The sequence below is a fragment of the Choloepus didactylus genome, chromosome 25, assembly GCF_015220235.1.
Source record: "Choloepus didactylus isolate mChoDid1 chromosome 25, mChoDid1.pri, whole genome shotgun sequence".
NCBI lineage: Eukaryota > Metazoa > Chordata > Mammalia > Pilosa > Megalonychidae > Choloepus > Choloepus didactylus.
The window spans coordinates 7175411-7236358 of NC_051331.1; the positions used below are offsets into that span (position 1 = coordinate 7175411).

Consider the following 60948-nt stretch of genomic DNA (forward strand, 5'->3'; position numbering starts at 1 on the left):
GTTATTTCAGATCCAAGTTATTGGCGTGGGGCCTCCCCTCCCCACTCCAGGCTCACACTCCCTGTGCCAGTTTGGATGTACTATGTCCCCCAAAACGCCATGTTCTTTGATGCAATCTCGTGGGGGCAGACGTATTAGTGTTGATTGGATTGGAATTCTTTGATTGAGTGTTTCCATGGAGATGTGATTCAATCAACTGTGGGCGAGACCTTTCATTGGATTGTTTCTATGGAGGTGTTGCCCCACCCATTCAGGGTGGGTCTTTATTGGCTCACTGGAGTACTTTCAAAAGAGCCACACAGGCCCAGATGCAGAGCAACTGAGAGTGACATTTTGAAGAGCAGCTGCAGCTAAGAGAGGACAAAAACGCCCCAAGAGGAACATGTTGGAGAATGCCATTTTGAAACACAACTTGGGAGCAAGCAGACGCCAGCCACGTGCCTTCCCAGCTAACAGAGGTTTTCCGGACACCATTGGCCATCCTCCAGTGAAGGTACCCGATTGTTGATGCCTTACCTTGGACACTTTATGACCTTCAGACTGTAACTCTGTAACCAAATAAACCCCCCTTATAAAAGCCAATCCATTTCTGGTGTTTTGCAAAACGGCAGTATTAACAAACTGGAACATCCCCATATTAACTTAAATAAGACAGACCCTCAATCTCTGTGTCGAAATAAGAATCCAGCACAGTAATTGTACTTCTTATGACTTAAAAAAAAAACAACAAAAAAACTGGCAAATAATTATTCCTTTCTGAAAACAAAGATGCCAGTAAACTATTGTTTTCATGTTAGCAAATTTTTATGTAAAATAACTGTTCAAATTTGAACTCTCCCAGTTTGGCTACAGAAACTCCCATTTAAGTCTCTCGTGTTCTCTGCTGCTTGGGGATTTACATGCTTGAAATCTCTTGATTTCACTTCAAACTCTCAAACCCCACTGTGACCTCAATCATTTGTGCTGTGAAATCCTACACATTATGTAAGGAACTTCCCCTTTCAAGCAGTCTAGCTTCCCCTTGGTTGACCCTCTTATTTCTCTCTGATTTCCCAAATTTTAAATTATTAGTTTGAAATTGTCTTCCAGGATAGACTATGATATCCTTTTTTAAAAAAATTAAAGCAGTCATAGGTTTACAGAAAAATCATGCCAAAAGTACAGAGTTCCAAATATGCACCCGCTACCCTGCAAACACAGTTTTCCCTATTTTTAACATTTTACATTAGTGGTATATCCTTGTCACAATCGATGAAGCAATATTATTGTAATTACATTATTAAATATAGTCCATAGTTTAGGGTTCACTGTGTTGTCCAGTTCTGGGGCAGCCCAGGGCCCACGCTCCTCCTAAACAGCTGGTAACAAGCATGCTTTAGCCAAAGACAAAGGTCAGGAAAGTAAATAATCTCCCCGGAGGGGAAGAATGTGATCACTGATGTAAAATGAGCATTGAATGTATAGTAGTCTTAAACACTTGTCTTAGTAAAACATCAGATTTTAGGCCCCTTTAATGATTATACTAGAAACCCGATATTGTCATAATATATGGAATGTCCCTGTTCTAAAATCATATATTTCTCCTTGTGCCCACCCAGTTCCTTGAGAAGCGCAAACCCTTACATACATGTATATATGTATGTATGTATATATATATATACACACAAACATGTAAACAGATATATGCTTTCCAAATATTTTCTCCCATTCTGTAGGTTGTCTTTCACTCTCTTGATAATTTCCCTTGGTGCACAAAAGTTTTAAATGTTGATGAAGTCCTATTTATCTACTTTTTCCTTTGTTGTTTGCAGTTTTTGGCATAAAGTCTAATGAATCACTGCCTAATACAAGGTCCTGCAGATGTTTCTTTATTTTTCCTTCTCAGAGCTTTGTAGTTTTAGTCCATTTAGCTCTTTGATCCACTTTGAGTGAATTTTTATATATGGTGTGAGGTAAGGATCTACTTTCTCTCTTTTGTGGATAGCCAGTTTTCTTAGCAACATTTTTTGTAGAGACTATACTTTCCCCATTGAGTGCACTTGACAACCTTGTCAAAAATCAATTGGCCAGAATTTAGTGGGCTGAGCCCTTGATTTGGGGGCCTTCCCGTGAGGCTAGTTGCTGCAAGGGAGAGGATAAGTCCACTTATAATTGTGCCCAGGAGTCCCCCTCAGAGAGCCTCTTTGTTGCTCAGATGTGGCCCCTCTCTCTCTAAGCCCACTCAGCAAGTGAACTCACTACCCTCCCTACTACGTGGGACGTGACTCCCAGGGCTGTGAATCCCCCTGGCAATGTGGGAAATGCCTCCTGGAGATGAGCCTGGACCCAGCACTGTGGGATTGAGAGGATCTTCTTGACCAAAAGGGGGAAGAGAGATGAAACAAAATAAGGTTCCAGTGGCTGAGAGATTTCAAATGGAGTCAAGAGGTCACTCTGGAGGGTATTCCTATGTGCTATACAGATATCACTTTTTAGTCTTTAGTGTGCTGGAATGGCTAGAGGGAAATACCTCAAGCTGTCAAACTGCAACCCAGTGACCTTGATTCTTGAAGATGATTGTATAACTATGTAGATTGCACAGTGCGACAGTGTGATTATGAAAACCTTGTGGCTCGCGCTCCCTTTATCCAGTGTATGGACAGATGAGTGGAAAATGGGGACAAAAATTAGATGAAGAACAGGATGGGATGGAGGGGATGAAAAGATTTAGGTGTTCTTTTTTGCTTTTATTTTTAATTTGGAGTAAGGAAAAGTTCAAAAATTGATTCTGGTCATGAACACACAACTGCATGATAGTGCTCTGAATAACTGATTGTACACTGTGGATGACTGTAGGGAGTGTAAGCGTATCTCAATTAAACTATTTAAAAAAAGTAAATGAACAATGGGGGAGAAGCGGAATGGGATGTTTTGGATATTCTTTTTTATTTTAATTTTCATTTTATTTTTTGGAGTAATGAAATGTTCAAAGTTTGTGGTGATGAAAGCACAACTATATAATGATACTGTGAACAACTGATTGTACACTTTGGATGACTGTATGCTACGTGATTATGTCTCAATAAAATTGCATTAAAAAAAAATCAATTGGCCAGGAGACTTCCAGGAAGATGGTGGAATAGGATAAGCAGAGTTCACTCCTCCACCAGAAGCAACTAGAGAAAAGGCTGAAAATGACTGGGACAGTGGTTACGGGCTCCAGTGCCCAGTGAGGACCACTGAATTATATAGGGAGGACCTGGTTGAAAAAGAGGACAGGCTACAACTTGGAGGCTGGGGTAGGTGTGCTCAGCTGGGACCATACCTGGGGGCTGCCTCTGCTGGCTGGACTGGACAGCTGAGGAGGGCACACTCCCACCTCTGCAGCCAGCTGTGGAGGCCAAATCTCTCAGTCCTGTGTCCTGGAGTTCCCAAGTGCAAACTTGGGAGCCAGAAGATTCATTTTCTCCATACAGAGACTTTGTTGCGGTGCCCAGTGCCTACCCCCATTGCTGCAGACACCTGGGATGGGGGGAGACTAGGGGGCCTTCCTCTCAGGGGGAGAAGGGAATGCAGAGCAGAGCCGATCTGACAGTTGGCTGGGGAGAGAGACAGTCTGGGTCCTGCGGCTCCAATCCTTTCTCCATGGAGGCCTGGAGCACCCTCTGTTGCAGGAACGGAGAGTGGGGGGTAGGGCAAGAGAGGGAGCTGCATTGCAGCATCATGAACCCTTCCCCCACCCCTGGGTACACACCAGGCTGGGTCTTGCTGACCACTGAATAGCAAGGCACTCCTGGGATAGCTGCAGGCTGGGGAAGTTGAACCTCTCAGTACTGCACTCTGAGGTTTTTCCACACAGGAGCCTGGGAATCACCAGACATGCTGAGCCCACAAACAGGTCTTGGCAGAGGTGCACAGTGTCCACCCCTCAGCCCTGGAGCCAGCAGCTTCCAGTGCACAGAGAGGCCTGAGACAGTGACTGGATTGTTGCCAAGCAACTACAAAATCTTAGGCAAGCGAGGGAAATTAACTTTCAAAATAACCTGATCAAGATAAACAAATGCCAACAAAAAAATCACAAAGCACATGAAGAAGCAAGAAGATATGGCCAAGCCAAATAACCAAATTAAAAAGCCAGAGGAGACAAATAATTTGGAACTAATCAAAGATGTTCAAACAAATCCCCAAAATAATTTCAATGACTTGGCTAAAGAGATAAAGGATACCAAGGAGACACCAGAAGAACATAAAGAAGAATTTGAAAGAATACATAGAAAAATAGCAGATCTTATGGAAATGAAAGATATGTTAGATCAAATTAAAAATATACTAGAGACACAGACAGCAGATTTGAAGAGGAAGAAGAAAAATAAGTGATCTAGAGGACAAAGCAATGGGATTTGAATGCACAAAAGAACAAAAGGTGAAAACGATGGAAAAATTTGAATTGGATCTCAGGGAAATGATTGATAAAACAAGCACACAAATATAAGAATCATTGTGACCCAGAAGAAGAGAAAGGGGATAGGAAGAGTATTTGAGGAGATAATTGGGGAAAACTCTCCAACACTTATAAAAGACATAAATATGCAAATCAAAGAAACCCAACAAACTCCAAGCATCATAAATCCAGATAGACCCACTCCAAGACATACTAATCAGACTGTCAAATGCTGAAGACAAGCAGAAAGTCCCGAAAGCAGCAAGAGAGAAGTGATTCAACACATATAAGGGAAGTCACATAAGACTAAGTGGTGACTACTCCTTGGGCACCATGGAGGTGAGAAGTCAGTGGTACAATATATTTAAGATTCTGAGAGAGAAAAATTGTCTGCCAAGAATTCTTTATCCAGGAAATCTGTCCTTCAAAAATAAGGGAGAGTTTAAAATTATCACAGATAAACAAATGCTAAGAGAATTTGTTAAGAGACCTGCCCTGCAAGAAATACTGAAGGGAGTTCTGTTGGCTGAAAAAAAGAGGGGGGAGAGAGGTCTGGAGGAGGGTGAAGAATTGAAGAGTATTAGTAAGGGTAACTTAAAGGATAAAAAGAGAAAAAAATCTAAGTGACAAATAAAAACCAAAGGATAAGATGAATGAATCAAGAACTATCTTTACAGTAATAACTTTGAATGTAATAGATTAAACTCCCCAATTAAAACAAACATTGCCAGAATGGATTTAAAAATATGATCCATTTCTTTGCTGTTTGCAAAATAGTCATCTTAGCTCCAAAGATATAAATACATTGAAAGTGAAAGGATGGAAAACGATATTCCATGCAAGTGGTAACCAAAAGAAAGCAGGAGTAGCTTTACTAATATCAGACAAAATAGACTTTAAATGCACAGATGTCATAAGAGACAAGGAAGGACACTATATTAATAAAAGTGGCAATTCACAAAGAAGAAACAACAATCGTAAATGTTTATGCACCCTATCAAGATGCTCCAAAGTACATGAGGCAAGCAATGGCAAAACTAAAGAGAGCAATAGATGTTTCTACAATAATAGTGGGAGACTTCGACATACCACTCTCTTCAATAGATAGAACCACCAGACAGAGGATAAATAAGGAAACAGAAAACCTAAAGAATATGGTAAAGGAATTAGACCTAAAAGACAAATATAGACCATTGTACCCCCAAAACACCAGGATATATATTCTTCTCAAGTGCTCATTAAACATATGCCAGGATAGATCATATGCTGGGGCACAAAAAGGACTTAATAATTTTAAAAAGATTGAAATTATTCAACGCAGTTTCTCTGACCATAATGGAATGAAGCTGGAAATCAATAACCATTGAAAACCCAGAACTCTCACAAATATATGGAGGCTAAACAACACACTCTTAAACCATCAGGGGGTCAAACAAGAAATTTCAAGAGAAATCAGTAAATATGTCGAGATGAATGAAAATGAGAATACAATATATCAAAACCTATGGGATGCAGTGAAGGCGGTGCTGAGAAGGAAAGATAGAGCTATAAGCACCCACATTAAAAAGGAAGAAAGAACTAAAACAAGAGACCTAACTGAACAACTGAAGAAATTAGAGAAAGAACAACAAACTAAACCTAAAGCAAGTAAAAGAAAATAAATAACAAAGATTAGAGCAGAAATAAATGAACTGGATTACAAAAAACACTAGAGAGAATCAATAAAACTGAAAGTTGGTTCTTTGAGAAGATCAACAGGATTGACAAACCCTTAGCTAGACTGATGAAGTCAAAATCAGAAAAGATGCAAATAAATAAAATCATAAATGAGAGGAGGGTCATTATCATGGACCCCAAAGAAATAAAAAATAAATCATAAGAGGACAACATAGATGAAATGGGCACTTTCCTTGAAACACATGAACAACTTATACTGACTCAAGAAGAAACAGAAGACCTCAACCCACCAATCACAAGTAGAGAGATTCAATCAGTCATTAAAAACCTCCCTACAAAGAACAGCCAAGAGCCAGACAGTTTCACAGGCAAATTTTAACAAACATTCCAGGAAGAATCATTCCTGCTCAAACTCTTCCAAAATATTGAAGAAGAGAGAACACTGCCTAACTCATTCTGTGAAGCTGACATCACTCTACAACCAAAACCTGATAAATATACCACAATAAAGGAAAACTACAGGCCAATCACCCTAATGAATACAGATGCAAAAATTCTCAACACAATACTTGCAAATAGAATCCAACAGCACATTAAAAGTATTATAGACCATGACAACATGGGGTTTATTCCAGGCATGCAAGGGTGGTTCCACACAAGAAAATCAATTAATGTAATACAACACATTAACAAATCATAAGGGAAAAATGACAGGAATCTCCTGATTGATGCAGAAAAGGCATTTGACAAAGATCAGCCTCCTTTCTTGATAAAAACACTTCAAAAGGCAGGAATCAAAGGAAACTTCCTCGATATGATAAAGGACATATATGAAAAACCCACAGCCAACATGGTACTCAACAATGAGAGACTGAAAGCCTTCCCCCTAAGATCAGGAACAAGACAAGGATACTCACTGTCACCACTACCATTCAACATTGTGCTAGAAGTTCTAGCCAGAGCAATTAGGCAAGAAAAAGAAATAAGCATCCAAATCAGAAAGGAAGAAGTAAAACTGTCATTTATTTGCAAATGATATAACCCCATATTTGGCAAATCCCAAGAAATCTATGACAAAGCCACTTGAGCTAATAAACAAATTCAACAGAGTTATGGGGTACAAAATTAATGTGCAAAAATAAGTAGTGTTTCTATACCCTAGTAATGACCTAAACGAGGAGGCAATTAAGAAAAAAAATTCCATTCACAATAGCCGCTAAAAGAATCAAGTATCTAGGAATAAACTTAACCAAGGATGTAAAGGACCTGTTCACAGAAAACAACAAAACACTGCTCAAAGAATTCAAAATATATGGAAATATATGCCATTTCATGGATAGGAAGATGAAATGTCATTAAGATGTCAATGCTACCAATAGTGAGCTACAGAGTCAATGCAATATCAATCAAAATTCCAGCAATGTACTTTGCAGACTCGGAAAAGCTAATTATCAAATTAATTTGGAAGGTGACTGGGCCTTGTATAGCCAAAAACATCCTAAAAAAGAACAAAGTGGGAGGACTTACATTTCCTGACTTTAAGGCTTATTATAAAGCCACAGTAGTCAAAACAGCATGGTATTGGCACAAAGAGAGACATATTGGGAATGAATGTATTTTGCATATGGAAAGAACATGTATTTTGGGGGTCCAGAGGGTGGAGTGTTCTCGTTTGAAACTGTTATGTACCCCAGAAAAGGACATGTTCTTTTAATCCATTTTTGTGGGTTAAGATGTGACTCATGCAATAAAAAGTGGGTCTTAATCCTTTAGTGGAGTCTTTTATGAGGATAAAGAGAGAGAGCTCAGAGAGAGAAATACACAGAGAAGCTTAGAGAAAAGCCCTTGGAGGAGCTGAGAGAGCCACTGATGCCAGGAGCTGAAAGCAACAAAACCCAGGAGCAAAAGACGAGCAGACACTGGCCATGTACCTTGCTATTTGCCAGAGGAACCAGGCTGCCAGCAGCCTTTCTTCAGAGAAGGTATCCTCATCATGATGCCTTAATTTGGACATTTTCATGGCCTTAGAACTGTAAAGTTGTAAACCAATAAATTCCCATTGTTAAAAGCTAGTCCATTTCTGGTTTATTGCATTTTGACAGCTTTAGCAAACTGAAATAGATAGATAGATAGATAGATAGATAGATAGATAGATAGATAGATAGATAGATAGATAGGAAATAAAAAAAAAGATAGTCAGATAGATGATAGATAGATAAATGATAGATAGATATAGGTAGATCGATGATAGACAGATTGATAGATGATCAATAGATAAGTAGAATGATATGGCAAAGGTGGCCAAACATTAAATTTGGTGGTTCTCAAAATCACTGGGGAATGGGAGTATGGTATGTTGGAGTTCTCTGTGTGGGGTTTGTATTATTTTTGCAACTATACTCTAAGTCTGAGAATATTTCAAAGTAAACAGTAAAAAGCAAAAAAAGATAGACATATTGATCAGTGGAATCAAATTGAGAGTTCAGAAATAGACCCTCAGACCTATGATCAATTGATTTTTGACGAGGCCCCCAAATCCACTGACCTGGGACAGAATAGTCTCTTCAATAAATGGGGCTGGGAGAACTGGATAACCATATCCAAAGGAATGAAAGAGGCACTTACCTCATACCCTATACAAAAACTAGCCCAAAGTGGATCAAAGACCCAAAAATAAGAGCCAGTACCATAAAACTCCTAGAAAATAATGTAGGGAAACATCTTCAAGACCTAGTATTAGGAGGTAGCTTCTTGGACCTTACACCCAAAGTATAAGCAACAAAAGAAAAAAATAGATAAATGGGAGCTTGTCAAGATTGAACACTTCTGTGGTTCAAAAGACTTTGTCAAAAAAGGTGAAGAGGCAGCCAACTCAATTGCAGAAAATATTTAGCAACCATATGTGATGCTTATGTTCATGTGTCAACTTGGCCAGGTGATGGTCCCCAGCTGTCTGGTCAAGCAAGCACTGGCCTAACCATTGCTGTGAGGACATTTGTGGCTGGTTAATAAACCAACAGGTTGGTTTATTAAATTTTGGTTTATTAAATCATCAGTCAATTGGCTGCAGCTGTGACTGATGATGTCAACATAGGGTGTGTCTTCCACAATGAGAGAATGCAATCAGCTGGATATAACCCAATCAGTCGAAGACTTTTAAGCGAGACAGACAGAGGACCTCACTTCTTCTTCGGCTGACCAGCGAAATGTTTCCTGAGGAGCTCGTTGAAGTTGCCAGTTCGTTTCCTGAGGAGTTCATCGAACATCTTCATTGGAGTTGCCAGTTTGCTACTTGCCCTATGGAATGTGGACTCATGCATACCCATAGCTGCGTGAAACACTTTTATAAATCTTATATTTATATATATCTCTCATTGATTCTGTTTCCCTAGAGAACCCTAACTAACACACCATATATCTGATAAGGGTTTGATATCTAGTATATATACAGAAACCCTACAACTTAACAATAAGAGGACGCACAACCCAATTATAAAATGGGCAAAAGATATGAATAGACACTTTTCCAAAGAGGAAATACAAATGGCTAAAAATCACATGAAAAGATATTCATGTTCATTAGCTATTAGGGAAATGCAAATCAAAACCACAATGAGATGTTATCTCACACCTATAAGAATGGCCACTATTAAACAGGAAACCTCAAATGTTAGAGAGTATGTGTAGAAATAGGAACACTTACTCACTGCTGGTGGGAATGTAAAATAGTACAGCTGCCGTGAAAGATAGTTTGGTGGTTGTTCTGAAAACTAAATATCGAGCTGCCCCATGACCGGCAATTCTGCTGGTTGGTATATACCCAGAAGATCTGAAAGCAGGGACACAAATGGACATTTGCAGACTGATGTTCACAGTGGCATTATTCACAGTTGCCAAAAGATGGAAACAATCCAAGCATCCATCAACAGATGAGTGGATAAACAAAATGTGGTACATGCATATGATGGAATATTATGCAGCAGTGAGAAGGAATGCGGTCCTAAAGCATGTGACAGCATGGATGAACCTTGAGGACATAATGCTGAGTGAAATAAGTCAAACACCAAAGGTCAGATATCGTATGATTTCACTAATAGGAACTTACTAGCACATGTAAACTGAGAGTCTTAAATCATAGAATACAGGGTATCTAGAGAGAGACAGAAGTTAAAGAAGAGGGAGCAGTTACCTAATATGTACAGAATTGTTAACAAGGTTGAATTTAAATATTTGGGAATGGATAGAGGTGATGGTAGTTCAGAACTGGGATTATAAGTAATCCCATATCGTAGCTGAATTTGGCTGAAAGGGTTGTTTAAAGTCATGTATATCACTGATTAACGCTACAAATATAAATAAGTTCATGCATGAACTACTACAAAAGTACAACACTTGTACAAAGAATTAATAACAGAGTGTTATGTGGGGAAAAATTGCCTATTGCAAGCTATGGACTATACTTAACAGTAATACCTTAAGATTCCTTCACCAACAGTAACAGGTGTACCACACCAATACTAGGGGCCAATAAATAGGGGGAGATAAGGGATATAAGGTGTTTTGGGTTTTCTTTTTGTGTATCTACCTGTTATTTTTGACTCTGGGGCAATGAAATGGTCTAAAATTGAGTATGATGATGATTGCACAACTAAGTGATGATACTGTGAGACATTAACTGTATATTTTGGGTGGAATATATGGTATGTGAATATATCTCAATAAAATCTGCAAAAAAAACACACAATGAGATATGATTTCACACCCACAAGAATGGCTACTACTAAAAAAATGGAAAATAACAAGTGTTGCTGTAGAACAGAGAACCAGGAACCCTTGTACATTTTTGATGCAAATGTAAAATGGTGCAGCCACTATTGAAAACTGGTGGTTCCTCAGAAAAGTACATACAGAATTAGCATATGACCTGGCCATCCCACTTCTAGTTGGGACTTCAACAGATACTTGCTCACCTGTGATGACAGAGGCAAAATTTACAATTGCCAAAAGATGGAAGCCACCATGTGTCCATCAACCAATGAATAGATAAATAAAATGTTGTATATACACACAACAGAATATTATTCAGCCATAAAAAGGAATGAATTTTGAAATATGTGACAACATGAATGAACCTTAAAGACATCTTGTTGAGTGAAATAAGCCAGACACAAAAGGACAACTATAGGGGCAAACCTTCATGTCCCAACTATCAAAATTTTCTATACTGCCTTGGTATCTATCTAACTTTGGCTAAGACACTTGTTTCAACTCTGACCTTTGGCCTAGTTAAAAACAGCGCTCTACCTCTGGGGCATAAACTTCTCCAAAGCTTCAAACCCACAGCTATGGCCACCACCCAAACCATCCACGTCTCATCCAAAACCCACAGCTGAACCCAAATGATAAGCTAACCATTTCCACTGCCTTTAGGCCCCCAGTCCCTTTTCATTTTCATGGATTTGTTTTAAATTAACCAATCCTCAACTCCCATCAGGAAATCTACTAACATCCACTCCTGGATGACAATAAAGACATAAGCCCACAAGTCCCTCTTATTCTGCTTATGCACTGCCCACTCACTGATTGAGCCCCCCAAGCCAATCATGCTTCCAGTCAACTCTTCATGGCACCCATTTCTCCTTTGAACCTAAGAGTAATAAACTATCTTTTCTTATGCATTATTGTCTTGGTCCCATTGGGTAAAACCTGACCTCCACCCAGACCAAATTTAAAATCCAACTTAATTAAGGATGTGACAGGATGTTAAAGGTGGTGGATCGGAGTATCAGGGGAGGGGGGTCGGGGTATGCTGGAGTTCTATGTACGGGGTTTGTACTGTTTTTGCAACTCTTCCTGTAAGTTTGAATTTGTCTCAAAATAAAATTTCTTATAAAAAAAATCCAACTTAATTCAAAACTCTTCAAGACACTGTATTTTGTTTTGAAACCTTAGATATGACACCAAAAGCACAAGCAGCAAAAGGAAAATAAAAAAAATTGGGCTTCAAAAATTAAAAACTCTTCTGTAACAAAGTACATTATCAAGAAAATGAAGACAACCTACAAAATGGGAGAAAATATTTGTGTATCATATATCTGATAAGAGTTAAATATCCAGAATATGTTAAAAAAAAAAAAAAAAAAAAAACTCCTACAACTCAACAACAAAAAAGACAATCCAATGGGGGGGGGTGGACAAAGGACTTGAATATACATTTCGCCAAAGAAGATACACAAACAGCCAATATGCACATGAAAGACGTTCAATATCATTTACCATTAGGGAAATGTAAATCAAAATCACAGTGGATTACTGCTTCACGCACACTAGAATGGTTATTATTTTTAAAATGGAAAATAAAAAGTGATGGGGCAGATGTGGAGAAGTTGGAACCCCTGTACATTGCTGATGGGAATGAAAATGGTGCAGACTGGTGGTTCCGCAAAAAAAATTAAGTATATCACGTAGACCAAGATGGCAGCAAAAGATGGTCCAGGTTGTCATCCCCCCACAGAATCTTTGAACAACTAGCAAAAACTGGCAGAGCCATCTTCTTCAAAACTCCAGAAGAAGTTAAAGGGTTGCAGTAATGAGGTGTTCCAGTTTGCTAATGCTGCCTTATGTAAAATACCAGAAATGGATTGGCTTTTATAAAAGGGATTTATTTGGTTACAAAGTTACAGTCTTAAGGCCATAAAGTGTCCAAGGTAAATCATCAACAATTGGATACCTTCACTGGAGGATGGCCAATGGTGTCCGGAAAACCTCCATTAGCTGGGAAGGCATATGGCTGGTGTCTGCTCCAGAGTTCTGGTTTCAAAATGGCTTTCTCCCAGGACGTTCCTCTCTAGGCTGCAGCTCCTCAAAAATGTCATTCTTAATTGTTTTGGGGGTGTTTGTCCTCTCTTAGCTTCCCCAGAGCAAAAGTCTGCTTTTGAAGGCTATCTCCAAAATGTCTCTGCAAGTGCAGCTCCTCTCTCAGCCCCTGTGCATTCTTCAAAGTGTCCCTCTTGGCTGTAGCAAGCTCGCTCCTTCTGTCTGAGCTTATATAGGGTTCCAGTAAACTAATCAAGGCTCAAGCTGAATGGGCAGGGCCACACCTCCATGGAAGTTATCTAATCAGAGTTATCACCTACAGTTGGGTGGGTCGCATCTCCATGGAAACCCTCAAAGAACTACAATCTAATCAATACTAATATGTCTGCCCACACAAGATTGCATCAAAGATAATGGCATTTCAGGGGACATAGTACATTCAAACTGGAACACCAGGCAAGTGACAAGTGAAGAAAAAGCAGCCTGAAAAACAGTAGGCAATATATGGTGTCCTTGCTAGCCCCTATTCCACTGCCCTCCCTGGTGCAGTGTGGAGCCAGCCTGTGCTCCCACTGTAGGTCCCTGGCCCTGTTCCAGAAGGAAAGAGTTACTGCTATGCACATACCTGGGTGACTGATGTCAGTGCCAATCTATCTGGTGGAAGTCTGAAAGACTGAACCAGGAAACTTACCTCTGGCTCTCCCTCAGAATTTTCCCTGAAGGCAGAAAAGTAGCTTGCAGACAGCTAAAGCAGTGTAAGAAACAATCAAGTCAGGGCAGCCTGGGGCAAAGGACTACCTACGTTAACTCATACAATAGAGCACCCAGGAGGAAGTGAAAATCTGTTTCAAAGAGAGTAGAGGGGGCATTCAAACTTCTGTAAACTGTAAACAGGGAAATTCCTGAAGTCATAAGCAAACACAATCTCTGGGAAAGAAGCAGGCGCTGCAGCTCCACACAGGATCAGATAAGTCCGAGAGAACCTCACACTTTGCACTCCCTTCTGGCTGATCTTCTTGATAGGGAACTAAGCTCAGGAAACCACCAGCCAAAGCACAGCCAATTTGCAGACTGTGAAAGGTGCTTTTTGCTTTTGTTTGTTTTTGCAAGTTACTGGCATTCAAGGAAATCTCTGTCTCATTACTAGCTGGATAAAACTTAAGGAACCAACACCTCAGGGACTAAATCTCAGAAATAACACTTTAAAATATTAAAAAGGACAGTGTGCAACAAAAGATTGGGAGACAAAGCAGAAAATGATGGTCTATCCAAAGGAACAAGGTAAAAATACAGAAATCATTAGTGAAGAGGATCAGACTTTGTACATACCAGACATACCAGGATCATTTTTGTAAAATTATCCCTCAGTATGCTCAAGGTAATAAAGGAAAACACGGAGAAAGAATTAAGGGATAAGAGGAAAACAATGAATGAACAAACTCAAAGAGATTCTGTTAGGTTTTCAATCAACAAGAGAAGAGATGAAAACTCAATCAAAAGGAGTTTTATTATCTGGCAGTGCACAGGCATGTTGAAGTCTAAGAAAATGGCAACATCCCTGAACCAAGGGAACAGTAGAGCTTATAAAGGATGGTTGGTGGCAAGTTCTTTGTCCAGGAAAAGGGAGGCTGGCAGGTCTAGGTATGGCAGTTTTTCTGTGGCTACTTTTGGGAAAGGGGGTAGTTGGCAAGTTTCCATTGGCTGGTTTGAAAACGAGGACGTGGAAGCAGGAAAGTTTAAAATTTTAATGTTCAGCATTCCTAAGGGTGTGGGTGGTGGCTTACTGTAGATCTGCAGGGTTCCTAGAGCAGGGTGAGGGGTGGTGGCTCTATTGCAAAATTCCTAAGGGCGGGGTGGGGCGAGGGCCCAGGACCTAAACCTAACAGATTCCAACAGGAACCAAACAGAAACACTGGAGTTGAAGACCACAATAACTGAAATGAAAAATTATCTAGAGAGTTTCAACAACAGATTGGAGCTGGCAGAAGAAAGAATTAGTGATCTAGAAGACATGACAATTGAAACGATTCAGGCTGAGGAGAAGAAAGGGAAAAGAATTTATAAAAGCAAACAGCGGAGGGAGGCGGGGCAAGATGGCAGACTGGTGAGCTGTATGTTTTAGTTACTCCTCCAGGAAAGTAGGTAGAAAGCCAGGAACTGCGTGGACTGGACACCACAGAGCAATCTGACTTTGGGCATACTTCATACAACACTCATGAAAACGTGGAACTGCTGAGATCAGCGAAATCTGTAAGTTTTTGCGGCCAGGGGACCTGCACCCCTCCCTGCCAGGCTCAGTCCCATGGGAGGAGGGGCCATCAGCTCCGGGAAGGAGAAGGGAGAACTGTAGTGGCAGCCCTTATCGGAAACTCATTCTACTGATCCAAACTCCAACCATAGATAGACTGAGACCAGACACCAGAGAATCTGAGAGCAGCCAGCCCAGCAGAGAGGAGACAGACATAGAAAAAAAACAACACGAAAAACTCCAAAATAAAAGCGGAGGATTTTTGGAGTTCTGGTGAACATAGAAAAGGGAAGGGCCCTGAGGCACATATGCAAATCCCGAAGAAAAGCTGATCTCTCTGCCCTGTGGACCTTTCCTTAATGGCCCTGGTTGCTTTGTCTCTTAGCATTTCAATAACCCATTAGATCTCTGAGGAGGGCCCGTTTTTTTTTTTTGTTTTTTTTTTAATCCTTTTTTCTTTTTCTAAAACAATTACCCTAAGAAGCCCAATACAGAAAGCTTCAAAGACTTACTATTTGGGCAGGTCAAGTCAAGAGCAGAACTAGGAGAGCTCTGAGACAAAACGCAATAATCCAGTGGCTGAGAAAATTCACTAAACACCACAACTTCCCAAGAAAAGGGGGGTGTCCGCTCACAGCCATCATCCTGGTGGACAGGAAACACTCCTGCCCATCGCCAGCCCCATAGCCCAGAACTGCCCCAGACAATCCAGTGTGACGGAAGTGCTTCAAATAACAGGCACACACCACAAAACTGGGCGTGGACATTAGCCTTCCCTGCAACCTCAGCTGATTGTCCCAGAGTTGGGAAGGCAGAGCAGTGTGAATTAACAAAGCCCCATTCAGCCATCATTTCAGCAGACTGGGAGCCTCCCTACACAGCCCAGCAGCCCAGAACTGCCCTGGGGGGACGGCACTCACCTGTGACATAGCACAGTCATCCCTCAACAGAGGACCCGGGGTGCACGGCCTGGAAGAGGGGCCCACTTGCAAGTCTCAGGAGCCATATGCCAATACCAAGGACTTGTGGGTCAGTGGCAGAGACAAACTGTGGCAGGACTGAACTGAAGGATTAGACTATTGCAGCAGCTTTAAAACTCTAGGATCACCAGGGAGATTTGATTGTTAGAGCCACCCCCCCCACTCCCTGACTGCCCAGAAACATGCCCCATATACAGGGCAGGCAACACCAACTACACACGCAAGCTTGGTACACCAATTGGACCCCACAAGACTCACCCCCCCCCCACTCACCAAAAAGGCTAAGCAGGGGAGAACTGGCTTGTGGAGAACAGGTGGCTCGTGGACGCCACCTGCTGGTTAGTTAGAGAAAGTGTACTCCACGAAGCTGTAGACCTGATAAATTAGAGATAAGGACTTCAATTGGTCTACAAACCCTAAAAGAACCCTATCAAGTTCAGCAAATGCCACAAGGCCAAGAACAACAGAAAATTATAAAGCATATGAAAAAACCAGACGATATGGATAACCCAAGCCCAAGCACCCAAATCAAAAGACCAGAAGAGACACAGCACCTAGAGCAGCTACTCAAAGAACTAAAGATGAACAATGAGACCATAGTACGGGAGATAAAGGAAATCAAGAAGACCCTAGAAGAGCATAAAGAAGACATTGCAAGACTAAATAAAAAAATGGATGATCTTATGGAAATTAAAGAAACTGTTGACCAAATTAAAAAGATTCTGGACACTCATAGCACAAGACTAGAGGAAGCTGAACAACGAATCAGTGACCTCGAAGATGACAGAATGGAAAATGAAAGCATAAAAGAAAGAATGGGGAAAAAAATTGAAAAAATCGAAATGGACCTCAGGGATATGATAGATAATATGAAACGTCCAAATATAAGACTCATTGGTGTCCCAGAAGGGGAAGAAAAGGGTAAAGGTCTAGGAAGAGTATTCAAAGAAATTGTTGGGGAAAATTTCCCAAATCTTCTAAACAACATAAATACACAAATCATAAATGCTCAGCGAACTCCAAATAGAATAAATCCAAATAAACCCACTCCGAGACATATACTGATCACACTATCAAACACAGAAGAGAAGGAGCAAGTTCTGAAAGCAGCAAGAGAATAGCAATTCACCACATACAAAGGAAACAGCATAAGACTAAGTAGTGACTACTCAGCAGCCACCATGGAGGCAAGAAGGCAGTGGCACGATATATTTAAAATTCTGAGTGAGAAAAATTTCCAGCCAAGAATACTTTATCCAGCAAAGCTCTCCTTCAAATTTGAGGGAGAGCTTAAATTTTTCACAGACAAACAAATGCTGAGAGAATTTGCTAACAAGAGACCTGCCCTACTGGAGATACTCAAGGGAGCCCTACAGACAGAGAAACAAAGAAAGGACAGAGAGACTTGGAGAAAGGTTCAGTACTAAAGAGATTCGGTATGGGTACAATAAAGGATATTAATAGACAGAGGGGAAAAATATGACAAACATAAACCAAAGGATAAGATGGCTGATTCAAGAAATGCCTTCACGGTTATAACGTTGAATGTAAATGGATTAAACTCCCCAATTAAAAGATATAGATTCGCAGAATGGATCAAAAAAAATGAACCATCAATATGTTGCATACAAGAGACTCATCTTAGACACAGGGACACAAAGAAACTGAAAGTGAAAGGATGGAAAAAAATATTTCATGCAAGCTACAGCCAAAAGAAAGCAGGTGTAGCAATATTAATCTCAGATAAAATAGACTTCAAATGCAGGGATGTTTTGAGAGACAAAGAAGGCCACTACGTACTAATAAAAGGGGCAATTCAGCAAGAGGAAATAACAATCGTAAATGTCTATGCACCCAACCAAGGTGCCACAAAATACATGAGAGAAACACTGGCAAAACTAAAGGAAGCAATTGATGTTTCCACAATAATTGTGGGAGACTTCAACACATCACTCTCTCCTATAGATAGATCAACCAGACAGAAGACCAATAAGGAAATTGAAAACCTAAACAATCTGATAAATGAATTAGATTTAACAGACATATACAGGACATTACATCCCAAATCACCAGGATACACATACTTTTCTAGTGCTCATGGAACTTTCTCCAGAATAGATCATATGCTGGGACATAAAACAAGCCTCAATAAATTTAAAAAGATTGAAATTATTCAAAGCACATTCTCTGACCACAATGGAATACAATTAGAAGTCAGTAACCATCAGAGACCTAGAAAATTCACAAATACCTGGAGGTTAAACAACACACTCCTAAACAATCAGTGAGTTAAAGAAGAAATAGCAAGAGAAATTGCTAAATATATAGAGATGAATGAAAATGAGAACACAACATACCAAAACCTATGGGATGCAGCAAAAGCAGTGCTAAGGGGGAAATTTATAGCACTAAACACATATATTAAAAAGGAAGAAAGAGCCAAAATCAAAGAACTAATGGATCAACTGAAGAAGCTAGAAAATGAACAGCAAACCAATCCTAAACCAAATACAAGAAAAGAAATAACAAGGATTAAAGCAGAAATAAATGACATAGAGAACAAAAAAAACAATAGAGAGGATAAATATCACCAAAAGTTGGTTCTTTGAGAAGATCAACAAGATTGACAAGCCCCTAGCTAGACTGACAAAATCAAAAAGAGAGAAGACCCATATAAACAAAATAATGAATGAAAAAGGTGACATAACTGCAGATCCTGAAGAAATTAAAAAAATTGTAAGAGGATACTATGAACAACTGTATGGCAACAAACTGGATAATGTAGAGGAAATGGACAATTTCCTGGAAACATATGAACAACCTAGACTGACCAGAGAAGAAATAGAAGACCTCAACCAACCCATCACAAGCAAAGAGATCCAATCAGTTATCAAAAATCTTCCCACAAATAAATGCCCAGGGCCAGATGGCTTCACAGGGGAATTCTACCAAACTTTCCAGAAAGAACTGACACCAATCTTACTCAAACTCTTTCAAAACATTGAAGAAAATGGAACACTACCTAACTCATTTTATGAAGCTAACATCAATCTAATACCAAAACCAGGCAAAGATGTTACAAAAAAGGAAAACTACCGGCCAATCTCCCTAATGAATATAGATGCAAAAATCCTCAACAAAATACTTGCAAATCGAATCCAAAGACACATTAAAAAAATCATACACCATGACCAAGTGGGGTTTATTCCAGGCATGCAAGGATGGTTCAACATAAGAAAATCAATCAATGTATTACAACACATTAACAAGTCAAAAGGGAAAAATCAATTGATCATCTCAATAGATGCTGAAAAAGCATTTGACAAAATCCAACATCCCTTTTTGATAAAAACACTTCAAAAGGTAGGAATTGAAGGAAACTTCCTCAACATGATAAAGAGCATATATGAAAAACCCACAGCCAGCATAGTACTCAGTGGTGAGAGACTGAAAGCCTTCCCTCTAAGATCAGGACAAGACAAGGATGCCCGCTATCACCACTGTTATTCAACATTGTGCTGGAAGTGCTAGCCAGGGCAATCCGGCAAGACAAAGAAATAAAAGGCATCCAAATTGGAAAAGAAGAAGCAAAACTGTCATTGTTTGCAGATGATATGATCTTATATCTAGAAAACCCTGAGAAATCGACGATACAGCTACTAGAGCTAATAAACAAATTTAGCAAAGTAGCGGGATACAAGGTTAATGCACATAAGTCAGTAATGTTTCTATATGCTAGAAATGAACAAACTGAAGAGACACTCAAGAAAAAGATACCATTTTCAATAGCAACTAAAAAAATCAAGTACCTAGGAATAAACTTAACCAAAGATGTAAAAGACCTATACAAAGAAAACTACATAACTCTACTAAAAGAAATAGAAGGGGACCTTAAAAGATGGAAAAATATTCCATGTTCATGGATAGGAAGACTAAATGTCATTAAGATGTCAATTCTACCAAAACTCATCTACAGATTCAATGCAATCCCAATCAAAATTCCAACAACCTACTTTGCAGACTTGGAAAAGCTAGTTATCAAATTTATTTGGAAAGGGAAGATGCCTCGAATTGCTAAAGACACTCTAAAAAAGAAAAACGAAGTGGGAGGACTTACACTCCCTGACTTTGAAGCTTATTATAAAGCCACAGTTGCCAAAACAGCATGGTACTGGCACAAAGATAGACATATAGATCAATGGAATCGAATTGAGAATTCAGAGATAGACCCTCAGATCTATGGCCGACTGATCTTTGATAAGGCCCCCAAAGTCACTGAAATGAGCCATAATGGTCTTTTCAACAAATGGGGCTGGGAGAGTTGGATATCCATATCCAAAAGAATGAAAGAGGACCCCTACCTCACCCCCTACACAAAAATTAACTCAAAATGGACCAAAGATCTCAATATAAAAGAAAGTACCATAAAACTCCTAGAAGATAATGTAGGAAAACATCTTCAAGACCTTGTATTAGGCGGCCACTTCCTAGACTTTACACCCAAAGCACAAGCAACAAAAGAGAAAATAGATAAATGGGAACTCCTCAAGCTTAGAAGTTTCTGCATCTCAAAGGAATTTCTCAAAAAGGTAAAGAGGCAGCCAACTCAATGGGAAAAAATTTTTGGAAACCATGTATCTGACAAAAGACTGATATCTTGCATATATAAAGAAATCGTACAACTCAATGACAATAGTACAGTCGGCCCAATTATAAAATGGGCAAAAGATATGAAAAGACAGTTCTCTGAAGAGGAAATACAAATGGCCAAGAAACACATGAAAAAATGTTCAGCTTCACTAGCTATTAGAGAGATGCAAATTAAGACCACAATGAGATACCATCTAACACCGATTAGAATGGCTGCCATTAAACAAACAGGAAACTACAAATGCTGGAGGGGATGTGGAGAAATTGGAACTCTTATTCACTGTTGGTGGGACTGTATAATGGTTCAGCCACTCTGGAAGTCAGTCTGGCAGTTCCTTAGAAAACTAGATATAGAGTTACCATTCGATCCAGCGATTGCACTTCTCGGTATATACCCGGAAGATCGGAAAGCAGTGACACGAACAGATATCTGCACGCCAATGTTCATAGCAGCATTATTCACAATTGCCAAAAGATGGAAACAACCCAAATGTCCTTCAACAGATGAGTGGATAAATAAAATGTGGTATATACACATGATGGAATACTACACGGCAGTAAGAAGGAACGATCTCATGAAACATATGACAACATGGATGAACCTTGAAGGCATAATGCTGAGCGAAATAAGCCAGGCACAAAAAGAGAAATATTATATGCTACCACTAATGTGAGCTTTGAAAAATGTAAAACAAATGGTTTATAATGTAGAATGTAGGGGAACTAGCAATAGAGAGCAATTAAGGAAGGGGGAACAATAATCCAAGAAGAACAGATAAGCTATTTAACGTTCTGGGGATGCCCAGGAATGACTATGGTCTGTTAATTTCTGATGGATATAGTAGGAGCAAGTTCACAGAAATGTTGCTATATTAGGTAACTTTTTTGGGGTAAAGTAGGAACATGTTGGAAGTTAAGCAGTTATCTTAGGTTAGTTGTCTTTTTCTTACTCCCTTGTTATGGTCTCTTTGAAATGTTCTTTTATTGTATGTTTGTTTTCTTTTTAACTTTTTTTTCATACAGTTGATTTAAAAAAGAAGGGAAAGTTAAAAAAAAAAAAAAAAGAAAACAAAAACAAGGAAAAAAAAAAAAGATGTAGTGCCCCCTTGAGGAGCCTGTGGAGAATGCAGGGGTATTCGCCTACCCCACCTCCATGGTTGCTAACATGACCACAGACATAGGGGACTGGTGGTTTTTTTGGGTGAGCCCTCTACCACAGGTTTTACCCTTGGGAAGACGGTTGCTGCAAAGGAGAGGCTAGGCCTCCCTATATTTGTGCCTAAGAGTCTCCTCCTGAATGCCTCTTTGTTGCTCAGATGTGGCCCTCTCTCTCTGGCTAAGCCAACTTGAAAGGTGAAATCACTGCCCTCCCCCCTACGTGGGACCAGACACCCAGGGGAGTGAATCTCCCTGGCAACGTGGAATATGACTCCCGGAGAGGAATGTAGACCCGGCATCTTGGGATGGAGAACATCTTCTTGACCAAAAGGGGGATGTGAAAGGAAATGAAATAAGCTTCAGTGGCAGAGAGATTCCAAAACGAGCCGAGAGATCACTCTGGTGGGCACTCTTACGCACACTTTAGACAACCCTTCTTAGGTTCTAAAGAATTGGGGTAGCTGGTGGTGGATACCTGAAACTATTAAACTACAACCCAGAACCCATGAATCTCGAAGACAGTTGCATAAAAATGTAGCTTATGAGGGGTGACAATGGGATTGGGAATGCCATAAGGACCAAACTCCACTTTGTCTAGTTTATGGATGGATGTGTAGAAAAGTAGGGGAAGGAAACAAACAGACAAAGGTACCCAGTGTTCTTTTTTACTTCAATTGCTCTTTTTCACTCTAATTATTATTCTTGTTATTTTTGTGTGTGGGCTAATGAAGGTGTCAGGGATTGATTTAGGTGATGAATGTACAACTATGTAATGGTACTGTAAACAATCGAAAGTACAATTTGTTTTGTATGACTGCGTGGTATGTGAATATATCTCAATAAAATGAAGATTAAAAAAAAAAAAAAAAAAGACATAATGCTGAGCAAAATAAGCCAGGCACAAAAAGAGAGATATTGTATGTTACCACTAATGTGAATTCTGTGAAAAATGTACAATGTTTTATACTGTAGAATGTAGGGGACCTAGAGATACCAATTAGTGGAGGGGGAATGATAATCTAATAAGAAGAGATAAACTATGGAGGGTAATCTCCATGTTATGGGAATGCTCAGGAATGATTATGGTTTGTAAACTTTCTTGGATATAGTAAGATCATGTTGGAAGCGATAGAGTTATTTTAGTTTTTTTTTTCTCTTATTCCTTTGTTTTCTTAGGGGTTGTTAATTTTCTTGGGGTATGGTAGGAACATGTTGGAAGCAATGTAGTTATTTTAGATTATTTGTTTTTCTTACTCCTCTGTTTGGACATGGTTTATTAATTTTCTTGGGGTATGGTAGGAACATATTGGAAGCAAAGTATTTATTTTAGGTTATTTGTTTTCCTTAATCCATTGCTTTGTTTGAAATGTTGTGGGGTTTTTTTGGTTGTTGTTTGCCTGTTTGTTTTTAATTTTTTGATAAACAAAGTTAAAAAATTGAAAAAAAAATCAGTAGAAAAATGGGAGTAAAAACTAAATGACAAATAGGGTGGGATGGGGGGATGGTTTGGCTATTCTCTTTTCACTTTTATTTTTTATTCTTATTCTGATTCTTTCTGATGTAAGGAAAATGTTCAGAAATAGATTGTGGTGATGAACGCATAACTATATGATCATACTGTGAACAGTTGATTGTATACCATGGATGACTGTATGGTTTGTGAATATATTTCAATAAAACTGAATTTAAAAAAAAAAAAAAAAGCAAACAGCGCTAAAGAGACCTGTGGGACACCATCAAACATACCAATATATACATTATGGGAATCCCAGAAGGTGAAGAAATAGAAAAAAGGGCAGAAAGAGTATTCAAAGAAATAATGGCTGAAAACTCCCCAAATTTACGGAAAAACATGAATATGCAGTCTGGCTTCAGGCTGGCAGTTCCTCAGTGCAGCCTCCTCTTGCCCATCCTTTAAATCTGTGCCCAACTTGCAGGGAAGAGCTCAAGAGGGCTCTTGCCCTAGCAATACTTTGCTATGGGGTTCCTATCGGTATTTTCATGCTGCATGCTCTGGAACCAGGTCTTGCATTTAGCCAAACAACTCAAGTGAACTTCCACCACCATGAAGAGGTTGTAGAACACCACAGCTGCCCAGCTGGGGAAATGCTCCAAGAGAAGTTGCTTACTGGGCTACAGGCAGCAAAAGATGCTGTACTCACTGGTGCTGCAGCAGAAGTTGGACAACCAACCATCACAGCAGTATTGCTTTGTGCTGGGGGCATGGGCATGACAGCAGCCACTCACCAGCAAATCCTTCCCTTCACAAACATATCCTAGTTCATCCATGATAAAGTACTTCCCTGAATGGAGTTACAGCACTGATCGTCTTGTCGAATGCTATTGCCCAGGTTAAAGTCTACTTTCCAGGGAATGGGCTGATCATTGTGTTGAATCTGGAGGAGATTCCAATCTCTCACTGCCCTCTCCTTCTGCTTGAAGGCGCTGGTGAGGAAGTAGATAAGCGAGAGCCAGAAGACCAAGGTGAGCATCCACCTCTTCTGCAGAAGCCGGCACCACATCACAGCTGCCAGGTTCGCCATCTTGGCATGGACACAGGATGGGACAGCCCAGGGGCATGGCCCCTATGCACCCTGCAGCTCCATCCCTACCAGCCCTAGGGGGTCCCCTGTAATACATTCTGAAATAGGAAAGTGTGAGTCTTCCAGCTTTGTGTTTCTTTTTCATAGTGGTTTTGGTTATTTGGAGCCCCTTACTCTTGCAAATGAATATGATGATTGAGTTCAATTTCTGCAAAGAATGTTCTTAGAATTTTGATGGATATGTGTGCCAGTTTGAATATATTGTGTCCCCCAAATGCCATTATCTTTGATGTAATCTTGTGTGGGCAGACGTTATCAGTGTTGATTAGACTGTAATTCTTTGAGTGTTTCTTTGGAATGCACCCCACCCAGCTGTCGGTGATGACTCTGATTGGATAATTTCCATGGAGGTGTGGCTCTGCCCATTTGGGGTGGGTCTTAGTTGATCAGTGGAGCCATATAAGTGAGCTGACATAACAGAAGGAACTCAGTGCAGCTGTGAGTGATGTTTTGAAGAGGAGCTACAGCCAAGAGGGACACTTTGAAGAAAGCACAGGAGCTGCAGATGAGAGATATTTTGAAGATGGCCATTGAAAGCAGACTCTTGCTCTGGAGAAGCTAACAGAGGACAGATACCGAAGTACAACTAAGAGTGACATTTTTGAGGAACTGCAGCATAGCAAGGAACGTCCTGGGAGAAAGACATTTTGAAACCAGAACTTTAGAGCAGACGCCAGCCATGTAGCTTCCCAACTAAGAGGTTTTCTGGATACCACTGGCCATTCTCCAGTGAAGGTACCCGATTGCTGATGTGTTACCTTGGACACTTTATGGCCTTAAGACTGTAACTGTGTAACCAAATAAACCCCCTTTATAAAAGCCAATCCATCTCTGGTATTTTGCATTCTGGCAGCATTAGCAAACTAGAACAGATATGGCATTGAATCTGTAAATTGTGTTGGATAGAAGTGACATCTTAACAATATTTAGTTTCCAATGCATAAACATGGAATGTCCTTCCATTCATTTAAGCCTTCTCTAGTCTCTTTCAGCAATGTTTTGTCATTTGCTATGTATAAGTCCTTTACATTCTTGGCTAATTTTTTTTCCTCAATATTTGATTCTTTTAGTTGCTAATGAACATAAAATATTTTTCTTCATTTCCTTTTCAGACTCTTCATTACTAGTGTACAGAAACACCACTGATTTTTGTGTGTTGATCCTGAACCCTGCCACTTTGCTGAAATCTCTTTATTAGCTCTGATAGCTTTTTAGGGATATTTCTGACTTCTCTATGTATAGGACCATGTCATGTACAAATAGGGAAAGTTTTACTTCTTCCTTTCCAATTCAAATCCTATTTATCGCTTTTTCTTGCATAATTGCTCTAGCTAGCACTGCCATACAATGCTGAATAACAGTGGTAAGAGTGGGTCACCTTATCTTATTTCTGACTTCAGGGAAGGCTATCAGTCTTGTACCACTGAGTAAACGTTAGCAGTGGGGTTTCCATATATGCCCTTTATCATGTTGAGGCAGCTTCCTTCCAATCCTAGTTTTCTAAGTGTTTTTATCAAGATGGAGTGCCTGAATTTCCCATTAATTGAGATGATCAAGTTTTTTTTTCCCCTTCATTCTAGTAATGTGGTAATTCCATTAATTGATTTTCTTACGTTGAACCACCCTTGAATTCTTGGGATAAATCACACTTGATCATGATGATAATTCCTATACTCCTCCAAAGTGTTACTCTCAGCTGCACTGAGTTCCTTCTGTTTGTCAGCTCATGTATATGGCTCCACTGATCAAGGCCCACCATGAATGGGTGGGGACACACCTCCATGGAAATATGTCATCAGAGTTATCACCTACAGTTGGGTGGGGTGCATTTCCATGCAAACAACCTAATCCAAACATTCCAACTTAATCCCCACTAATATGTCTGCCCCACAAGATTGCATCAGAGAACATGGCTTTTTCTGGAGGACATAATACATTCAAACCAGCACAGGAGATTAAGAGAGAGAGAACAAAATTTTGCTCCATGAAAAACACTAGATAAATGACAAGAAAGTGCTTCAGAATAGCAGTTCCGGGGTTCCACTGACGGGGCAGAAAATTCTACACCCGTAGTGAGTGTGTACTTGGAGACACCAAGAGGCTGCATTTAGAGACAGGTGAGTGTTTGGCCTAGAACATCACCAGGGAATGGGTGGCTGGAGCCAGCTGACGGCATGGAGGGGAGTAGCCTTCCATGCCCTGGGCACCCTCCTTAGTACCTGGCAAGAGACCCGTGGCCAAGAGCCCCTGTGCCAGGGACTGGCGGTTGGAGCAGAGAGATGATCATGGAAGGGGGTAGCTTTCCATGCCCCATGCAGCCATCTTTGCCGCTCGCTGGGAAACAACCCTTCACAGCCCTGAGGCCGGGAGCTTCCTTGAGGGAATTCGGGATTTGGCAGGCTTGTGACAGCATCCAATCTTCCTCCATGGAAGCCAACGGTGTCAACAAGCTAGACGCAGGGGTACCCCACAAAAGTGACAGGAGCCAACGTAAGTCATCAACAATTGGGTACCGTCACTGGAGGATGGCCAGTGGCTTCCAGAAAACCTCTGTTAGCTGGGAAGGCACGTGGCTCACGACCGCTCTAGAGTTCTGGTTTCAAAATGGCTTTCTCCCAGGACATTCCTCTCTAGGCTCCTCAAAAATGTCACTCTTAGTTGTTCTTGGGGCATTTGCCCTCTCTTAGCTTCTCCGGAGCAAAAGTCTGCTTTCAAAGGCTGTCTCCAAAATGTCTCTGTAAGCTGCAGCTCCTCTCTCAGCCTCTGTGCATTCTTCAAAGTGTCCCTCTTGGCTGTAGCAAGCTGGCTCCTTCTGTCTGAGCTTATATAGTGCTCCAGTAAACTAATAAAGGCCCAGCTGAATGGGCAGGGCCACACCTCCATGGAAATCATCCAATCAGAGTCATCACCTACAGTTGGGTGGGTTGCATCTCCATGGAAACACTCGAAGAATTACAATCTAATCAACACTAATATGTCTGCCCACACAAGATTGCATCAAAGATAAGTGCACTTTGCGGGACACAATACATTCAAACTGGTACAAACACACACACATACACACACCGAAGTTCTGCACAAACCTCACAATAGGCCAACATCCACTTGATCTCCATAAAGTGAATCGTTCTCACCCCCATACCACATGGCAAAGGGGTGTGTGCCCTGGCCCCCCAAATCAATCCCCAAAAGAAGGCTCTTTGGCCCATTCTGATGGAGAGGGGATTGCACACTTCCTGAGCCCACACAAGACAAAGAGTCCATCTCCATAAGCACCACAGGATGGGAGCCTAGAGTTAGGGCCCAAAATAGCTGGTGTTATAATGCTCCAATGCCTAACGCTGGTACAGAATTCTTACAGAAATGCACCCCTCACTAATGACTCTTTATCGCTTTGCTTTCCAATTGAAAGCTTAATGAGGGCAGCAAGCCGGTGTCCACTTCCTCACACAGCTGCCATGTCCTTCACCATGGTCCCATCAGCAGCCATGACTGCATCTGCGGACTCCTCATCTGCTCGCATAACCTGCTTCATCAGCTTTGCAGCTGCCTCTGCCATCACCCAGAGGCCTTTGCCTTCTGATGTTGCCACCTAGAGCATCTCTTCTGGTGGAAGCAGATAGGCTTCAGGTGCTTGAGTCACAAATCCCCTGACCACAGAGAGATACTTGTGGGACCCAGGGAAAGTCTGGCAGCTGTTCCAGTGCAGGTGGTGATGCAGCTTCCATAACTTGAGCCCCACCCCCTTCCTGAGCCTCCAACACACTCTCCAGAAACAAGAGGCACTGGCTCTGCTCAGGGAGAGAATGCCACTTCATGCAAAAGCAGGAAGTTCCAGGTGTCTCCTGGACACAGTTCATTGAGGGTCAGGTCTGCATTCTGTCAACCGAATCACCTAACACACACCCAAATCCCATAGTAAGTTTCTTCAATACCCTCCTACTGATACACCCAGTGGTCCTTTTGTTCTACAGTCATCCTGATTGCTACAATTTAATGCACCCCTCTCTTCAACTACTGGTGTGATCCGGTGGTCTTTGGCAACAAGGCACTGACAAAGCCATGATTTAAGGTGGTATGATGAATATGATGTTATTTTAATGACAGAAATTGTAACTAGAAAGAAATAAAAATTAAAATCTGCCTGAAAGAAAAATGCCCGAACTTGCAGGCAACTGGTATTGCAAGTGTCTTGCCAATAATGCACTCAAACATATAATGATAAAAAGTCAATCTGACAAGCCATATAAATACACTGGGATATTTGAATATATCCTCCAGGTAAATGAAAAATAAAGATGATAACATTTTCTCTAAGACATGTGTTCTAGTTTGCTAATGCTGGCGGAATGCAAAACACCAGAGATGGATTGGCTTTTAGAAAATGGGGTTTATTTGGTTACACAGTTACAGTCTTAAGGCCATAAAGTGTCCAAGGTAACACATCAGCAATCGGGTACCTTCACTGGAGGATGGCCGATGGCGCCTGGAAAACCTCTGTTAGCTGGGAAGGCACGTGCCTGGTGTCTGCTCCAAAGTTCTGGTTTCAAAATAGCTTTCTCCCAGGACATTCCTCTCTAGGCTGCAGTTCCTCAAAAATGTCACTCTTAGTTGCTCTTGGGTTGTTTGTCCTCTCTTAGCTTCTCCGGAGCAAGAGTCTGCTTTCAACGGCCATCTTCAAACTCTCTCTCATCTGCAGCTCCTGTGCTTTCTTCAAAGTGTCCCTCTTGGCTGTAGCTCCTCTGCAAAACATCACTCTCAGCTGCACTGAGTTCCTTGTTTGCCAGCTCATTTATATGGCTCCACTGATCAAGGCCCACCCTGAATGGGTGGGGTCATGTCTCCATGGAAATTATCTCATCAGAGTTATCACCTACAGTTGGGTGGGGCACAGTTCCATGCAAACAATCTAATCCAAACTTAATCCCTACTAATATGTTCTGCCCCTCAAGATTGCATCCAAGAACATGGCTTTTTCTGGGGGACAACACATTCAAATCGGCACAACATGTAAGTGTAAAAGTTGTATAACTGTATAACTTATTTGAAAAAATACAGTTAATAGGATATTTCTAAGAAATATCCACAGAAGTTTTTGGCAAAATCAATGCACATTGTTTTGAAACACACATAATTAACTTAATAGTTGAACACATGCTGTTTCATGCTGTAACTGGAAACTGGTTGATAAGAGGAAGGCAATTATTTTCATATAGTTACGCTCATATGGGACAGAGTAGTTATTCACAATGCAGTCGACAAATGAACCCACATGAATTTTTTCCAGTAGCACCACTGTAGCTGTCTCAGTGGGATCAGAAACACATCACAACTAGCTGTATTAACAGAACAAGGTGTTTACTATGCAAATTAGACCCTGGATAAACACAATCTAGAGAAGAGCGGAGTTAGAGCTTCAGAGAATAGTCCCAACCATGGCAGTACAAATGAGTGGCCTCGTAGACCAGTAAGGTCCTGCAGGAAACTCCAAACTGCTAATGGATCTTTGATGGGGAGCTTGTGGAGACACCTATGCAAGACTACACCTTGGAAAAAATGAAAGTCAACCAGTTGCTGCCGGTTTTGAAGATACTCTTGATTGACAGGGCCAAGATTCAGTATAAAGAACTGCAAAGCATCTATGCATCTGTCTCTCTCCCTATAGGGTAGCTCCAAAAATTTCAGTGATCTTTTTCACTTTTGCCTTCCAAATCTCCTGCAAGTTACAGTATTTGGTGGATTCTAGCATGGAATCAAAAAGGAAATGAATTCTGGAAAATGTAGTTCCCAACATTACTCAAGGTGACAGAACACAATCCAAGGCCAGCCATCTCCAACTCTACATTTTGTCATATCACGGGTCTCTCTTCTTAATTCAAGGTCTATTAGCTAACACCCAGCAAGAAGCAAGGGCTAAAAGCAAACGGCAAAGGATGAAAATAATAATTCACATTACACTACATTCTGACAAACTCTACATATTTGCAAATGTCTGCCAACTATTTATCAGCAAGGAAAAAGAATCCTCTTGCATTTAAAAAGAAAAAAAAGGCTTTTCTCAGTAAGAAACGTGGAAAGGTAGAATATATATAATGGATAAATGATATCCAGTATCTGCCAAACAAGGCCTCCAAGAAAATCCCAACATATACTGAGGTGTCATTTTTCAATGGCCCCTCACTAAAGAACATTTTAAAAACTATATAGAGATTCAACCTGCCTGTATATTAAAAATACACTTCAAACCACCCATGGATCCAACAGACTTCAAAATGGAAAGAGAATTGTGCCAGTTTGGATGTATTATGTCCCCCAAACACCATGTTCTTTAATGCAATCTTGTTGGGGTAGATGCATTAGTGTTGTTTAGGTTGGAACCTTTGGATTAGATTATTTCCATGGAGGTGTGGCCCCACCCATTCAGCATGGGTCTTAATTAAATCACTGGAGCCCTGTAAGAGCTCAGACAGAAGGAGCTCGGTGCTGCAGCCAAGAGAGACAGTTTGGAGATTGCCACTGAAAGCAGACTTTTGCTGACACTTTGGAAATGCTAGCCCAGAGTTTGCTCCGGAGAAGCTAAGGAGGACAAAATGCCCCAAGAGCAACAGTTTGAAGAATGCACAGGAGCTGAAAGAAGAACTGGATCACAACCTGTGATCAGCAGACACCAGCCACATGCCTTCCAAGCTAACAGAGGTTTTCCAGAAGCACTGGCCTTCCTTGGGAGAAAGTATACTTGTGTTGAAGCCTTAATTTAGATTCTTGGCCTTCAGACTGTAAGTTTGCAGCCAAATAAACCCTCTTTATAAAAACAAATCCTTTTCTGGTATTTTGCATAATAGCAGTATTAGCAAACCAGAACAAGAATATTTTCATCAAACACTACCTATTAAAATTTATGTACTGTTGTACATAAAGTTGTGAAAAGAAAATTTAAGAGAATAATTTCTCACCTCACTGTTTATTTGCAAAAGTACTTGAAATTCATAATCTAAAGGTCTACTCTAAGAATGAGGTACTGATAAAGATAATATCACATTTGTAACTTTTTATCTCTCATGGTGTATATCTTCTAGACCATAATAAATGAATTAGTTTGCATCAGACTTTCCCACATTACTTACATTTATAGGGATCTTCTCTAGTATGAGCTCTGACATGATTCTGAAGCCAATTTATGTGAAAACTTTCCCACATTTTTCACATTTATAGGGCTTCTATCCAGTGTGCATTCTCATGTTTTTGTAAGGATGTGGGCCAACTGAAGATTTTCCCACATTGATTACATTTGTCGAGTTTCTCTCCAGTATGGGTTCTCACATGACTTTGAAAGGATCTGGAATAACCAAAAGACTTCCCACATAATTTACATTGATAGGGGTTCTCTCCTGTGTCTTTTCATGTCTTCAAAATAAACTAGAAAAAATGAAAGTTTTCCCACATTGTTTACATTCATATGGTTTCTCTCCAGTATGCATTAACATGTAATTTGTGAAGACAAATAAAGTCTTTCCCACCTTTCTTACATTTATAAGGTTTTCTTCCAATGTGAGTTCTTTCATGTCTTTGAAAGGATTGGAGATAGCTGAAGGCTTTCTCACATTTTTTACATTCATAGGGCTTCTCTCCAGTATATGTTACTTTTTTAACTTTATTTATCAAAAAATTAAAAAAACAACCAACAAAAAAAAACACATTTCAAACAAAACAAAGCAAAGAATTGGGAAAAACAAATAACCTAAAATAACATTGCTTCCAACATGTTCCTACTATACCCTAAGAAAATTAACAAAGGCATAAGAAAAACAATATAACCTAAAGTAACTACATTGAAGCTAATTTTTTAATGCAATAGCTTTTTTTTACTTTATCAAAAAAAATTTGTAAAAAACAATTCAAACAAAACAAAGGAATAAGAAAAACAAATGACCTAAAATAACTACATTGCTTCCAACATGTTTCTACCATACCCAAGAAAATTGGCAAACCATAATCATTCCAGAGCATTCCCATACCACTGAGATTACCTTCAATAGCTCATCTGTTCTTATTAGATTATCGTTTCACCTTCACTAGCTGCTGTCTATCTCTAGGTCCTCTACATTCTACAATATAAAATATTTATTTTACATTTTTCACAGAGTTCGCATTAGCAGTATGTGTTATTATGTGTCTGTGAAAGGTTGAGAGACAAATGAAGTCTTTTCCACACTCCTGACATCTATAGGGTTTCTTTCCAGTATGAGTTCTTTCACATCTTCGGAAAGATTGAGAATAACTGAAGGCTTTCCTACATTTTTTACATTTATAGGGCTTGTCTCCAATGTGAGTCTTTTTATGTCTTCAAAAGGAAGTGGGGCAACTAAGGGCTTTACCACATGGCTTACATTCCTAGGGTTTCTCTCCAGTGTGTGTTACCATGTGTCTTCGAAATTCTGAGAGATAAATAAGATCTTTCCCACACTTCTTACATTCATATGGTTTCTCTCCAGTGTGAGTTCTTTCGTGTCTTCGAAAGAACTGGAGATAGCTGTAAACTTTCCCACATTTTTTACATTCATAAGGCTTGCCTTCACATGGCACATATCCAATGTGAGATCTGTTGTGCCTCTTAAAGCTGAATGATTCCTGAAGACTTTCCCACACACACTACATTCATAGAATGTTACTCCAGCAGTTATCTTATATAGATTAAGATTTTGAATTTGGCTGAAGGCTTCTTTGCATTGATTACCACCTTCACTACTTTCAGAGCTTCTCTCCACCCTATGATTTCTGTTAAAATGAGGAACAAATTGTTAATGGTTTACTAATGATTTTAAATTTTTAGTCAATATTAGAATTTATAGTATTCTATTCTGTCTGAAAGGAGAATAAACTGAATACCCTGGAAGAGGGCTTGACTACAAACATCAAAAAAAGTGTTTCTTACATATGGGGTTTCTTGATATTATTTCCACCTAAATTATTTTTCAAATGGTGAACCTCTCTATGTTACGTTTAAGAAGACATTTTTGGTGAAATTCTCTGAAAATAGACAAATTTGAAGTCAGGCATATAGCTTTGTTTCCTTGTGTTTTGTTTTTTTTTTTTTTAATTTCATGATATACCAAGATTTCCAATTGGTACACTGCTTTTTCTTGTGAGTGTAACTCACCTCAAATTTCTCCTCTGGCTTTTGCACTGATTTTCAATGCTATGGGCATCGATATTTTTTCCTAAAATGCTGATCCAAGAATCATTTTTTGTGAATTTTGATGTTTTTTGTTCCTTGAATACGTTTTTTCCAAAACTTTCCTCTGGAGAAACTAGCCTATTGGCTTGAAATTGAGTCTCACTGCCTGAAACAAACAAAAAAAAGGTGAACAAATCTTATAAGGAGCAAAGGCCTTGAAAAGTCCTATGAGCAAAGAGACATCAATGTGTTTAAATGTTGCAGAACTTTATCAACAGGCACAGTAAAAATAGTAGCCAGTTTAATGAACATAGTAAACCCATCACAAAGTCAAACAAGAAGGCTTCTGCGTGCCCCCAAATGACCCATAAGGCCCATACCCACGCTAAGGACACCAAAGATCTACAAGACTAAGTGAGACAAAAAGAATAGCTCAGTTTAATAAATGGATTTTCAATGTCATGGAAAAATTACTAGATTCCAGGATGGCTGTAACCATGCTTGCCTTATTTACCAGCGTATGCCCTTTCTACGTCTCAAATCTTTTAATGGCACTGATAAAGAAATACTTGTTCACTAAATAACTGAATGAAGGACTGAAGTTATCCTTATCTACTGAGGCCAGGTTGCTGAAGGTTTCCAGCATCACATCCCTGTAGAGCTCCCTCTGAGCAGGATCCAGCAAAGACCACTCCTCCAGGGTGAAGTTCAAAGCCACATCCTCAAAGTTCACTGAGTCCTAAAACAACCCACATCTGTGTGCAGGAGGATGGGGGAGACTAAGCACAGGGGATGCATAGGAGGCTCACATCACATTTGTGGTCTCTAAACATGTGCTCTATGACTTGACCACCAGAACTTTTCCCCTCTATCCACACTTGCTTCCTCACGTATTTAAGAGTCCCGTGAAAACACAAAACTAATCTCTACATTTTTACTGAGTTCACTTCAAGTTCTGCTGCTCTCTAACAGCAGGGCCCAGAGTTTCTTGGAGAAATGAGAGACATGCCAGACAAATGAAACAAACATTTCGATTTGGAGACCATTGAGTCCCTGTGAGAAAAACTCCATCTCCTTCCTTATTACCCACTGTATCATTCAGCACTGCATGAAACACAGAACCAAGGCTTGAATGAATACATAACGAGAGTCCAGGAGCTTTACTTCTATCCCCCTCACCAAACATGAGAGGCTTGGAGGCCTGTGGAAATATAAGTTGCAACAAGGGAGAGCTGACCACTGTCCTGAAGTACTCTAAGCCATCAAAAGCTGTCAGGTCCAGCTGGCTGAATGAAAATATTCTTTTGGAGAAGTATAATTCATTTTTACTTTTTTGTGTAATATTTATCACAGACCCAGTTTCTTCCCATGTCTCTCCCATTTTCATGGAGATTAGGAAATTATTTGGAAGTTAGAACTCAAGAGCAAGAAGACATGACAACTTAGAGCCCCACAAAATTCCTACACTCACAGCCTTGGTGCTGCTGCCCACCAATTAATTTTGAGTGTACACATACACACACACACGCACACACACACAATGCCAGAAGTGCTCTTTCCACCAGAGACATAACAAAGTACTCTGGGAATTGATGAACTGCTGCAGAAGAGACTGCAAGTCCCAATTTGCAAGTGAGTTCATTCAAGTCCAAAACTGTTTGACTGAAAATTTGCCAGTGATTATAAAATAGGAAGTTTGGCAGTGATTTGCTCCAAAACAACACACCCAACCTTCTGTCCAATTCCAGGAGAAAGAGATTCCCGACAAGCCACCCTAGAGGTGTATTCCCAACTTCTCACATGTCAATGCCCCTTTTGGACAGAAGAGCATGACAGCCCCATCGCTGGCATAGGAAACACTGAGCTGCGTCAGTCCCCTACACTCTGGTCTCTGACATACATCATGCACCCATAGATATCTGTGTGCAGGGAACAGAAAAAAGCTACCACGTGGTGATTCTGATGCTAGAATTTACCTATTTGGTAGAGCAGCAGCAGAAAAGGAATCCCCCTCATGTTGGTGTAAGGTGTAAAATGATCTGCTTGTGTCAGCCCTTACTACTCTCTGTACAGCATATCCGTGGTGCTTTCTCAACAAATTTCTACCACTTCATGTGCAGAAACCAGTTAACGTAACAGGCTAAAACTGCTTCTTCTTAGACAGGCCTGTTTTCAAGGTTGGCTCTTCATTGATTATCTGGGAACTGGGATGTTGGGAAGGGTCCCACCAACCCAGCCGACAAGTGGCTTGTTGTGCCTACACTTTTATGCCAACAATGTGATATGTGCTGAACCCCTGCTTTCCTTCTGGCAGTCTGTAATTTTGGTACACACTAGGCAGAGGGTGCTCACGTGACCAGCTCCCAATAAAAACCCTGTGTAACAAGTCTCTATGAAGCTTCCACGGTAGCCATTTCACACGTGTTGTCATGATTCATTGCTGGGGGATTCAGCCTGTTCTGTGTTATGTCACAGACAAAACTTCTGAAAGCTCGCACCTGATTTCCTCCAGACTTTGGTCCATGGATGTTTGTTTTCCCTTTGCTGTTTTTGGTTTGTATCCTTTTGCTGTCATAAATCAGTTGTGAGGAGGACTATACACTGATTCCCAGAAGTCACACCAATCAATCATCCAACATCGTGGAGGTCTTGAGAACCCGCAACACACCTATTTTTTTAATTAAATTCAGTTTTACTGAGATATATTCACATACCATACAATCATCTATGGTGTACAATCAACTGTTCACAGGACCTTCATACAGTTATGCATCCATCACTCCAATCTATTTTTGAACATTTTCCTTACACCAGAATCAGAATAAGAAATAAAGGTAAAAAAAAAACACCCAAATCATCCCACCTCCAACCTTATTTTTTATTTAGTTTTTGTCCCCATTTTTCTACTCATCCATCCATACACTGGATAAAGGGAGTGTGATCCACAAGGTTTTCACAATCACACTGTCACTCCTTGTAAGCTACATAGTTATGCAATCGTCTTCAAGAGTCAAGGCTACTGGGTTGGAGTTTGATAGTTTCAGGTTTACTTCTAGCTATTTCCATACATGAAAACCCAAAAAGAGTAATCTATATAGTGTGTAAGAATGTCCACCAGAGTGACCTCTCGATTCCATTTGAAACCTCTCAGCCACTGAAGTTTTATTTCGTTTCATTTCATGTTCCTTTTTTGGTCAAGAAGATGTTCTCAATCCCATGATGCCAGGTCCAGATTCATCCCCAGGAGTCATATCCTATATTGCCAGGGAGACTTATGCCCCTGGGAGTCGGGTCCCACATGGAGGGGAGGGCAGTGAGTTCACCTGCCCAGGTGGCTTAGTTACAGAGAGAGGCCACATCTGAGCAACAAAGAGGCACTCGGGGAGAGACTCTTAGGCACAATTATAAGCAGGTTTAGCCTCTCCTTTGCAGTTACAAGCTTCTTAAGGGCAAGCCCCAAGACAGAGGGCTCGGCATACCAAGCCGTCAGTCCCCATGTTTGTGAGAACATCAGCAACAATCCAGGTGAGGAAGCCCAACACCTCTGCATCCTCCCCCAGCTCCTCAGGGGGGCCCCAAATATATATTTTTATTCTCCGCCCAAATTACTTTGGGATGTGTTGCTCTTTCATTCTAAACTACACAAACCTACCATATCTCACTTCCTATCCAAAGTTCAAAGTAATTGTGGTGTTTGAACAAACTGTAGAAGTTATACCGTTTAGAAAATATAGATCCTACACCAAATAAACATCTCTTCCCTTGGTCTCACATGGAAGTTGAAGTTTTAACACACAGCCAATTTCAACCTTTACCCTTTGGCCCAACTTGCCTTAGTCTTAACCAGATCTGCTTCATTCTTATCTCTAATTGAAGTCTGGGCTCTTTTTCAGCTTTTTTTTTAAAACAGTTGCTGTATGTATTAATACTGACATTCATAGCTGCTGAGCTCTAGCTCTGAGTTTCAGGTGTCACACAGATACCAATGTTCCAGAGACCATCAAGTTATACACAAAGCAATCAGCATCTCAGAGTTTGGAGACAGCCATTACAATTCAGGAATAGATTTGACTGCTGTAAGAGCTTACAATCTAGGGACCATTACAATAATCGTTTCCCTGTTAGGCTGTGCTCTAAGATTCAATTCTGAGTTTACACACTGTAGTTAGTCTATATTGGTGAGGCATTATAGTGTTTGCCTTTGTTTCTGGCATACTTCACTCAAAATGCTGTTACAGGATCCATTCACCTTGTTGCGTGTCTCATAGCTTCATTCCTTCTTGCAGTTGCTCAGTATTCCGTTGCATGCATACACCACAGTTCACCATTCTGTTCCTCAGTTGGTGTACCCTTAGGCCACCTCCACCCATTGCAAATCATGAATACTGCCTGCATGAACACCAGTGTGCAAATGTCCATTCATGTCTCTGCTCTCACATCTTCCAAGTACATACCCCATAATGAAATTGCAGGACCTTATGGCCCCCACATACGTAGCTTCTTGCAGAGCCACCACAGCGACCTCCAGAAAGGCTACACCATTCTGCCTCCTCATCAACAGTAAATAGGTACATCCCTCTCTCCATGTTTTCTCCAGCACTTTTACCCCATTTACATTTTTCCTACAATTTTATAGAGATACATTCATATACCGCACAATTATCCACAGTGTACAGTCAGTTGTTCACAGTATCATCATAAAGTTGTACATTTATCACCACAGTCAGAACTTGAACATATTGATTACCATGAAAAAGCTTTTTTGTGTGTGTGAATAATAAAAAAGATAGTAAGAAGAAAACTAAAATGTCACACAATACAATATAATCGTAGGGACAAAAAACAACACCACTACCAAGAATCCCATATCTTCCCTTATATCCTCCTGTCCTACACATTTAACTTTGGTATATTGCCTTTGTTACATTTAATGGAAGCATTTTACAATGTTACTGTTGACCATAGACTCCAGTTTGCTTTGATTATGTTTTTTCCCAAATGCCATCCCTTTTTCAAAACACATCTATTTTGAAGTCGTCAAATACTATAACTCATTTTATATTCTGATGATAAAAATGTGCCATTCAGGCGCTCCGCGGGCCGGGCGGGCTCGGGGCGGCCTGGAGGAGGAAGACTGGCGAGGAGCCAGGGAACACGGTGGTCCCCGGCACCCCTCGGCCGACCCCCAGTGGATTTGCAAACGGAAAGGATGTCCGCGGCCCCGTGACCTTTGGAGACACGGCTGGATCCACCCTCCAGCCCCAGGACTGATCTTCTGACCAGGAGAGAATTGAAAGATGCTCCTTGCGACGGCTGCACCTGACAGTTGCCTGGAGCCGCGTCCAAGGATTTTTCTGAGCCTGATGGATTTACAGTGATCGTCGGTGGCCTGGGGAATAAGGCCGCTGGAGGCTTTCTCTGGATGATGCACATCTGCATGTTTCTGGATGTTAAAAGTGGTTGAAGGCAGGCCCTTGAATCCTGTTATACCTGGGATTTAAGTACTGTAGATCCAAAAAGCATGTGATCCGTTCAGCACTTCACAGGGACTGGAGAACTGCCCCTTCCTGAGCTATAGCTGGACTTTCTTGGGATTTGGAGAATTAAGATTTGGCCATTGGAATCCCCTTCCAGTTGAGTCCTATATCCTTTTGACACTTCCCCATCATTTTTTGAGTACTGCTTTACTTTCTGGCACCACGAGATGTTCGAGGCTCATCTTGTACTTTCCCTGTCCTGATCTGGAATCAGCCATCACGTCTGTGGTACGGTTGCCAGAAGGGCATAATCTGAACCTAACGATGAGGAGATTAGACAAACCCAAACTGAGGGACATTCTACAAAATAACTGGTCAGTACTTTGCAAAAATGGCAAGACGATGAAAGACAAAGAAAGACTGAGATCATTCTGGATTAAAGAAGACCAAGGGACGTGTGGCAATTCAGTGCAACATGTGGTCTGGACTGGATTCTGGATTGGAAAAGGACATTATGATGAAATGGGTGAGATTGAATCAAGTCTCTCGATTTAACAACAATTTTGTATTAATGTTAATTTCCTGATTTTGATCATTGTAATGTGGTTATATAAGATGTTCATGTCTGAGAAATCAAAAAAAAAAAAAAATGTGCCATTCATTGAACACCCTAGAATATAAGAAAGACTTTCCAAAGAGCTTTATACACATTCACTCATATAGTTCTTAAAATAACTCTGTATGTAGGTCATTAGAGCAGACTTGATTACAACTAGTTCATCGCAGAGAAATAGAAGAAACAGAATCATATTGATAACATTACCCAATTAGGATGCTACAAGGCAGTTTCTCTTCAGAGCCTCAACTAACAACTGCACTTCTACTGCATTACCTTATAGTTTTGTTGTTACTATGGTTGTTATTTGCCAGGGCGACGAGGAGATAGGCCCGATTCTTTCTGGGGCACTATGGAATACAGATAAAGGAAACAACCTGTTCCATTCAGACATCGTTTTGCTGCTTCTCCTGGAAAAGCTCCACGCCTTGTGGAAGACTGCTTTAAGACCCCTGGCTCCTTCATGGAGTAAAAGTTATTATAGTTGCACACATCCTAGTACATGCAGGCTCTACAGGACTGAATAAAACAGATAAATTTTGAACCATGCAGCTCTCAAATTCTTTTGGAGAACAAATAAATCAAATTCAGGTCCTTTGGGAATATTTCACTTAGTGAGGGGTGTTCCAGTTTGCTAAAGCTGCCGGAATGCAAAATACCAGAAATGGATCAGCTTTTGCCCTAGGAGTGTATTCACAAATTTACAGCTCTAAGGCCATGAAAATGTCCCAGTTAAGGCATTAACAAGAGGATTCCTTCACTGAAGAAAGGCCAATGACATCTGGGGGTCCTCTGTCACACTGGAAGGCACATGGCCGGAATCTGCTGGGCCTCTCATGGAGTTAGCTTCTTGTTTCTGTTGCCTTCTCCAAAATGTCTCTTGGCTTCTGTCTTAGCTTCTCTCTCTCTCTGCTCCTGTGTGTCCTTGCTGGTTTCTCCCACAGCATTTCTCTCTAGGTGTTTGGGGGTCTTCTCTTAGCTTCTCCAGGGAAAAATCTGGATTTTATCTCTTAGCTTCTCTCCTGGTTCTGGTTTCAATGGGTGTCTCCAAAATGTCTCTGGGCATTTTCTCTCTACGCATCTCTGAGCTCTCTTGAAAATGTCTGTTCTAGTTTGCTAATGCTGCCAGAATGCAAAACACCAGAGATGGATTGGCATTTATAAAAGGGGGGTTATTTGGTTACACAGTTACAGTCTTAAGGCCATAAAATGTCCAAGGTAAGGCATCAACAATCGGGTACCTTCACTGGAGGATGGCCAGTGGCATCCAGAAAACCTCTGTTAGCTGGGAAGGCACGTGGCTGGCATCTGCTCCAGGTTCTGGTTTCAAAATGGCTTTTTCCCAGGACGTTCCTCTCTAGGCTTCAGCTCCTCAAAAATGTCACTCTTAGTTGCTCTTGGGGCATTTGTCCTCTCTCAGGTTCTCCGGAGCAAAAGTCTGCTTTCAACGGCTGTCTCCAAAATGTCTCTGCAAGCTGAAGCTCCTCTCTCAGTTCCAGTGCATTCTTCAAAGTGTCCCTCTTGTCTGTGGCTCCTCTTCAAAATGTCACTCACAGCTGCACTGAGTTCCCTCTGTATGTCAGCTCATTTATATGGCTCCAGTGATTTAATTTAGACCCACCCTGAATGGGTGGGGTAACACCTCCATGGAAATTATCCAATCAGAGTCATCACGCACAGTTGGCTGGGACACATCTCCACAGAAACACTCAAAGAATTACAATCTAATCAACACTGATACGTCTGCCCACACAAGATTACCTCAAAGACAATGGCATTTTGGGGGACATAATATATTCAAACCGGCACAATGTCTCTGCCTTTTATCCTCTCATAGAGGATGCCAACAAACTAAGATCCATCTTGAATGGGAAGGGTCACATCTCCATGGAAATAATCTAATCAAAGGGTCCCACCCACAATTGGGTAGGTCACATCTCCATGGAGACAACCTAATCAAAAAATCCCACTCATAATAAGTCTGCACCAACAAGATTAGACTAAAAGAACATGCTTTGTGGGATACATAACAGAGTCAAACTAGCACAAGAGGTTAATGAGATGTGTGTGGGTGTGGGTGTGTGGGTGTGTGTATAGTATGACAGCCTGCAGGACAGAGTAAAGAAGAACAGTAAAATAACCATTTTATATACCAGAAAATTCGATACCTAAATTGATTAAAATATATATAAATAAAATGCAAGATATTTACATAACTATATAATTGCATATATACAATAGGTAGACATGTATATATCCACATGTGAATATAGTTCCCGCATTATCAACTCTAAACAATTAGAACAGACCAAAATAAATGGATGGACATGCCATGTTCATAGACTGGAAAATTAAATATCATTAAGATGTCAATTCTACACAAAAAGGTAAAGATTCAATGCAATCCCAATCAAAATTCCAACACCCTTTTTGCAGAAATGGAAAAGCCAATAATCAGATTTATTTGGAAAGGTAACGGCCCCAAATAGCCAAAAATATCTTGAAAAAAGAACAAAGTTAGAGGACTCACACTTCCTGACTTTAAGCATATTACAAAGCATCAGCAGTCAAAACATCACGGTATTGGCACAAGGACAGAAATATTGACAAATGGAATGGAACTGAAATTTCAGAAATACATCCTCACATCTATGGCCAATTGATTTTTTTAATTCAGTTTTATTGAGATATATTCACATACCATACAATCATCCATGGTGTACAATCAACTGTTCGCAGTACCAACATATAGTTGTGCCTTCATCACCCCAATCCATTTTCTTAATTCAGTTTTACTGAGATATATTCACATATGATACAATCATCCATGGTGTACAATCAACTGTTCACGGTACCATCATATAGTTGTGCATTCATCACCCCAATCCATTTTTGAACATTTTCTTTACACCAGAAAGAATAAAAATAAGAATAAAAACAGAAGTAAAAAAGAACACCCAAATCATCCCCCTCATCCCACCCTATTTTTCATTTAGTTTTTTGGCCCCATTGTTCTACTCATCCATCCATACACTGGACAAGGGGAGTGCGATCGAAAAGGTTTTCACAATCACACAGTCACCCCTTGTAAGCTACATAGTTATACAATCATCTTCAAGAGTCAAGGCCACCAGGTTGGAGTTTGGTAGTTTCAGATATTTACTTCTAGCTATTGCAATTCACTAAAATACAGAAAGGGATATCTATATAGTGCGTAAGAATGCCCACCAAAGTGACCTCTCAACTCCATTTGGAATCTCTCAGCCATTGAAACTTTATTTTGTTTCCTTCCGCTTCCCCCTTTTGGTCAAGAAGATGTTCTCAATCCCACGATGCTGGGTCCAGATTCATCCCTGGGAGTCATATTCTGTGTTGCCAGGGAGATTTACACCCCTGGGAGTCAGGTCCCCCATAGGGGAGAGGGCAGTGAATTCGCCTGTTGAGTTTGGCCAACTGATTTTTGACAAGGCTGCCAAGTCCACTCAATTGGGAAAGAATGGTCTCTTCAACAAATGGTTCTGGAAGAACTGGATATCCATATGCAAAAGAATGAAAGAGGACTGCGAAAGAATGAAAGAGGACTCCTGTGACCGTTTGAAGCTGTATGTACCCCAGAAAATCCACTGCTGTGAAGGCAGACCTCTTGTGGGTGGGACTTTTTCATTACATTATTTCAGTTGAGGCATGCCCCAGGCAGGTCTTAATCCTCTTACTGGAGTCCTTTTGTAAGAGGATGAAATAGAAAGAACGGAAGCTGACAGACAGAGAAACACACAGAAGCTGGGAGAGAAGGGGACACACAGAAGCTGGGGGAGAAGGGGACACGCAGAAGCTGAGGGAGAAAGCCACAGAAACTTAGAGGAAGCCACTGAAGTCAGAAGCTGGAAGCAATGAAACCTAGAAGAAAAGGGAGAGACCAGCAGATGCCACGTGCCTCGCCATCTGACGGAGGATCACTGGACCATCTGATGATGCCTTGATTTGGACATTTTCATGGCCAAGAACTGTAAGCTTGTACGCTAATAAATCCCCATTGTTAAAAGCCAGTGCATTCCTGGTATATTGCATATCAGCAACTTTCATTTCATTTCATCAAAGTAAAAGAACCCCTTTCTCACATCAGACACAAAATTTAACTCAAAATGGATCAAGGACATAAATATAAGAACCAGGACCATAGAACTCCTAGAAGAAAATGTAGGGGGCATTTACCAGTTTGGATACATTGTTCTTTAATGCAGTCTTGGGAGGGCAAGCAATAAACTGTTGATTGTTTCCATGGAGATGTGACTCACCCAACTGTCGGTGATACTTTTGATTAGATTATTTCCATGGAGATGTGGACCCCGCCCATTCAGGGTGGGTCTTAATTAAATCACTAGAGTCCTGTAAGAGAGCTCACAGACAGAAGGAGCTAAGAGCAGCTGAGACAGATGCTTGCTGATGCTTTGAGTTGCTAGCCCAGAGTTTGCTCTGGAGAAGCTAAGAGAGGACAAAATGCCACAAGAGCAGCTGAGAGAGACTTTTAGAGAGATGCTTGGAAGCTGGCAGAGATGCTCAGAGATGCTTGGAGTTGCAGAGAGAAGGACGTTTGGAGATGCTAAGCTAAGGACACACAGCAGCTGAGAGAGGAGCTGAAACATAACCTGGGGCGAGCAGATCCCAGCCATGTGCCTTCCCAGCTAACAGAGGTGTTCTGGATGCCATCAGCCTTTCTTCAGTGAAAGTATCCTCTTTTTGATGCTTTAGTTCGGACACTTTTATGACCATGGATCTGTAAATGTGTAGCCAAATAAACCCCCTTTATAAAAGCCAGTGATTCCTGGTGTTTTACATAACAGCAGCATTAGCAAACCAGAACACAGCATCTTCAGGATATTGTGTTGGGCACTGGTTTCTTGGACTTTATAGCCAGAGCACAAGCAATGAAAGAAAAAAATAGATAAATGGGACCTCCTCAAAATTAAAAACTTTTGTGCATCATAAGACTTTCACAAGAGTGCAAAGATAACCTACTCAATGGGAGAAAATAGTTAGAAATCATGTATCTGATAAGGGTTTGATATCCAGAATACATAAAGAAATCCTACAACTCAACAATAAAAAACAAGTTTTTTTTGCATCTGATCAAGTGATCTTTATTTCAAGTATGCAAGACTGATATATTGCAAAATACATCAATGTAAAACACATTGACACAGAAAACATGATCATCTCAAATATACAAAAGAATTCAATGAAATCCAACATCAGTTTATGGTAAAACCCTCAGGAAAATAGGAATATTAAGAAATTTCATTAAACTTATAAAGTCTATCTACAAAAGCAATTGTATCTACATTGTGATTATTACTGAAAGTTTCAGCCCTTTCCATTAAGGTTGGGTATAAATGAAGGATGACTACTTCTAATCAGCAAACCTTTTTTTGGAGGCAAAAAGGCAATGAGTTCTTAAGATTATAGAAGAAATATAATGTCAATAGGTCCATATGACATCATTTTGTAAAAAGAAAACCCAAAACATCTAACAAAATAACTATCAGAAATAATGAGCCAAAATTTCAAGGTAGTGCTAAATGGTTTGAATACTTTCGGAATGTTAAACGTACATAAACCCCCATGACCCAGAAATTTGTCTCCTAAAATAAATTGATACATATGTCCAAAAAAAGAAATATACAGATCCTTCTCATTCCAATCTTCTGGGATTCCAGATGTTTTAAACACACTGTTCTGTTGTCTTTTGAAAAGGACTTCTAGTCTTGATGTACTAATTTGTATATTTTTCTTATTGATTTGTCATAATTAATACACTTATGTTCCTGGCCTTTTTTTTTTTTAATATGAAACAATTCAATTTTAAAATGGGCAAAGACTTGAATAGACATTTTTCCAAAGGGGGTTTACAAATAGCTAAAAAGCACATGAAAAGATGTTCAACATCACTAGCTATTAGGGAAATGCCAAATCAAAGCCACAATGAGAAACCATATCACATCCACTAGAACGGCCACTATTAAAATAAACAGAAAACTACAAGTGTAGAAGAAGATGTGGAGAAGTAGGGACATTCATTCACTGCTAGTGGCACTGTAAAATGGTGAAGCCACTGTGGAGGACAGTTCAGCAAATATAGAATTTGCTAAATATAGAATTGCCATATGTGCAGGTTTGGATGCATTATGTCCCCCAAAATGCCATGTTCTTTAATGCAATCTTGTGGGGGCAGATGTATTCGAGTTAATTAGGTTGGAATCTTTGGATTAGTTTGTTTCCATGGAGATGTGACCCACCCACCTGTGGGTAATACCTTTGATCAGATCATCTCCATGGAGGTGTGGCCCCGCCCATTCAGCATGGGGCTTAATTAAATCACTGGACTCCTATGAAAGAGCTTACAAACAGAAGGAGCTCCGCGGTGCCACCAAGAGAGACATTTTGGAGATGGCCTTTGAAAGCAGACTTTTGCTGATACTTTGCCCTGGAGAAGCTAAGGGAGGACAAAACATCCCAAGAGCAACATTTTGAAGAACACACAGGAGCTGAGAGAGGAGCTGGAACACAACCTGGGATCAGAAGACACCAGCCACGTGCCTTCCCAGACAACAGAGGCGTTCCAGACGCCATGGGCCATCCTTCGGTGAAGGTACTCTATTGTTGATGCCTCACGTTGGACACTTCATGGCCTTAAGACTGTAACTTTGTAACCACATAAACCCTGTACCAGTTTGGATATATTATGTCCCCCAAGAAAAAGCCATGATCTTTTAATCCAGTCTTGTGGGATATTGGGATTAGGTTGTTTCCATGGAGATGTGACCCACGCAACTGTGAGTGACAACTTTGGTTACGGTGTGAACTCTGATTGAATGTTTCCATGGAGGTATGGCCCTACCCATTCAGTGTGGGCCTGGATTAGTTCACTGGAGTCTTATAAAGGGGCTCACAAACAGAAGGACCTCAGAGCTGCAACCTACAGAGACATTTTGAAGACAGCTGCTGAAATCAGACTTTTGCTCCGGAGAAGCTAAGAGAGGACAAACGTCCCAAGAGCAACATTTTGACGAAAGCACAGGAACTGAGAGAGGAGCTGGAATTCAAGCTGGGATCAGCAGACACCAGCCACATGCCTTCCCAGCTTACAGAGACTTTCTGGACTCCAATGGCCATCCTCCAGTGAAGGGACCCTACTGTTGATGCTTTACCTTGGACACTTAATGGCCTTAAGACTATAACTTTGTAACCAAATAAACCCCCTTTATAAAAGCCAATCCGTTTCTGGTATTTTGCACAACGGCAACATTAGCAAACTGGAACAAACCCCCTTTATAAAGGCCAATCCATTTCTGGTGTTTTGCATAACGGTAGCACCGGCAATCCTGCTACTAGGTATATACCCAGAAGAATTGAAAGCAGGGATTTGCACACTGATGTTCACAGCAGCATTATTCACAATTGCCAAAAGATGGAAGCAACCCAAGGGTCCCATCAATCAATGAATGGATAAATAAAATGTGGTATATACATATGATGGAATATTATTCAGCGATAAAAAGGAATGAAATCCTGATGTATGTGATGACACAGATGAACCTTAAGGACACTATGTTGAGTGAAATAAGCCAGACACAAAAGGATAAATGTTGTACAATCTCACTTACATGAACTAATTATAATAAGCAAATTCATAGTGTTAGAATCTAGATACAGGTTACAAAGGGACAAACTGGGGTAGAGAATGGAAGCTGATGTTTAATTTGTACAGAATTTCAGTTTAGCTGATTGTAAACTTTGGAAATGGATGGCGGGGACAGGAGCACATTATTCTGAATGTAATCAACAGCACTTAACTATGTACATGAATGTGGTTGAAAAGGGAAGTTTTGGGGCATGTATGTCACTAGAATGAAAGTTAGAAGACGAAACATGGGACTGTATAACAGTGAACCCTGTGTTAACAGCACAAGTATAAGAATGTTCTTTCATGAATTAAAACAAATGTGTGAAACTAACACAAAATGCTAATGATACGGTGGTATATGGGAAAAAATACACTTAATGTAAACCATAGGTGACAGTAAATAGTACTATTTCAAAATTCTTTCATCAATTGTAAAAAAGGTACCACACTAATGTCAATGACGGAGGGTATATGAAAACCTATTTTTACATGACTTTTCTATAAACCTACAACTTCTGCAATTAAAAAAGTAATAATTTTAAAAACTGTTACAAGGGACAAAGAAGGTCACTATATACTGATAAATGGGTCAATTCAACAAGAAGACAAAACAATTGTAACTATCCATGCATTTGAATGGTAGAGCCCCAAAATATATGAAGCAAATATTGACAGATTTGAAAGGAGAAACAGACGATTCTACATTAACAGGAGACTTCAACACACCACTTTCAATAATGGATACACTATCTAGACAGAAGATCAATAAGGGAGTAGATTTGAATGATACTCTAAACAAACTAGATGTAACGGACATATACAGTACAGAACACATCATCTAATAACAGCAGAATGCACATTCTTCTCTAATGCACGTGGAGCATTCTCCAGGATAGATCAGATGTTAGGTCACAAAACAAGTCTCAAAAAATTTAAAAATAATACAGTCATTCAGTGTTTCTTCCACCGTAATGGAAAGAAGCTAAAAATCAATAACCAGGGGATAACTGGAAAATTCACAAATATGTGGAAATTAAACTTAACAACCCAACAGGTCATTCTTAAAGCGAATGAAAATAAAAACACAACACAGCAAAATTTATGGGATGCAGCACAAGCATGTATAGCTCTAAATGCTTACACACACAAAAAAAAGATCTCAAATCACAGACCTAACCTCACAACTGCAGGAATGAGAAAAAGAAGAGCCAACTAAACCCAGAGTGAGCAGAAGGAAGAAAAGAACAGTGGCAGGGCCAATTGATAAACTCCATTGCCATTGTCTATAAATTTGAACATGGGCATGTTGTACAACCAGTAATTTTTCTCCAACATGCAGACAATTTTTGTGCCTTTGTACTGGAGACTGAAACAAAAAAAGACAGGCCCAGAATTTTTCACAAAAGCAAGCACGATAAACTTGACAAAAACCTGAACACCAAAAGCCTTGGAACGTGTGAGTAAATGGAGGGCCCCAGACTCACAAACCAGCATGTGTGAAACACACTGAGGCAAACATACTGCATAAAACCCATTCCAGTGTAATCCCATTAATACTGATGTGTTGAAAGTTCAATAGAGGAAGAACTAAACAGAACACTGCTTAATTAAAAATAATATATGGTAAAGGTATGAAGAGTAACCAAAAAATCAGGACAGTGGGCATCTGTGAGACTAGAATGAGATGATTTCAGGCAGGGGCACAAACAGAGGCTCTAGCAACTGCCCAAGATCCACTTACCAACCTTGATGATAATTCCAAGGAAATTTATATGGTGGTTATTACTAAAACTTAACCATAAGGCACTGCATGCATTCTTTTTTGAATATATTTCACAATGAAAATTTAAAGCATTAAGTCTGGAAAAGAACACAGTTTGATACGTTTTGTTTTGCCGTGTAATCTGACAATCGGAATTTTAACTCACAGTTACAGTAGTAAAAGATTCTATTTAGAAATAATTGGATACAGAACTCATCATCATATGCACCTTTCTAAAAACCAAGGATGTCATTATGAATATGAAATAAACTGCAGGATTAGCAGAACAAATAAGCAAAGTCTATAGCAATATATACACTATCTAACCTTTGCTATAATAAAGGTGGGAAAGAAAAATATGCATTCATTTCTGTTTGTTTTTATACAAAGAAACATTGACAGGATGCAAAAGAAATTATCAAAACAGGTATTTACAGATGGCTGGAGTAAGAGCACTGAAGGGGACTAGGATATATTGGCAGTGAGTTTTAAATTACACCTTCTTGTCTGGTAGAAAATCTTTTTTAATCCTTGCATGCATTACTTATTTAAAATAAATAGACAATAATGTAAATCATATTTTAATTTTTAAACTATGTTTTAATTCATTGTTACTTTTTTAAATTTAATTTTCAGTTAATTTTATTTTAACTTAGAATGGTTTCCTAAACCAGTCTAACATTTAATCCTTAAACTGTAACGTTTATAAAAGTGCAAACCATAAAAATGAAAATTTTGAAATCTCTCTGCAACTAAAATGACAAGTGGCATCATAGTTTGTTCTTCCTTTCACTCTCAAACTGAGGAATATTTTCAGGAAGAAGTAGCATATTTAATGCATTAGGGGTTTGGCCCTAATTCGTTAACTGTTTTAGGATTTTCAAGGAGTTTCACAAACTTTTAGTCATCTTCCTCATGTCAATTACAATAGGAATTCAGTTGTCTTGGGGAAAGTATTGCCTTTCAAATATCAAAATTCTCTAGCCACAAAAACATACAAAAACAAACAAGGAAAAAAAAAAAAAAAAGATGTGTAGTGCCCCCTTGAGGAGCCTGTGGAGAATGCAGGGGTATTTGCCTACCCCACCTCCATGGTTGCTAACATGACCACAGACATAGGGGACTGGTGGTTTGATGGGTTGAGCCCTCTACCATAGGTTTTGCCCTTGGGAAGACGGTTGCTGCAAAGGAGAGGCTAGGCCTCCCCTGTATTTGTGCCTAAGAGTCTCCTCCTGAATGCCTCTTTGTTGCTCAGATGTGGCCCTCTCTCTCTGGCTAAGCCAACTTGAAAGGTGTGAAATCACTGCCCTCCCCCCTACGTGGGATCAGACCCCCAGGGAAGTGAATCTCCCTGGCAACGTGGAATATGACTCCCGGGGAGGAATGTAGACCCGGCATCGTGGGATGGAGAACATCTTCTTGACCAAAAGGGGGATGTGAAAGGAAATGAAATAAGCTTCAGTGGCAGAGAGATTCCAAAACGAGCCGAGAGATCACTCTGGTGGGCACTCTTACGCACACTTTAGACAACCTTTTTAGGTTCTAAAGAATTGGGGTAGCTGGTGGTGGATACCTGAAACTATTAAACTACAACCCAGAACCCATGAATCTCGAAGACAGTTGTATAAAAATGTAGCTTATGAGGGGTGACAGTGGGATTGGGAATGCCATAAGGACCAAACTCCACTTTGTCTAGTTTATGGATGGATGTGTAGAAAAGTAGGGGAAGCAAACAAACAGACAAAGGTACCTAGTGTTCTTTTTTACTTCAATTGCTCTTTTCACTCTAATTATTATTCTTGTTATTTTGTGTGTGTGCTAATGAAGGTGTCAGGGATTGATTTAGGTGATGAATGTACAACTATGTAATGGTACTGTAAACAATCGAAAGTACAATTTGTTTGTATGACTGCGTGGTATGTGAATATATCTCAATAAACTGATGATTAAAAAAAAAAAAATGGATCTAGACACCCAGGGGAGTGAATCTCCCTGGCAACGTGGAATACGACTCCCGGGGAGGAATGTAGACCTGGCATCGTGGACAGAGAACATCTTCTTGACCAAAAGGGGATGTGAAAGGAATGAAATAAGCTTCAGTGGCAGAGAGAATCCAAAAGGAGCCGAGAGGTCACTCTGGTGGGCACTCTTACGCACAATTTAGACACCCTTTTTAGGTTCTAAAGAATTGGGGTAGCTGGTGGTGGATACCTGAAACTATCAAACTACAACCCAGAACCATGAATCTCGAAGACAGTTGTATAAAAATGTAGCTTATGAGGGGTGACAAGGGGATTGGGAAAGCCATAAGGACCACACTCCACTTTGTCTAGTTTATGGATGGATGAGTAGAAAAATAGGGGAAGGAAACAAACAAAAACAAACAGACGGAGGCGGGGCAAGATGGCAGACTGGTGAGCTGTATGTTTTAGTTACTCCTCCAGGAAAGTAGGTAAAAAGCCAGGAACTGCGTGGACTGGACACCACAGAGCAATCTGTCTTTGGGCATACTTCATACAACACTCATGAAAACGTGGGGAACTGCTGAGATCAGCGAAATCTGTAAGTTTTGCGGCCAGGGGACCCGCGCCCCTCCCTGCCAGGCTCAGTCCCGGGGGAGGAGGGGCTGTCAGCTCCAGGAAGGAGAAGGGAGAATTGCAGTGGCTGCTCTTACCGGAAACTCATTCTACTGATTCAAACTCCAACCATAGATAGACTGAGGCCAGACACCAGAGACTCTGAGAGCAGCCAGCCCAGCAGAGAGGAGACAGGCATAGAAAAAAAACAACACGCAAAACTCCAAAATAAAGCAGAGGATTTTTGGAGTTCTGGTGAACACAGAAAGGGGAAGGGCGGAGATCAGGCCTTGAGGCGCATATGCAAATCCCGAAGCAAGGCTGATCTCTCTGCCCTGGGCACTTTTCCTTAATGGCCCTGGTTGCTTTGTCTATTAGCATTTCAATAACCCATTAGATCTCTGAGGAGGGCCGGTTTTTTTTTTTTTTTTTTTTTTTTTTTTTTTAAATCCTTTTTGCTTTTTCTAAAACAATTACTCTAAGAAGCTCAATACAGAAAGCTTCAAAGAATTGAAATTTGGGCACGTCAAGTCAAGAGCAGAACTAAGAGAGCTCTGAGACAAAAGGCAATAATCCAGTGGCTGAGAAAATTCACTAAACAACACAACTTCCCAAGAAAAGGGGGGTGTCCGCTCACAGCCACCATCCTGGTGGACAGGAAACACTCCTGCCCATCGCCAGCCCCATAGCCCAGAGCTGCCCCAGACAACCCAGTGTGACGGAAGTGCTTCAAATAACAGGCACACACCACAAAACTGGGCGTGGACATTAGCCTTCCCTGCAACCTCAGCTGAATGTCCCAGAGCTGGGAAGGGGGAGCAGTGTGAATTAACAGAGCCCCATTCAGCCATCATTTGAGCAGACTGGGAGCCTCCCAACACAGCCCAGCAGCCCAGAACTGCCCTGGGGGGACAGCACTCACCTGTGACATAGCACAGTCATCCCTCAACAGAGGACCCGGGGTGCACAGCCTGGAAGAGGGACCCACTTGCAAGTCTCAGGAGCCATACGCCAATACCAAAGACTTGTGGGTCAGTGGCAGAGACAAACTGTGGCAGGACTGAACTGAAGGATTAGACTATTGCAGCAGCTTTAAAACTCTAGGATCATCAGGGAGATTTGATTGTTAGGGCCACCCCCCCTCCCCGACTGCCCAGAAACACGCCCCACATACAGGGCAGGCAACACCAACTACACACGCAAGCTTGGGACACCAATTGGGCCCCACAAGACTCACTCCCCCACTCACCAAAAAGGCTAAGCAGGGGAGATCTGGCTTGTGGAGAACAGGTGGCTCGTGGACGCCACCTGCTGGTTAGTTAGAGAAAGTGTACTCCACGAAGCTGTAGATCTGATAAATTAGAGATAAGGACTTCAACTGGTCTACAAACCCTAAAAGAACCCTATCAAGGTCAGCAATGCCACGAGGCCAAAAACAACAGGAAAATTATAAAGCATATGAAAAAACCAGACGATATGGATAACCCAAGCCCAAGCACCCAAATCAAAAGACCAGAAGAGACACACCTAGAGCAGCTACTCAAAGAACTAAAGATGAACAATGAGACCCTAGTACGGGATATGAAGGAAATCAAGAAGACCCTAGAAGAGCATAAAGAAGACATTGCAAGACTAAATAAAAAATGGATGATCTTATGGAAATTAAAGAAACTGTTGACCAAATTAAAAAGATTCTGGACGCTCATAGTACAAGACTAGAGGAAGTTGAACAACGAATCAGTGACCTGGAAGATGACAGAATGGAAAATGAAAACATAAAAGAAAGAATGGGGAAAAAAAATTGAAAAACTCGAAATGGACCTCAGGGATATGATAGATAATATGAAACGTCCGAATATAAGACTCATTGGTGTCCCAGAAGGGGAAAGAAAAGGGTAAAGGTCTAGGAAGAGTATTCAAAGAAATTGTTGGGGAAAACTTCCCAAATCTTCTAAACAACATAAATACACAAATCATAAATGCTCAGCGAACTCCAAATAGAATAAATCCAAAAAAACCCACTCCAAGACATATACTGATCACACTGTCAAACATAGAAGAGAAGGAGCAAGTTCTGAAAGCAGCAAGAGAAAAGCAATTCACCACATACAAAGGAAACAGCATAAGACTAAGTAGTGACTACTCAGCAGCCACCATGGAGGCGAGAAGGCAGTGGCACGATATATTTAAAATTCTGAGTGAGAGGAATTTCCAGCCAAGAATACTTTATCCAGCAAAGCTCTCCTTCAAATTTGAGGGAGAGCTTAAATTTTTCACAGACAAAGAAATGCTGAGAGAATTTGCTAACAAGAGACCTGCCCTACTGGAGATACTAAAGGGAGCCCTACAGACAGAGAAACAAAGACAGGACAGAGAGACTTGGAGAAAGGTTCAGTACTAAAGAGATTCGGTATGGGTACAATAAAGGATATTAATAGAGAGAGGGAAAAATATGGCAAACATAATCCAAAGGATAAGATGGCCGATTCAAGAAATGCCTTCACGGTTTTAACGTTGAATGTAAATGGATTAAACTCCCCAATTAAAAGATATAGATTCGCAGAATGGATCAAAAAAAATGAACCATCAATATGTTGCATACAAGAGACTCATCTTAGACACAGGGACACAAAGAAACTGAAAGTGAAAGGATGGAAAAAAATATTTCATGCAAGCTACAGCCAAAAGAAAGCAGGTGTAGCAATATTAATCTCAGATAAAATAGACTTCAAATGCAGGGATGTTTTGAGAGACAAAGAAGGCCACTACATACTAATAAAAGGGGCAATTCAGCAAGAAGAAATAACAATCGTAAATGTCTATGCACCCAATCAAGGTGCCACAAAATACATGAGAGAAACATTGGCAAAACTAAAGGAAGCAATTGATGTTTCCACAATAATTGTGGGAGACTTCAACACATCACTCTCTCCTATAGATAGATCAACCAGACAGAAGACCAATAAGGAAATTGAAAACCTAAACAATCTGATAAATGAATTAGATTTAACAGACATCTACAGGACATTACATCCCAAATCAACAGGATACACATACTTTTCTAGTGCTCACGGAACTTTCTCCAGAATAGATCATATGCTGGGACATAAAACAAGCCTCAATAAATTTAAAAAGATTGAAATTATTCAAAGCACATTCTCTGACCACAATGGAATACAATTAGAAGTCAATAACCATCAGAGACTTAGAAAATTCACAAATACCTGGAGGTTAAACAACACACTCCTAAACAATCAGTGGGTTAAAGAAGAAATAGCAAGAGAAATTGCTAAATATATAGAGACAAATGAAAATGAGAACACAACATACCAAAACCTATGGGATGCAGCAAAAGCAGTGCTAAGGGGGAAATTTATAGCACTAAACGCATATATTAAAAAGGAAGAAAGAGCCAAAATCAAAGAACTAATGGATCAACTGAAGAAGCTAGAAAATGAACAGCAAACCAATCCTAAACCAAGTACAAGAAAAGAAATAACAAGGATTAAAGCAGAAATAAATGACATAGAGAACAAAAAAACAATAGAAAGGATAAATATCACCAAAAGTTGGTTCTTGAGAAGATCAACAAGATTGACAAGCCCCTAGCTAGACTGACAAAATCAAAAAGAGAGAAGACCCATATAAACAAAATAATGAATGAAAAAGGTGACATAACTGCAGATCCTGAAGAAATTAAAAAAATTATAAGAGGATATTATGAACAACTGTATGGCAACAAACTGGATAATGTAGAAGAAATGGACAATTTCCTGGAAACATATGAACAACCTAGACTGACCAGAGAAGAAATAGAAGACCTCAACCAACCCATCACAAGCAAAGAGATCCAATCAGTCATCAAAAATCTTCCCACAAATAAATGCCCAGGGCCAGATGGCTTCACAGGGGAATTCTACCAAACTTTCCAGAAAGAACTGACACCAATCTTACTCAAACTCTTTCAAAACATTGAAAAAAATGGAACACTACCTAATTCATTTTATGAAGCTAACATCAATCTAATACCAAAACCAGGCAAAGATGTTACAAAAAAGGAAAACTACCGGCCAATCTCCCTAATGAATATAGATGCAAAAATCCTCAACAAAATACTTGCAAATCGAATCCAAAGACACATTAAAAAAATCATACACCATGACCAAGTGGGGTTCATTCCAGGCATGCAAGGATGGTTCAACATAAGAAAAACAATCAATGTATTACAACACATTAAAAACTCGAAAGGGAAAAATCAATTGATCATCTCAATAGATGCTGAAAAAGCATTTGACAAAATCCAACATCCGTTTTTGATAAAAACACTTCAAAAGGTAGGAATTGAAGGAAACTTCCTCAACATGATAAAGAGCATATATGAAAAACCCACAGCCAGCATAGTACTCAATGGTGAGAGACTGAAAGCCTTCCCTCTAAGATCAGGAACAAGACAAGGATGCCCGCTGTCACCACTGTTATTCAACATTGTGCTGGAAGTGCTAGCCAGGGCAATCCGGCAAGACAAAGAAATAAAAGGCATCCAAATTGGAAAAGAAGAAGTAAAACTGTCATTGTTTGCAGATGATATGATCTTATATCTAGAAAACCCTGAGAAATCAACGATACACCTACTAGAGCTAATAAACAAATTTAGCAAAGTAGCGGGATACAAGATTAATGCACATAAGTCAGTAATGTTTCTATATGCTAGAAATGAACAAACTGAAGAGACACTCAAGAAAAAGATACCATTTTCAATAGCAACTAAAAAAATCAAGTACCTAGGAATAAACTTAACCAAAGATGTAAAAGACCTATACAAAGAAAACTACATAACTCTACTAAAAGAAATAGAAGGGGACCTTAAAAGATGGAAAAATATTCCATGTTCATGGATAGGAAGGCTAAATGTCATTAAGATGTCAATTCTACCCAAACTCATCTACAGATTCAATGCAATCCCAATCAAAATTCCAACAACCTACTTTGCAGACTTGGAAAAGCTAGTTATCAAATTTATTTGGAAAGGGAAGATGCCTCGAATTGCTAAAGACACTTTAAAAAAGAAAAACGAAGTGGGAGGACTTACACTCCCTGACTTTGAAGCTTATTATAAAGCCACAGTTGCCAAAACAGCATGGTACTGGCACAAAGATAGACATATAGATCAATGGAATCGAATTGAGAATTCAGAGATAGACCCTCAGATCTATGGCCGACTGATCTTTGATAAGGCCCCCAAAGTCACCGAACTGAGCCATAATGGTCTTTTCAACAAATGGGGCTGGGAGAGTTGGATATCCATATCCAAAAGAATGAAAGAGGACCCCTACCTCACCCCCTACACAAAATTAACTCAAAATGGACCAAAGATCTCAATATAAAAGAAAGTACCATTAAACTCCTAGAAGATAATGTAGGAAAACATCTTCAAGACCTTGTATTAGGAGGCCACTTCCTAGACTTTACACCCAAAGCACAAGCAACAAAAGAGAAAATAGATAAATGGGAACTCCTCAAGCTTAGAAGTTTCTGCACCTCAAAGGAATTTCTCAAAAAGGTAAAGAGGCAGCCAACTCAATGGGAAAAAATTTTTGGAAACCATGTATCTGACAAAAGACTGATATCTTGCATATACAAAGAAATCCTACAACTCAATGACAATAGTACAGACAGCCCAATTATAAAATGGGCAAAAGATATGAAAAGACAGTTCTCTGAAGAGGAAATACAAATGGCCAAGAAACACATGAAAAAATGTTCAGCTTCACTAGCTATTAGAGAGATGCAAATTAAGACCACAATGAGATACCATCTAACACCGGTTAGAATGGCTGCCATTAAACAAACAGGAAACTACAAATGCTGGAGGGGATGTGGAGAAATTGGAACTCTTATTCATTGTTGGTGGGACTGTATAATGGTTCAGCCACTCTGGAAGTCAGTCTGGCAGTTCCTTAGAAAACTAGAGATAGAGCTACCATTCGATCCAGCGATTGCACTTCTCGGGATATACCCGGAAGATCGGAAAGCAGTGACACGAACAGATATCTGCACGCCAATGTTCATAGCAGCATTATTCACAATTGCCAAGAGATGGAAACAACCCAAATGTCCATCAACAGATGAGTGGATAAATAAAATGTGGTATATACACACGATGGAATACTACGCGGCAGTAAGAAGGAACGATCTGGTGAAACATATGACAACATGGATGAACCTTGAAGACATAATGCTGAGCGAAATAAGCCAGGCACAAAAAGAGAAATATTATATGCTACCACTAATGTGAACTTTGAAAAATGTAAAACAAATGGTTTATAATGTAGAATGTAGGGGAACTAGCAGTAGAGAGCAATTAAGGAAGGGGGAACAATAATCCAAGAAGAACAGATAAGCTATTTAACGTTCTGGGGATGCCCAGAAATGACTATGGTCTGTTAATTTCTGATGGATGTAGTAGGAACAAGTTCACTGAAATGTTGCTATAGTATGTAACTTTCTTGGGGTAAAGTAGGAACATGTTGGAAGTTAAGCAGTTATCTTAGGTTAGTTGTCTTTTTCTTACTCCCTTGCTATGGTCTCTTTGAAATGTTCTTTTATTGTATGTTTGTTTTCTTTTTAACTTTTTTTTTCATACAGTTGATTTGAAAAAAGAAGGGAAAGTTAAAAAAAAAAAAAAAAGAAGAAAAAAGACAAACAAGGAAAAAAAAAAAAAAAAAAAACAACGATGTAGTGCCCCCTTGAGGGGCCTGTGGAGAATGCAGGGGTATTCGCCTACCCCACCTCCATGGTTGCTGACATGACCACGGACATGGGGGACTGGTGGTTTGATGGGTTGAGCCCTCTACCATAAGTTTTACCCTTGGGAAGACGGTTGCTGCAAAGGAGAGCCTGGGCCTCCCTGTATTTGTGCCTAGGAGTCTCCTCCTGAGTGCCTCTTTGTTGCTCGGATGTGGCCCTCTCTCTCTGGCTAAGCCAACTTGAAAGGTGAAATCACTGCCCTCCCCCCTACGTGGGATCGGACACCCAGGGAAGTGAATCTCCCTGGCAACGTGGAATATGACTCCCGGGGAGGAACGTAGACCCGGCATCGTGGGATGGAGAGCATCTTCTTGACCAAAAGGGGGATGTGAAGGGAAATGAAATAAGCTTCAGTGGCAGAGAGATTCCAAAACGAGCCGAGAGATCACTCTGGTGGGCACTCTTACGCACACTTTAGACAACCTTTTTTAGGTTCTAAAGAATTGGGGTAGCTGGTGGTGGATACCTGAAACTATTAAACTACAACCCAGAACCCATGAATCTCGAAGACAGTTGTATAAAAATGTAGCTTATGAGGGGTGACAGTGGGATTGGGAATGCCATAAGGACCAAACTCCACTTTGTCTAGTTTATGGATGGATGTGTAGAAAAGTAGGGGAAGCAAACAAACAGACAAAGGTACCTAGTGTTCTTTTTTGCTTCGATTGCTCTTTTTCACTCTAATTATTATTCTTGTTATTTTTGTGTGTGTGCTAATGAAGGTGTCAGGGATTGATTTGGGTGATGAATGTACAACTATGTAATGGTACTGTAAACAATCGAAAGTACAATTTGTTTTGTATGACTGCGTGGTATGTGAATATATCTCAATAAAATGATGATTAAAAAAAACAAACAGACAAAGGTACCCAGTGTTCTTTTTTACTTCAATTGCTCTTTTATCACTTTAATTATTATTCTTGTTATTCTTGTGTGTGTGCTAACGAAGGTGTCAGGGATTGATTTGGGTGATGAATGTACCACTATGTAATGGTACTGTAAACAATCGAAAGTACGATTTGTTTTGTATGACTGCGTGGTATGCGAATATATCTCAATAAAATGAAGATTAAAAAAAAAATGGACCTAGAATATGATAACTGTACCTGAGATCTTAAATACATCCATCTCTTAGCTTGAGATTCTCTCCCCAAAAAGGATTAAAAATTGTTTGGTTCCAGAATTCTTTTGTCTTTCTCACATTATTATCTCTCAGTCTACTACAGATTATCACCCAAGAAAATAAAAACTTTATACATTCAAATAAGGGAATAAAATTACAAAATGCTTAGATAAACCGGAGTTATATGGCAGCAATGCTTGATACAGGAATTAAAAGGGAAGGAAAGCAAGCAAATGAATCAGCTCAAACATGAAGTTCACCAAGAAAATCTACCCTCAGAAGGTTAAACCCAACGCGGGGCCCGAGACCCCGGCCTGGGGCGCGGAGGGGCCCCGGGCTCGCGCGCCCACAGCCGGTTCCCGCGCTTCCCACCCCAGGCCCGGGACCCCCGGCCCCGCGCACTCACCATCGCCGCCTCCCGAGGCTCCCCCGGGGCGTCCGCCCGACGGCTCCGCGGCCCGCGCAGGGGACAGAGCGCCGGGGCCGCAGGAAGAACCCGCGGGGCTAGAGGTCCACGTGGGTTTGCGGAGCGTCGCCCCGCCCCTAGCGGCGGCCCTGATTGGATCGTTCTCGAGGCCCCGCCCTGTTGCCTAAGTAACGGGGGCGGAGCCTTGTGGGCGGGGCTTCCTCTCCCGGCCTGGCTCCCGCCCCAGCTTGGGGGAGATCTGCGTGGCAGAGCTTGCTCCCCGCCTCCCGGGGCGGACCCCGGTGTCTTCCTCAGCCCCCGGACCCCTCCCAGGTGTATCTTCTGAACCCCCGGGCACGGGCGCGCAGGGAATTCCAGACTCAGTTTCCGGATGGAGCGATCCCCTTGTTCGGAGCAGGAAAGGCGCGCGGGCCTGGCCAGAGAGGATCAGGGGCCTCGGCGTGGGCCTGCGAGGCCACCCATGGGATTGTGCCACTTATTTATAAAAATAGGCATTTTCACCTCTTTGTTGCTCAGATGTGGCCTCTCTCTCTGGCTAAGCCAACTTGGCAATTGAAATCACTGTCCTGCCCCCTATGTGGGATCTGACACCCAGAGGAGTGAATCTCCATGGCAACGTGGAATATGACTCCCGGGGAGGAATACAGACCCGGCATCGTGGGATGGAGACATCTTCTTGACCAAAAGGGGGTCTAGAAGGAAAGGAAATGAAATAAGCTTCAGTGGCAGAGAGATTCCAAAAGGAGCCGAGA

The 60948-nt window shown here is 40.5% G+C and overlaps 1 protein-coding gene, 1 long non-coding RNA gene and 1 pseudogene across 3 annotated transcripts; all 3 read right to left on the reverse strand.

The window, feature by feature from the left end:
• Nucleotides 1-23879: 23879 nt before the first annotated feature.
• On the reverse strand, nt 23880-24492 carry LOC119520527 (SREBP regulating gene protein-like). Of its 2 annotated transcripts, none has more exons than XM_037818444.1 (2): nt 24370-24492; nt 23880-24073 (listed from the first exon to the last, which is right to left on the reverse strand). In XM_037818444.1, the coding sequence occupies exons 1-2, from the start codon at nt 24490-24492 to the stop codon at nt 23912-23914; spliced, it is 285 nt and encodes a 94-aa protein (XP_037674372.1). In that variant the 3' UTR covers nt 23880-23911. The 2 variants fall into 2 exon arrangements, with proteins under 2 accessions (XP_037674372.1, XP_037674373.1); XM_037818445.1 differs by having other exon boundaries at nt 23912-23974; nt 24394-24492.
• A 7997-nt stretch (nt 24493-32489) lies between these two features.
• Nucleotides 32490-33609, reverse strand: LOC119520354 (annotated as a pseudogene).
• Nucleotides 33610-33729: 120 nt separating this feature from the next.
• On the reverse strand, nt 33730-60290 carry LOC119520529. Its single transcript, XR_005214191.1, has 3 exons — nt 60176-60290; nt 36226-36395; nt 33730-33893 (listed from the first exon to the last, which is right to left on the reverse strand). It is a non-coding gene; the product is annotated as an uncharacterized LOC119520529 (long non-coding RNA).
• Between the last annotated feature and the right edge of the window lie 658 nt (nt 60291-60948).

What these genes read in the sequence shown, in the direction of transcription:
- LOC119520527 (XM_037818444.1), bottom strand. Translation starts at nt 24,492, where the DNA reads ATGGCGAACCTGGCAGCTGTGATGTGGTGCCGGCTTCTGCAGAAGAGG. An exon ending in TCAAGCAGAAGGAGAGGGCA is followed by an intron (nt 24,074 to 24,369) that starts GTGAGAGATTGG and finishes TAGCCCAGTAAG; the next exon opens with CAACTTCTCTTGGAGCATTT.